The sequence below is a fragment of the Cervus canadensis genome, chromosome 3, assembly GCF_019320065.1.
Source record: "Cervus canadensis isolate Bull #8, Minnesota chromosome 3, ASM1932006v1, whole genome shotgun sequence".
Classification (NCBI taxonomy): domain Eukaryota; kingdom Metazoa; phylum Chordata; class Mammalia; order Artiodactyla; family Cervidae; genus Cervus; species Cervus canadensis.
Genome location: NC_057388.1, coordinates 16,408,708 through 16,480,796, shown reverse-complemented (window position 1 = coordinate 16,480,796; position 72,089 = coordinate 16,408,708).

The window sequence follows — 72,089 nt, the reverse complement described above, 5'->3', positions numbered from 1 at the left end:
AAATCTAATTAAGCCTTTGAGCTTTCTCTTTCCTCAGTAACAGTTTTTTATTGTTTTTATAAACCTCTGCCTCTACACTGGGCTTCTGCAGTTCTGTGAGTTTTCCTTTTTTTTTTTTCTTCTTCCTTTTTCTTTTCTCTTTTTTTAATTTTAATTTTTTAAAACCTATTATTATTTTTCTACATTTATTTCTTTGTTTTCTTTTCCTACTGTCCTTTTCCCCTTGCAGTTAATCTTTAATATATATAAATATTCTTTATCTACCTCTATTTAAATTTGAATATCTATTCTTTCTTTCTTTCCTTTTCTCTCAACATATTTGTTATTTTTTATTTTCATTGGTTTTTTCCCCTTGGCACCTAGCTTTATTTTTGTTTTCCACTTTGTGCTTTCGTTAGTTTTGTTCTTAAATAGTAGATATAATTTTTGGTTCCGTTTGTTCACTGGGTCAATCTATTGTACTTTATTTTTGTTGGACTGTTTTGATTTTGCACCAACTCAATGGACATGAGTTTGAGTAAGCTCTGGGAGTTGGTGGTGGGCAGCGAAGCCTGGTGTGCTGCGGTCCATGGTCACAAAGAGTTGGACACGACTGAGTGACTGAATTAAACCTCTGGGTGTATATGTCTATGCATATATTAAGTCACAGTTTTTATTGTTGTTATAAACTTCTGCCTCTCTGTTGGGCTTTTGCAGTTCTGTGGAGTTTTCCATTTTTTTCTTTCTGTGAAACTATTATTTTTTTTTTTTACATTTATCCCTGTTTACTTTTCCTACTGTTCTTTTCCCCTTGCAGTTAATCTTTAGTGTATCTAAAACTTCTTTATCTACCTCTGTTTAACTTTGCATATCTACTCTTTCTTTCTTTTCTTTCTTTCCTGTCCTCTCATTATATTTGTTAGTTTTGTTTTCTCTGCTTTATTCCCCACTTGTCATCTCACTTTACTTTTGTTTTGTAGTTTGTGCCTTAGTTTAGTTCTTAACTGGTAGATATAATTTTTTATTTCCTTTCTTTGCTGGGTCAGCTTACTGTACTTTACTTTTTTTGGACTGTTTCAATTTTGCTTTTGGGTGTATATTCCATTATTTTAATTATTATTAGCCTGATTTTGTAACTGACATTTGTCTGGGGTTCATCTTTGGTTTCTCATTTTTGGTTATTTGTTTTAATCTCACTTAATGCCATAACAGACCACTTGTGGAATCTTCTTTACTGACCAGAGATCAAGCCCTGAGCCTTTGGAGTGACACCAAGACCCTAGACCACCAGAGAACTAACCCTAGGGGTTATCAAATAGCAAGAACTAACACAAAGGAAACCACTTGAATACAAGACCCCACATCATCCAACCATCAGTAGCACCCTTTTTAGGATGTCTCATCTAATCAGCCAACAAAACAAAAATACAAACCCACTCATCAGCAGACAGGATTACCACCTCACTGAGCATTCCCCATCAGAGGAAAAAAAAAAAAAAAAAAACTAACTAACTCACCCTATACAAAGCTTACACAAACCACTGGACCAACCTTAGGAGGGCAGAAACCAAAAGGAAGAAAGAATTAAACATTGAAACCTGGGTAAAGGAAACCTCAAACACAATAAGTTAAAAAAAAAAGAAAAAGAAAAAAATAAAAGGCAGAGAAATACTATGCAAATGAAGGAACAAACTAGAAACACAGAAGTCCAGATAAATGAAGAGGAAACAGGCAAACTACCGGAAAAAGAATTCAGAATAATGACAGTAAAGATGATCTAAAACCTTGAAAACAAAATGGAGAAAATGTAAGAATCAATCAACAAAGACCTAGAAAAATTAAAGAATTAACATACAGAGACAAACAACACAATTACTGAAATTAAAAATACTCTAGAAGGAATCAATATCTGAAGCAGAACAAATCAGTGAGCTGGAAGATAAAATGGTAGAAATAACTTCTGAAGAGCAAATAAAGTAATAAGAATGAAAAGAACTAAGGATAGTCAAGAGACATCTGGAACAATATCAAAGGCACCAACATTTGAATTATAGGGGCCCCAGAAAAAGAAGATAAAAAGAAAGGGTATGAGAAAAATTTTGAAGAGATTATAGTTGAAAACTTCCCCAACATGGAAGAGTAAATATTTGATCCAGTCCCAGAGGCAAAAAAGAGTCCCATACAGGATAAATCCAAGGAGAAACACACCAAGACACATACTAATCAAACTAACACAGATTAAACACAAAGAAAGAATATTAAAAGCAGCAAGGGAGAAGCAACAAGTAACATATAAGGAAAATCCCATAGGTTTAACTGCTGATCTTTCAGCAGAAACTCTGCAGGCCAGAAGGGAATGGCAGGATATATTTAGAGCACTGAAAGGGAAAAATCTACAACCAAGACTATTGTACCTGGCAAGGACCTCATTCAAAATTGATTAAGAAATCAAAAGATTTCTCAGGCAAGCAAAATTTAAGAGAATTCATTACCATTAAACCAGCTTTACAACAAATGTTAGAGGGACTTATGTAGTCAAGAAATACAAGAGAGAAAAGAATATCTACAAAGTCAACCCCAAACAATTAAGAAAATGGCAATAGGAACATATATATCAATAGTTACTTTAAATTTAAACAGATAAACTACTCCAACCAAAAGACATAGCCTGGTTGAATGGATACAAAAACAAGACCTGTATATACACTGTCTACAAAAAATCCACTTCAGACCTAAAGAAACATACAGACTGAAAGTGAGAGGATGGAGAAATATATTCCATGAAAACAGGAAGCAAAAGAAAGCTGGAGTAGCAATCCCTATATCAGACAAAATAGACCTTAAAGAATATTACAAGAGATGAGGAAGGACACTACATAATAACCAAGGGATCGATCCAAGAGGAAGACATAACAATAGTAAATGTCTATGCACCCAACACAGGAGCACCTCAATACATAAGACAAACACTAACTGACATAAAAGGAGAAATTGACAGTAACACAATATTAGTAGGTGATGTTAACATCCCACGCACACCAATGGACAGATCATCAAAACAGAAAATTAAGAAAGAAACACAAGCCTTAATTGATACATTAGATGAGATGGATTTCATTGATATCTTCAGGACATTCCATCCAAATGCAGAAGAATACACCTTCTCAAGTGCACATGGAATATTCTCCAGGATAGACCACATCTTAGGTTGCAAACCAAACCTCAGTAAATTTAAGAAAATTTAAATTGTATCAAGCATCTTCTCTGACCACAATGCTATGGGACTAGATATCAATTGTAAGAAAAAAAAAAAAAATGTAAGCAACACAAACACGTGGAGATTAAACAATATGTTTCTAAATAACCAACAGGTTACTGAAGAAATCAAAAGGGAAATCACAGAATTTCTAGAAACAAACGACAATGAAAACATGAAAACTCAAAACCTATGGGATGCAGCAAAAATAGTTCTAAGAAGAAAGTTAATAGCAATACAATCCTACCTCTAGAAACAACAAAAACATCATATAGACAACCTAACTTTACACCTAAAACAACTGGAAAAAGAACAAAAAAAGCCCCAAAATTAGTAGAAGGAAATAAATCATAAAGACCTGAGCAGAAATAAATGAAAAATAAATGAAAGAAACGATAGTAAAGATTAATAAAACTAAAAGCTGTTTCTTTGAGAAAATAAAATTGACTAAATTTTAGCCAGACTCATCAAGAACAAAAGGAAGAAGAATGAAGTCAATAAAATTAGAAATGAGAAAGGAGAGGTTACAAAAGACAATGCAGAAATACAAAGGATTATAAGAGACTATCATGAACAGCTATATGGCAATAAAATGGATAACCTGAAAGAAATGGAGAGATTCTTAGAAAAGTTCAATCTTCCAAGAATGAACCAGGAAGAAATAGAAATTATGAACAACTCATTTACAAGCACTGAAATTGAAGCTGTGATCAAAAATCTCCCAAAAAACAAAAGCCCAGGACCAGATGGCTTCACAGGGGAAATTTTGTCAAACATTTAGAGAAGAGCTAATGCTTATCCTTCCAAAACTCTTTCAAAAGACTGTAGAGGAAAGAACACTTCTAAACTCATTCTATGAGGCCACCATCACCCTTATACCAAAACCAGACAGAGACAACATAAAAAAGAAAGAAAACTACAGGCCAATATCACTGATGAACATAGATGCAATAATCCTCAACAAAATTTTAGCAAACAGAATTCAGCAACACATCAAAAAGCTCGTACACCATGATCAAAGTTGGGTTTACTCCAGGGATGCAAAGATTCTTTAGCATACACAAAGCAATCAATGTGATACACCATATTAACAAATTCTAAGATAAAAACCATACTATAATCTAAGTAGATGCAGAAAAAGCCTTTGACAAAATTCAACACCCATTTATTATTAAAACCCTTCAAAAAATGGGCATAGAAGGAACTTAGCTCAACATGGTAAAGGCCACATATGATAAGCCTACAGCAAACATTATTCTCAACAGAGAAAGCCTGAAAGCATTCCCCCTAAGATCAGGAACAAGACAAGGGTGTCCACTTTCACCACTATTATTCAACATAGTTTTGGAAGTCCTAGCTACAGAAATCAGAAAAGACAAAGAAAGAAAAGAAATCCAGGTTGGAAAATAAGAAGTAAAGTTCTCACTGTTTGCAGATGACATGACACTGTACGTAGAAAGAAAGAAAGAAAGTGAAGTCACTTAGTCTTGTCCAACTCTTTGCAACCCCATGGACTGTAGCCTACCAGGCTGCTCTGTCCATGGGCTTCTCCAGGAAAGGGTACTGGAGTGGATTGCCATTTCCCTTCCCCAGGGGATCTTCCCAACTCAGGGATCGAACACAGGTCTTCCACATTGCAGGCAGATGCTTTACCATAGAGCCACTAGGGAAGCCATACTGTACATAGAATTCCCTAAAGATAGTAACAGAAAATTACTAAAGCTAATCAGTGAATTTAGCAAGGTTGCAGGATACAAAATCAATACACAGAAATTACTTGCAGTTCTATATACTAACAATGAAAAATCAGAAAGAGAAATTAAGGATTCAATCCCATTCACGACTGCAAAAAAAAAAAAAAAAAAAAGCAAATTAAATATCTAGGAATAAACTTACCTAAGGAGACAAAAGTACTGTACACAGAAAATTATAAGACACTGATGAAAGAAATCAAAGATGGCATAAACAGATGGAGTTATATTCCATGTTCCTGGATAGGAAAAATCAATATTTTGAAAATGACTATACTACCAAACACAGTCTACAGATTCAAGGTGATCCTTATCTAATTACCAATGGCATTTTTCACAGAACTAGAACAAAAAATGTCACAATTCATATGGAAATACAAAAGACCCCAAATAGCCAAAACAGTCTTGAGAAAGAAGGATGGAGCTGGAGGAATCAACCTTCCTGACTTCAGATTATACTACAAAACTACAGTCATCAAGACAGTATGGTACTGGCACAAAAACAGAAATACAGACCAATGGAAGAAGACAGAAAGCCCAGAAATAAACCCATGAACCTATGGGTACCTTATTTTTGAGAAAGGAGGCAAGAATATAAAAAGATAGTGTCTTCAGTAAATGGTGCTGGGAAAACTGGACAGCTACATGTAAAAGAATGAAATTAGAACACTTCCTAACACAATACACAAAGATAAACCCCAAATGGATTAAATACCTAAATGTAAGACCAGAAACTTTAAAACTCTTAGAGGAAAACAGACAGAATACCTGATTACATAAATCAAAGAAAGATCCTCTATGACCCACCTCCTACAGTAATGGAAATAAAACCAAAAGTAAACAAGTGGGGCCCAATTAAATTTGAAAACTTTTGCACAGCAAAGGAAACTATAAGCAAGGTGAAAAGACAACCCTTAGAATGGGAGAAAATAATAGCAAATGAAACAACTGACAAAGGATTATTTCCCAAAATATACAAGCAACTCATACAACTCAATACCAGAAAACAAACAGCCCAATCAAAACGTGGGAAAAAGACCTAAACAGACAGTCTTCTTTATCCAAAGAAGACATGCAGATGGGTCATAAATACAACAAAAGATGTTCAACATCACTCATTTCTAGAGAAAGGCAATTCAAAACTTCAGTGAGATATCACCTCAAAACAGTCAGAATGGTCATCGTCAAAAAGTCTACAAACAATAAATGCTGGAGAGGGTGTGGGGGAAATGGGAACATTCTTGCACTTTTGGTGGAAATGTAAACAGATAAAAACACTATGGAAGGTGGTATGCAGATTCCTTAAAAAACTAGAAATAAAACCACCATATGACCCAGCAATCCCACTCCAAGGCATATACCTTGAGGAAGCCAAAATTGAAAAACACTCATGTATCCCATTATTCATTGCAGTACTATTTACAAGAGCTAGACCATGGAAGCAACGTAGATGTCCATTGACAGATGAATGGATAAAGAAGTTGTGGTACATATACACAATGGAATATTGCTCAACCATATAAAGGGACACATTTGAGTCAGCTCTGATGAAGTGGATGAACCTAGAGACTATTATAAGGAGGGCAGTAAGTCAGAAAAAGAAAGATAAATATCATATTCTAACACACATATATGGAATCTAGAAAAATGGTACTAAAGAATTAACTTACAGGGCAGCAGTGGAGAAACAGAAATAGAGAATAGACTTATGGACATGGGGAGAGGGGAGGAGAGGGTGAGATGTATGGAAAGAGTAACATGGAAACTTGCATTACCATATGTAAAACAGATAGCCAACTGGAATTTGCTGTGTGGCTCAGGAAACTCAAACAGTGCTCCGTATTAACTGACAGGGGTGGGATGGGGAGGGAGAGGGGAGGGGGTTTCCAAAGGGAGCAGACATGTGTATACCTATGGCTGATTCATGTTGAGGTTTGCAATTTTTAAAAAATTAATAAATTTAAGAAAAATAATGCACATATGTGTATACCTGAGTCACTTTACTGTATAGCAGATATTGGCCAACATGTAAATCAAATATATTTCAATTAAAAAATAAATTAAATTAAAAAAAATAATTGCTGTCTTCCCCAAAATAATGTGAGCTCCTCAAGGCAGAGAATACTTTATTTATATTTTAGCCTTCGTAGCTTAAAAACAAAAATAAACAAACAGAACTCCATCATACAGTAAACATTGAATAACTGCTCAGTGATTGCAGAATTTGGAGAGGCTATATAGCCTAGTTATTAGAAGTGTCTGATAGGTAAAGAAGGTAAAAAATAGAAAATATCCTTTAAAAAGATTGAGCTTTTTCTCCAAGAGAAGAAAGTGTATTTATTTAACAAAAAGAAGATACAAACACATTTCCAATGATCATATATATGGAATGGCCTCAAAAAAATGAGAGACAACCAGACTCTAATTCACTAGGCCTTCCAAAATACAGCTTGATTCCAAAAGATACACATATCCATTTTTCTGTTTGAGCAGCAAGAGTAGTAAGAGGATATAAAAGCAAAACTCTTCAAATATGCCCTGAGTTCCATGGAAAGATCATACTTGTGGTTGCCAAGGGAATACAGGAGCGAGAGGCCTGGACTGGGGAATTTGGGATTAGTAAAAACAAACTAAATGCAACCTTCATGTCACTTCCGTGACCATGTAAAGTGAAAGTCTCCATACCATATGTAACCCAGGGAATGGTAAGAAGGTGTTCCATTAATAGTCTATTAACGTTAAAAAAAAAAAAAACCTTGCTTTGAGTTCACATTGAGTATCTTTTCATAAGAAGTTGTAGAGCAGCACAATTAAAATGAAATACTAATTGTAACAAGATGGTGGCTGCAGAATATAACTCAGCCTTAATAGATTTTTTAATGCCTCTCTTTATACCAAATGTGAGTAGCCCTTTAGCCAATAAAGTAAATTATCTGATCTCCAAATGGGTACTTTATCCTCATTCAGGCTGATATTGCAGCGACATCATGGATTTCTCAGACAGCTTTGTGAATCAACAGAGTATTTCAGAGGAGAGCATTGACTACTAAAAGCAAAGTTTTTGTTTTTTAAACAGCCTTCAGGCTAGTAGATGAAACATCTCATTTTGGGCCAAGGATGCATTTGCTCTAGCAACCTAGAGGAGCAGAGAAGGCTGAACCAGTTAAGAAGGAATAGAATAATGTTACAGTGTCAGCCAAACCTCAAAGTATACAGTTATTGCAGGTCATATATATATATATATATATATATATATATATATATATATACATTTTACTTTTTCTTTTTAGTATTCATGTCTATCTATACTGTTTATTTCTAAAGAGCTTAAATATTAATATTCCATGAAATATCATTCTATATTTCCAAAGCATCTTTGGAAAGCCATTAACTAATTTGCTTATAATAAACTTTGAGCTCTTGAAAAAAAAAAAAGCACTGGTTTTCTTTCTTTTTAAATAACTTCAAAAAAGGAAATTCAAACAAGAAAAATGTATCCCTTCTAATATCTCCATTCAGCAAATGTTCTGAGTGGCTCAGTGGTAAAGAATCTGCTTGCCAATGCAGGAGACATGGGTTTGATCACTGGGTCAGGAAGATCCCTTGGAGAAGGAAATAGCTATCCATTAAAGTATTCTTGACTGGAAAATTCCATGGACAGAGGAGCTTAGTGGGCTATAGTCCACAGGGTTACAAAGAGTTAGACAAGACGTAGAAACTAAACTATAACAATAACAGTATATTCTATTAAACAATAATGTTAATATATAGACATAAACATGTGGCATTTAAGCCAAGGATCAGTTACAGACAATTTTTAAACAGGAGCAGGAATCCACCTCATCCCTATGCCATGCCTGTATACCAGGACTCAGTGCAGAGAGAACAGGTAAAAATGCTCATCTTCAAGTTTCTCCCTGAAAGAGGCTTTAACTACATACTTCCCTAGCTGATGACTGATGATCCAGCTTCTAAACAGTCTTCATCTAGATGTTGTCTCTGATCCTCCCCTTTGGGACACTGATGAGTCTTGATGTTGTAGGAGAGGGAAATGTCATGTCCTGGGGCCTGGAGGAGTCCATAGGACTGCCAAATGAGGGTCCTTGGCTTACTGCAAGAAATAATTCAAGAGTCAGTCAGAGTAAGGGGAAAGCAAGTTTATTTAGAGAGATACTCATTCCACAGGCAGAATTTGAACCATTTCAGAAAGTGAGAGGAGTGGCCCCAAGGCATGATGTCCCCGGGAAAGTGAGACTGGCAGAAGGATATGGGGTCTTTGTTTTTTATGGACTAAGTAAATTCATAGGCTAATGAGTGGAATGAATATTCTTGCTATTTGGGGGAGTAGGGTGGGGATTTCCCAGGAATTGGGCCACTGCCCACTTTGTGGCCTTTTATCATCCTCCTGGGAACTTCCATGGTTAAGGGGGGATGTTTTTTAGTTCTACAATGAAGGTATAATGAGCTAAAGGTCAATGACCAGACTATTCCCAAAGCCACCTTGGTTTCAGCTGGTTCCAGTAGGTCTCTATCACATCCCAACAGCTGAGCCCCTTCTTCACTATTTAGGATTGTGTTTAACTCCTTTCCCTCCTGTCTATTCCCTCCTCAGAAATTTTACTTCCACATTCTCATGGGAAAAGAAGGGCAGTGGTCAATCTTCTATAGTGCTTCAGGACTGGTCAGGGACATTGATTCTGTCTGCAAGGGAGCAAAATGCCTGGTCTAAGGTTCTCAGGGCAAGACAACTTCTTGTTTTAAGTCAGAGGGTGGAATGGACTAGAATCCACACAAAGGCATTGTCATTTTGACATGGAACTGTTGTTACCTGGAAGACAGGACCTTTGCCAAGAGGTTAAAGAGAAAGAATAAGGGGATGACCATTACTGAGCCCAGGACAGGCAACAACCAAGTAAGGTTAGGGAGGGTACTCTTAATGGTAGACCAGATGGCATTAGGGTTTGTCTCCTGCTTGTAGTGGTATAACCAGGATGCTTATTCATAAATCTTTGTAATGTTCTTCTTGACCTGGACTGATTTATTTACATAGGTACAATAGATTTTGTTTATGATTGCACCAACACCACCCTGCTTGGCTTGCAATTAATCTAAGGCCAATCTATTGTCCATGACCACATTGGCTAGTGAGTTTAAAGAAGTTGAAAATCTATTTAGGGCATTTCCAGTGCTCAGGGCTAGGCTCCTTAAACTGTTGGTTGGATTCTCTAGGGTTACCTCGTGATAAGCAACAGAGAAGGCAATGGCACCCCACTCCAGTACTCTTGCCTGGAAAATCCCATGGATGGAGGAGCCTGGTAGGCTGCAGTCCATGGGGTCGCAGAGTCGGACATGACTGAGTGACTTAGCAGCAGCAGCACGGTAGGCAAAGCCTCCCTCTGGAGCTTTTACTTTCCCTGTCAGCCCTACTCCTGCCAGTATTAATCCAATGGCCCACCTGGGATGGCACTGACTATTATCATGTAGAGTGACTGTAAATGGGGCCAAATGTCCTAATGTGCACTCTTCTTCATGCCACATATTATCAATGTAAGGATAAGCATCTGCAGAGGGGCCAGATTTTCCCTGGAGTGGCCTTGCCTTTGGGCCCTCATTTAGGGGAGTGCTACTTACGCAGACATACCCTGAAGATTCAATAAGAGACCTGGGAATAGAAGAATTTAACAAGGAAGCAGCTGTCCGGATCCATGGAAGGGACAAATTATGAACACAGTGCAGAGATAAGGACCCTTTAGCATACTGAGAATAATTAAGTCAGGAGTATTCCCTGCCCTTGGCTTAGATGAGATGGTGTAGTAAGAGGGTTTTATCCATTACTTCCACAGAGTCTGACAATTTCTAGCCGAACTTTTAGTCCATTCTCTCCACTCTATCCCTGTGGAGGCATTCCAGATGGCTCAGTGAGTAAAGAATCCACCTTCAGAGCAGGCAAAGTGGGTTTGATCCCTGGGTCAGGAATATCCCTGGAGTAGGAAGTGGCAACCGACTCCAGTATTCTTACCTGGGAAATCCCATGGACAGAGGAGCCTGGTGGGCTGCAGTCCATGGGTCACAAAAGAGTTCAACAAGACTAGTGACCTAAAAACAACAGCCATCCCTATTCCTGTAGGATCCTTGGGTCTGGTCTTCATTATAAACACACAGAACGGGGGCACTCCTAGGAATGCAGTTTGGATCCGGGTTCCAAAATGCTATAGTGATATTACCATTCTGTGGCCAAGGATTGCTCCAAAGAGGATTTCCATGGCCAAGAGGACCATGAGATGTGTGGTGGCATCAAAAGCATGATGGTTTTCTGAATAAAAAGAGGAGCCATGTTTAATGGAAAAGTTCTAAGTCACCCTTTGAAAGGAATCACATAGGCAAGGTGTTGGACCTGATAGAATTGTCTATCATGTCAGAATCAATGGAGGATTTTTTTGTGTGTGTTTGAGTTGATAATACTCTTGTTGTATGTGCCTATTTGTACCTGTAATGTTTGTTGTGCATGTGTATGCTCAGTCCCTTCATTTGTGACCCTATGGACTGTAGCCTGCCAGGCTCCTCTGTCCAAGGGATTCTCCAGTCAAGAATACTGGAGTGGGTTGCCATGCCCTCCTCCAGGGGGATCTTCCTGAATCAGGGATTGAACCTGTATCTCCTTCATTGCAGGCAGATGTATACCCACTGTGCCATCTGGGAATCCTAATGTTTGTTGTAAGCCAGGGTTTTTATGGCAGTTCCAACAATTAATTAGTTTTTCTCCCCAGGTGACAATTTTTGGTACATATACAAAATCATCCTTTTCCTACTTCCCCTGAATCACAACCATTGTGAGAAGTCCTACTAGGAGGATGGTTTTTGACATCATATTACTATTTAATTTTTCAGACCCAGCAGGGGCAAACAAGATGTTTACAAGGCAGAGGGATCTGAAAAGTTGCAGAATAAGAGCCACTATGATAAAATGATAAATTAATGATAAAATCACAAAGAATACCAGGCTAACCCACCACAGTCACTTGAAGTCACTTATCTGTTCTCTTGAACCAGTATCTGAGGTCTTCCACTGGCTTGTGAAAGTAGGTCCCTCTGGCTTCTATTGGAATTTAAAAGACACAGGTTTTATTTTAGACATATGTAACCAACTACTATCTCCCTGTAGCTTGAGGACAGTTAAGATGCTTAGTAACACTTGATATGGTCCCTCCCATTTTGATTGTAGCTGGTTGTCAGGGGACCCTTCCTTCCAAGGTTTTAGTAGAACAAAGTACCTTGACTGGATGGAGGCCTCAACTTTACTTTTGTAGGGGTGAGTAGTACTTTGTTCCTGTATTTGTGGAGGGCTCTTTGAACTTGGCTCAAGCAAATACTGTGGGGGACGAATTTGTGGGTTTCCTCATCAAACAAGATCTGAAGTCAAAAAGTCCCCTAATTCATTTCAAATGGGCTGAGTTTTAAAATTTCCTTTGGGGCCATTTTGGCCCATTGAAAGGCTACAGACAGGAGGGAGACCCAGGTTTCTGAAGTCTCATGACAAGAGTTCTTTTTAGAATAGTATTTGCTTTTTCTACCATACCTGATGATTGAGGTCTCCAGGAAGAGTGGAGATGGTAATTAACACTCAATGTTGAGGAAACCTGTTAGATCACCTTGGCAGTGAAGTCTGTTCTTAATATCATTCTATAAGCTTCTGTATAAATTGAACCTTGGAATTATTTTGGATAATATGGGCTGTTAGGCATGGAGGTATGATGTGGCTTCTTGGGTCATTGCAGGCACAGAGTTCTCAAACATTTTTAACAGTTTGGGACAGGCCTTACCCAGGGACACTTGAATAACCACTTTGAATAGGGAGTCCGACCCTAAGTGGGAGAATTCGTGGAGAGGCTTAATTATTTTCCACTGTCTGGTTCTAAGAATGTTGTTGTTCAGTTGCTCAGTCATGTCAGACTCTTTGTGAGCCCATGGATTGCACCATGCAGGGTTCCCTGTCCTTCACTATTTCTGGAGTTTGCTCAAAGTCATGTGCATTGAGTTGGTGATGCCACCCAGCCATCTCGTCTCCTATTGCCTCCTTCTCTTGCCCTCAGTCTTTCCCAGTGTCAGGGAAAGTCAGCTCTTTGAATCAGGTGGCCAAAGTATTGGAGCTTCATCTTCAAAGTCAGTCCTTCCAATGAATATTCAGGGTTGATTTCCTTTCAGTTCAGTTCAGTCTCTCAGTTGTGTCTGATTCTTTGCAACCCCATGGACTGCAGCACACAAGGCTTCCCTGTCCATCATCAACTCCCAACTCTTGCTCAAACTCATGTCCATCGAGTCGGTGATGTCACCCAACAATCTTGTCCTCTGCCATCCCCTTCACCTCCTGCCTTTAATCTATCTCAGCATCAGGGTCATTTCCAATGAGTTAGTTCTTCACATCAGGTGGCCTAAGTATTGGAGTTTCAGCATCAGCCCTTCCAATCAAAATTCAGGACTGATTTCCTTTAGGATTGACTGGTTTGATCTCCTTGCAATCCGAGGGACTCTCAAGAGTCTTCTGCAACACCACAGTTCAAAAGCATCAACTCTTTGCCACTCAACCTTCTTTATGGTCCAACTATCACATCCATCCATGGCTACTGGACTTTGACTATACAGACTTATGTCAGTAAAGTAGTGTCTCTGCTTTTTAATATACTGTCTGGGTTGCTCATAGCTCTTCTTCCAAGGAGAAAATGTCTTTTAATGTCATGACTGCATTCATCATCCACAGTGATTTGCAGTCCAAGAAAATAAGATCTATCACTATTTCTACTTTTCCTGCATCTATTTGCTCTGAAGTGATGGAACTGGATGCCATGCTCTTCATATTTTGAATGGTGAGTTTTAAACCAGCTTTTTCACTTTCCTCTTTCATCTTCATCAAGAGGCTCTTTAGTTCTTCTTCTCTTTCTGCCATTAGAGTGGTGTCATCTGCTTATCTGTGGTTATTGATATTTCTTCCAGCCATCTTGATTCCAGCATGAGCTTCATCCAGCCTGGCATTAAAACTGATGCAGTCTGCATATAAGTTAAATAAACAGGGTGACAATATACAGTCTTGGTGTAATCTTTTTCCAATTTTGAACCAGGTCGTTGTTCCATGTTTAGTTCTAACTGTTGCTTCTTGACCTACGTACAGTTTTCTCAGGAGGCAGGTAAGGCCTGGTATTCCCATCTAACAATTTTCCATAGTTTGTTGTGATCCAAACAGTTAAAGGCTTTAGCATAGTTAGTGAAGCAGAAGTAGATGTCTTTTAGGAATTCCCTTACATTTTCTATGATCCAGCAGATTATATATGCCAGCAGATACTGGCAATTTGATCTCTGGTTTCTCTGCCTTTTCTAAATCCAGCTTATACGTATGAAAGTTCTCAGTTCACATACTACTCAAGTCTTGCTTGAGGGATTTTGAGCATAATCTTGCTCAGCATGTGAAATGAGTGTAATTGTATGGTAGTTTGAACATTCTTTGACATTGCCTTTCATTCATTGACATTATCAATGTCAATGACATTGACATTCACTGGAATGAAAACTGACCTTTTCCAGTCTTCTGGCCATTGTCAAATTTTTCAAATTTGCTGGCATATTGAGTGCAACACTTTAACAGCATCTTCTTTTAGGATTTTAAATAGCTCAGCTGGAATTCCATCACCTCCACTAGCTTTGTTCCCCATAACACTTCTTAAGGCCCACTTGACTTCACATTCCAGGATGTCTGCTCTAAGTGAGTGACCATACCCTCATGGTTATCTGGGTCATTAAACCTCTTTTGTATAGTTTTTCTGTGTATTTTTATCATCTCTTAATCTCTTCTGCTTCTGTTAGGTCAGTGCTATTTCTGTCCTTTATTGTGCACATTCTTGTATGAAATGTTCCTTTAGTATCTCCAATTTTCTTGAAGAAATCTCTCATCTTTCCCATTTGATGTTTTTTTCTCTATTTTTTGTGTTGTGCACTTAAGAAGCCTTGCTATTCTCTGAAATTCTGTACTCAGTTGGGATTATCTTTTCCTTTCTCCTTTGCCTTTCACTTCTCTTCTTTTCTCACCTATTTGTAAGGCTTCCTCAGACAAGTACTTTGCCTTCTTGCATTTATTTTTCTTGGGGATGGTTTTGGTCACTGTCTCCTGTGCAAAGTTATAAACCTCCATCCATAGTTTTTCAGGCATTCTATCTACCAGGTCTAATCCCTTGAATTTATTTGTCACCTCCACTGTATAATGATTAGGCAAGGTATTATGTGGTTCTTGTGTTCAAACCTTCTACCTCCCTGTTGGTATTCCCAATGGGGGTCTTGGCCAGGGGTTTCATCTCCTCCAGTAAAGTAGATTGTATGTCCCTGATTTCAGTCTGCCAATTCACTTCATATGCCTGAGCTGTACCAAGGATCCAGCTTTCTTTCAACGATGCAGCAGGTAGAAAGGAGGACTTGTAGGTCCCCCCAGTAGGTTCACAGGGCATTTTCAGGTTGGTAAATTCCTCTAGGAACTGACTGGCATCCTCAGAAAAACACCCAAATTTCTCTTTTCAAGTATCTAGCTCAGCCATAGGAAAAGGGATGTGGACTCTGCTTCTCCATCACCTGCTCGCACATTCCTTAAGGGGCAGTTTGGTACTGGGAGGTGGGTAAGTAGCCCTGCTTTGTGTAGTCCTGGCAGGGCTCACCTCCAGTGAGTGAGGATATAGGACAGGGCTGGAGGGGTAAGGTGGTGTGATTTCAGCAGCCCTGCTGCAGTGCTAGTGGTAAGCCATCTGGAAGATTGTCAGCTCTTAGAATTGCAGGTAGTAGTTCCCCAGTGTGGACCTGGAGGAGGTGGACTCATAAGGGGACCATCTAGAAAACCAAGCTTCTATGCCTTCTAAAGAAGGCATTTGAACAGGTGTGAGCCAGGCTTACCCAGCAGGAGTTTCTTAGATCTGGATCTTGGAATAAGGTCATGAACATTTGGACATATAAGACTTTCCTTTCCATTTACCTTCCTTTTCACAAAATAGGTCCAGCTGGTTCCAGCCAGACATTATCACATCCCAGCAGCTGAGCCCGTCCTTCATTATCTAGTATTTGTGTCTACTCCATTTACTCCTTTCTCAGCGGTACATCGTCAACTGCTGAAAGCTGCTAGAACAGAGGGCAGATTGGAAAATCACAAAGGTTTGAGAGACAACCAAGAGTTGATCCATGATAGATATCACATAAAATTACCAAGATTACCCTCAATTCCACAGCACAGAAATTGACTGTTTACAGATGAGAAAAACAACACTGTTCATGAAAGAAAAGATTCTCAAATTGGACTGCATTAAAATCAATATATTCTAGTCCACAATATCACAGAGATTCTGGTAATTCACAGAGTAGGAGAAGATATTTCAAACATTTGTTCATGTTCATAAGATATTTAAAAACCCTATATATCAACTTTTACAGAAAGGAAAAAGAAAATTTGACAATAGACTGGAATTTGCATTAAACTGTATTTTATACACAAATGGCAAATACACATATGAATAGGTGCTCACCTTGCATCCCTCAGACAGTAAAGAATCTGCCTGCAATGCAGGAGACCAGGGTTTGATCTCTGGGTCAGGAAGACCCCCTGGAAAAGGGAATGGCAACCCACTCAAGTATTCTTGCCTGGAGAATCCCATGAACAGAGAAGCCTGGTGGGTTATATAGTCCATTGGGTCACAGAGTCGGACATGACTGAGTGACTAACAATTTTTTCACTTACTATCATTAGGAATTTAAAGCACATTGGATATCATTACAGATCCACCAAACAGCTGAAATTAAATCAAATGCCTGTGAAGATATGAAGCAGCAATGATGCAAGTTGTTATGTTTAGAAAACTATCTGACTTTCCACTTAAACACATATATTCCTTAAGATTTAGCAATTTCATTATTCATACTCATGTTAAGCATCTACCTAACAGAAATTTGTGCAGACATACAGGAAGAGACACATACAAAAATGTCTCTAGCAGCATTATCTCTAGTCATACGAAACTGTAAACCCAAATATTTATCAACATTACAATCAATTGGTAAATGTTAATTCAGTGGAATATGATGAAACAATGAAAGTGAATAAAGTACAGCTGCACGATATGGATAACTGTCACAAAAAATATTGACCCTAGAATCTAGATAGATAACAATGCATACTCTATTATCCCATTTATATGAAGTCCAAGCACAGGCAAAAATTAAACAGTGATTTTAAAGGCAGGCTAACTTTGATGAAGACAGGTGTAACAATTGGAAGAAAGGCATAAAAAGAGTTTATGAAGTGCTTGTGATGTTCTGTTTGAAGAGCAGAGTAGTGGTTATACATGTGAATTTATGTTGTACTAGTTTATTGAATATGTTTATGTTTTGACTATATTATAGATCCATTGTGAAGGGTACTATAAGTCAATATAAATTTTTTCTAACTTTTAATATCTCATATTAGACAGCATGAGTACAGAAGAGTTTCTACAACTTAAGAAATCATAATCTATTATAGATTGAAATCATAATCTATTCTATTAATCTAATCTATTTCTTCTATAGAAGAAATCATAATCTATTATAGTGACAATATGACTGAGAACAATTATATGTTTTTCCTCCTCATTCACATGTAATTTTATCAGAGCATTTAAATTATGAAGAAAGGCAAAGAGAAGGCATCTCAGAGAGCTCATACAGAAATAATATCCCAGGGCCAAATCCAGTCAGCCTTGTTGGAGCTGAGATGATATGTGGGCTGGAGGTAACACATAATAAGAAAGTTATGTGGAGAGGAGCTAATCTTAGCATCAAAAATCTCATTGCCAAGAAGTGAACTGTAATAATAAAGTCAGAAATATAGAACTGATTAGGCAGAGGTAAATGTTCAGAGCAGATATTACATACCATATGCAATGATGACACTTGTGAACAAAAGTCACAAAAAATAAATTTGATCTAAAAAGCTGTCAAGAAAGCAAGTAAGTAGCTTTACAGCAGGTTCACTATAACAAAGTACTGTATGAGAGCAAGTTTATAAAAATGAGCAAAATATATAATCAGGAGGTGCTGGTTATATATAAAAGAGAAAACAAAGCAAAACAAAATTAACCTTCAAATGAGTCAGGTTCAAACTAAACTCAAATTCATTGAGAATCTTCCTAAATGAGTAACATAAATATCACGTTGTGGATCTTAACTATAATAAGTATTAGGGAGTCATTTGCTGAGGAAAGAGTATATGTGCATATGTGTGTACTTGTGTATATATGAAAAATATGGAAAAAAATAATTTCTGTCCCATTAATCTCAAAAAATTTTGAATCATGACTCTGGCATGATAGTGGATAATTTTTGAAGTTGGCTAATAGGAAAAAAGTTTCTACTTCTATTCCTTCCTCATTACTAGCATTTTAAAGTAGCCTCAAACATAAGTCTGTAAATAATTATTTTCTAATATGAGGACACTGTTCAAGAATTTTTGAGAATACCTGAGCATTAACAATAAATAATCTCAAATCCTAAAAGATGATGCTGTTATAGTGCTGCACTCAATACGCCAGCAAATGTGGAAAACTCAACAGTGGCCACAGGACTGGAAAAGGTCAGTTTTCATTCCAATCCCAAAGAAATGCAATACCAAAGAATGTTCAAACTGCTGCACAATAGCACTTATCTCACACACTAGCAAAATAATGCTCAAAATTCTCCAAGTCAGGCTTCAAAAGTACATTAACTGAGAACTTCCAGATATTCAAGCTGGATTTAGAAAAGGCAGAGGAATCAGAGAACAAATTGTCAATATCCGTTGGATCATAGAAAAAGCAAGAGAATCCCAGAAAAAACATCTACTTCTGCTTCATTGACTACAGTAAAACTTTTGACTGTGTGGATCACAACAAATTGTGAAAAATTCTTCAAGGGATGGGAATACCTTACCTGCCTCCTGAGAAATCTGTATGCAAGTCAAGAAGCAACAGTTAGGACGGACATGAAACAATGGACAGATTCCAAATTGGGAGAAAAATACAACAAGGCTATATATTGTCACCCTGTTTATTTAACTTATATGCAGAATATATCATGTGAAACACTGGGCTGGAGGAAGCACAAGTTGGATTGCCTAAAGAAATATCAATAATCTCAGATATGCCAATATCATCACCCTCATGGCAGAAAGCAAAGAGGAACTAAAGAGCCTCTTGATGAAAGTGAAAGAGGAGAGTGAAAAAGCTGGCTTAAAATCCAACATTGAGAAAACTAAGATCATGGCTTTCACTCCCATCATTTCATGGTAAATAGATGGGGAAACAATGGAAACAGTGACAGACTTGATTTTTTTGGCTTCCAAAATCACTTCAGAAGATAACTGCAGCCATGAAATTAAAAGGCACTTGCTCCTTGGAAGAAAAACTATGACAAACCTAGACAGTGTATTAAAAAGCAGAGATATTACTTTGTGGACAAAGGTATGTCTAGTCAAAGCCATGGTTTTTCCAGCAGTCATGTATGGATGTGAGAGTTGGACCATAAAGAAAGCTGAGCGCCAAAGAATTGATGCTTCTGAACTCTGGTGTTGGAGAAGACTCTGGAGAGTCCCTTGGACTGCAAGGAGATCCAACCAGTCCATCCTAAAGGAGATCAGTCCTGGGTGTTCATTGGAAGGACTGATGCTGAAGATGAAACTCCAGTACTTTGGCCACCTGATGCAAAGAATTGACTCATTGGTAAAGACATTGATGCTGGGAAAGATTGAAGGCAGAAGGAGAAGGGGACGACAGAGGGTGAGATGGTTGGGTGGCATCACTGACTCAATAGACATAAGTTTGAGTAAGCTCTGGGAGTTGATGATGGACTGGGAAGCCTTGCATGCTGAAGTTCATGGGATCGCAAAGAGTTGAACACAACTGAGTGACTGAACTGAACTGAATCTGGAAAATATATGAAATATTAATATTATTGTGTTGCTCAGAAAGTTTGTTTGGGTTGTTCCATAGGAGCTTACAGAAGAACTGAAATGAACATTTTGGCCAGCCCAATATCTACTCTGAAAAGTAGATAAAAGTCTCTGCTTGACTGTATTACAGTGTTCTACTAAATTGTTACATGACCTATTTCAAGTAACATGAAATAGGTAAGGAAGAAAGAAAAATATTAAGGAAGAAAGGGAAAAAAAAAACAACAAAAACTCAAAGCACAAAACTAATTTTCCATGGGATATTTGAGAGAGAAAAAAAAATAAGAATCCTGTGTTTCTTTGAAGGTTTAATACAGTACATAATCAGAAATTTTTTTTAAAAGTGTACAAAATAATTAGAGTGTTTTTTAAGTGAAAAATTTATTGAAATTAAATTTATTTAACAGTAAGTTACAGCAGAAAGCACCTTGAAAAACTCTGCATTAATTGGAGCTAAACAGCAATAAAAGTGAGATGATGAGAACAATGGTTCTGTCTTGAGCCCAAACTCAGGTACATGACTGTCTTAAGCCAAAGAGCTTTTCTCAGAGAGCGTCTGAAATATTCATAGGTCCCACACTAGAATAAATTTATTGCTGCTATAAGATATTATAAAAGGTTGATAAACTGCTTTCCTGACCTTGGAGAACTTTGTTGGCATATTAAGAGACTTTGATACATAGCGGAGTGCAGGCATGCTTTGTGATTTGTTGGCTGAGCAGCGCTGGGCCTGCACTCCTAAGTGCTTGGAGAACAAGGGGACCGTGTAGAAAAGGTAGTTTGTGCAAAGGAAACTGGCTTTCTCGCTGGCAAATACAGCAAGTGAAAACTTGGGGGTTTTGATTTCACACAACTCCATTTAAGCACTGTGCAAACCCAAACTTTAAGACATAGATATTGTCCCCCACAGTGCGTCTCTTTGGTATCCTACTGTTTCTCTGCTTTCCTGGCTGGCTTGACCCTTGATATCTATCTTATTTACTGTGTTGCCTCCTGGAAGCACACTGGTCTCTAATGACTAACAGCAACAGCTAGAAGAGCCGGCATTGTGAAAAGTAAAACCAAGCAGAGTTTTAATAACACGAGTGCTGAGCCCCATTAGTTCTACAAAAATGCCCTTGAAATATAAAGACTTGAATGACAAACAAGGGGATGCAAAGTGGGAACCGCTGACATGAAGGAAGCATTGGGAACATAAATGGCTACAACTCATTTTTAGTTTATATCCCAGAAGGCACCTTTTAAAACCCAAACCATTACTACAGAATTTATGGTAAATGGTTTTAAATTGAATTGTCTTTTTCTATAGCATTGGCCATATGACTTTCATCTGTTTTTTTCGATTGCATTCACAGTTAAAAAGTAACAAAGATAACATTAGACTTACAAAAGTGACAAGGCACAATTTTAATTTTTCTAATCCAGTCCAATGTATCCTTTAATATATTGATTAGGTATAAATTTCCAGTGCTTTCCCATTTAAACCTAGATAACATAAAAACAGTGGTTGGTGGTGGTTTAGACACTAAGTTGGTATACTTTCCCATTTACCTAGATAACATAAAGGTAGTGGTTGAACACGATCTCATTTCCCACTCTGAGATCCCACAGGCTGTAGCCCACCAGGCCCCACTGTCCATGGAATTTTCCAGGTAAGAATACTGGAGTGGGTTGTCATGCCCTCTGCCAGGGGATCTTCCCCACCCAGAGATTGAACCTGGGTCTCCTGCACTGCAGGCAGATTCTTTACCAACTGCGCCACCTATCCTACCTTATTTTTTCTCCTGATTTTGAGTGTAATTCTGAGCATTCAAAAAGAAATGTACTAACAGAAAGGAGCATCTCTCCAGATGGGCTCAAGGGACTCATACTTCCACATTCTTAACCCACAAGTGGTGGAACAACAATCAATAAAATTCCCTTTCATACTTTTTGTTTTCAGTTTAACAAGGATTACTCTTCTGCTGTGTAGACTGTTAACAAAGCGATTGTATGTTCTCACCATTTACCAAATAGCTAAGACATCAGATGCCTTGCTTACCTGCACCTGCCTGAGAGATAGCAGCAAGTGCTAGGGTTTCTCTCCATCCTCATGCCATCAGCAGATCGAGTCTTGGTATATGATTAGAACATCCAGGCTCTCCTTCTGGTGTCTACAGCAAGGGTCAGGCAATTAGGCAGGCTAGGCCCTAGTGAACTAGTTACTTATTGGCTTCAAAAAAGTCATCTATAAGTATCAGACAGATGAGCCTGAAACATTTGCTGATAGTCTGGAAGCTGGTGGTTTTGGCTTTTGTTTAGCAAGTTTAATCTTTCATAGACACAATGCCTCTTAAATTTTTAAGTTTAGAGAACTGGATGTGTAGGGAAGGAAAAATAATATGATTTCTGATTTATTACTTCCTTTACTCACAGGCTTGGCTCTGAAAGTAGTTAGATTTCTAGAAATCAGACTCAATTTTTTGAATTCTGGAGATTTTTCATTTGCCTCCAGGTCCACCTTCCACGCTGCACCCGGTGCTACATCCCGGGAAGCTGATGGAGATGGATGGCATCAACAGGCTCTTACTGCTCTTGCTTCCAGCTATGCTGTGTGAGAGGAGGCACCAGTCAGAGATCGGGTGATGAAGCAAAACCGCCTTTTTGTTAGCCCTCTCCAAGTAACTACACCTTCATGAACTAAAACTGCCTTACCATTAGTGTTGCTACTGCAGACAAGGGATGGTGTTCTGTTATATCCCTCGTCAGTTTTCCTGAAGCCATTTTCAAAACATTTAGTCATCTCTTAACTGCTTCCTTTAATCAATCACTTTGAGTTTACCATTGGTTTCCTACTGGGTTCCTGACTGATAGGTATATCAGTTAACCTTAAAACACAGTTTTCTATTTGTGTGGTTGCTTGGTTCTTAGGGTAAAGCTTTAATTTTTTAGAGCAATTTGAAAGGTGTGTTTAGAAAAGAAACGATCTGAAGTGGAGATGTCTTTACAATCAACATTTGCAAACCTAAAGTGACTGTACTGAGTAGAATGCACTCACTCGGACATCAAAAATCTGGCTTTTTTTTGTTATCAATCGTAATACTTAATGGTCAAATCTTATATTGGCCTTGGGGTCCATCTGGTATGATCCATGCTAAAGTCACCTCTTAACTGAACAAAGCATTAGATATTTTTCAGTATTCTTTATAACCTAACTTAAGTGTAACATGTGATTTTGACTACTTTTTTTTTTCTTCTGGATAAAATCTCTTCCCTTATTTTCCATAACTAAAATGCAGTGTCAACCCTTGCTCTCAAAACATTTACAGTTTGATTTAGTAAACTTCATATTCATGAAAAATTTCATATACAAAGTAAAGTTTTACACATATATTGTGTTAGATGCTTATTATAGGTACTGAGTGACATTGTTTATGGGAGGAAACGCTCTCTCTCTCTATATGTGTGTGTGTGTGTGTGTGTGTGTGTGTATACATACATATATATATACATGTATCAGTTCAGTTCAGTCACTTAGTCATGTCTGACTCTTTGCGACCCCATGGACTGCAGCACGCCAGGTTTTCCTGTCCTTCACTATCTCCTGGAGCTTGCTCAAACTCATATCCATTGAGTTGGTGAAGCCATCCAACCATCTCATCCTCTATCATTCCCTTCTCCTCCTGCCTTCAATCTTTCCCATCATCAGGGTCTTTTCCAGTGAGTTGGCTCTTCTTATCAGGTTGCTAAAATATTGAAGTTTCAGATTCAGTCTTCAGTTTCAGATTTAACCCTTCATATTCAGGGTTGATTTCCTTTAGGATTGACTGGTTTGACCTCCTTGAAGTCCATGGGACTTTTAAGAGTCTTCTCCAATCTCTCTCTCTCTCTCTACACACACACACACACACATAGATTAAGACAGGGAAAAAGTTTATTTCAAAGGTGAATACTTACCTTAGTTAGTTGGATATGAATCAGCAGCAGGATCTGCATAGTTATATAGAAAGTGTAACACATATTCAGAGATGAGCTCAGAGGTACTGTCAAGGTCAAGTTATGTGGTATAGAAACAAGAAAGCATGAATATTTGGTATATTTGTTAGCAACAGGAGAGAAGGTTGCAAAGGTAACTTAGAAACCACTTAAATATTTTTAGCAAGGAAATTATTTTTTGAAAGCTATAATTTAGAAAGATTAATCCAGGAGATGAAACAGTTATACTTAGAAAGTAACTGGAAACATGACTGACTCAAAGCTTCATTACACATAAAATAAATTCTTCCATCTACTGACAACTTTATACTTTAAGCAACGTGCCCTTTATTTTATCAAATGCTTCCGATTCAATTCAGAATATTTTTAAAACTTGCACATACACCAAAAAAAGTAAGAAAACATAAATTACTCTGTAGTGTTGCCACTCATTTTTGATATGTATATCTTTCTCTTTTTCTATCAGTATTTACAGAGAGAGAGAGAGAAATGTCAAACTAAATGCCTACAATTTCCACATTTAGAACCTCAAATGATATGTAAGACTAATTATGGTAAATTGTGAAGTGAAAGAAACATTTTAAAGGAAAAAAAAAGAAATTGCTACTAATACCTTGGCAGAGCAGCCACATTAAAGATCAAAAGTTCACAGATCTTCTAATTTTTAAGAGGAACAGAGAACTGGACTTTCATGTCTTTATTCCAATTTTGAAAGTATTTGGAGGAACACCACAAGGCCCCAAGTCAAAACCAGCCATTAAACAGAAATTACAGAGCATCACCAGTAAAGCTTAGTTTAAGACCTCAGGCTCTGGAGTCAGAGACACCAAGGCTAAGTCCCTGCTCTGTTACTTATTATGTGAATTTTAATATGTTCTATCATCTCTGTAAGCCTCAGTTCACTCTTCTGTAGTTCAGGGGTAAAATCTTTGCCTCATTGAGTTGTAAGGGTTAAACGTGATAATAAATGTGGCATTAACACACTAGGAGGGTGTGTATTGTATTAAGAGGTCAGTCAATGTTAGCGGTACCATAAATGCTCAATATTTTCTATCCTTTTGTTTTGTTTTGTTTTCTAGAATGTTTTCAAGCAGCTATTTATAGTCAGCCAATTCTTTATTGTTAGATTTTTAGAAATGCTTCTAATATTTATATTTTATCATTTTATAATGATAAACTAATTTATATTTTAATTAAAATTAAAATATATTTTAGCATTATTAGTTCTATGTGTATACATATATAACATATATTTTAGTTTCTAAGACCAAATTTCTAGAAGTGAAATTGCAGAATAATATATTTTTAAGGTTGTTGTTTTGCTAATGTAGCCTCTCCACAAATTATTTTAGATTCCCATCAACTGTGAGTGCTTATTTCCATACTTACACTGAGTGCTTCTTAATGCATTTTAAACTGTTTTATTATATGTTCCTTGACCGTGTGAATACTCAAGTACAAATAATAGTTTCTTCATATGATTGCTAAGGAATTTGGGACACATTACTTTTCTCAAGTTCACACAGTTAATGAGAGAAGTAGGAGAAGAATGTAGGTCTCAAAAAGTCCTTTCTGTGGAGCAATACTTTATAAAACATATTTCCTTAATGCTTATGAATAGTAATTATCTCTCAAAGCATTAGGTAGTAAATAGTTATTTAATATCTCAAGTAAATTACACATTAATGCCTTTTTATTTTCTAATGACACCAACATTCTAACATGAAACCAAAATTTGAAAAAAAAAAAAATTAGCTTAAGGAAATTGACAGAAACCAGGATTAAGGAGGGCTTCCTTGGTGGCTCCAAAGGTAAGGAATCTGCTCATAATGCAGGAGACCTAGGTTCGATCCTTGGGTCTGGAAGATCCCCTGGAGAAGGGAATGGCAACCTACTCTAGTATTCTTGCCTGGAGAATCCCATGGACAGAGGAGCCTGGTGGACTATAGTTCATGGGGTTGCAAAGGGACGGACATGACTGAGTGACTAACAGTGTAAAGATTAATGGGACTGTTTCACATTCTTTCTATTACACTTAGCTTCAAGGGTAAACGTGATATCAATTTTTAAATTTTGTAATTAGCTGTTAAGTATCACCAGCATTAATATATTTAACAAATGTTTACTGAGATCCAACCAGGAACAAGTTACCAAGGAAAGACAGAGAAGGAGTTACACACGCTGTGCTCCAGAAATTTACTTTATGTGGTAATATTTGGAATATCTTTCTTACTCCTGTAAGTCAATACAGAGAGAAATATACTATCTTTTCTATTAAGTATATTTTTTGGTTAAAATAATAGATCTAACATCAATAAATTGGAAGTGGGGACCATATTAAAATATCAGGATTTTTCTAAAGAAAGAACAAAAACTGCAGAAACAAAAGGAAAACCACAGACAGTGCAAACCTTTATAAAGTAGTCATCATGCCACTTAAAAAATTAGACCAAAAAAAAAAGAAAAAAAAAAAAATTAGACCAGAGCCTGGGAACTCTGGCTACTGGATCCTATACAACTGAGGTAGAATTGTTTTAAAATATTCAAGTACTAAGGTGGCTTTTCACAATTCCAGATCATCATTCTCCCTTGGTGTGCAGATGCAACACTCAGCTGACAATGACCACATTAATTCATACTTTTAGTACTAAAATTTCTAAGCCAAGCCCTCTGGCCTCCCACACACTAATGTCTTTTTGTTCACTTATTTGTGTGTTTTGGTTTTACCCCTTCACTCTGTATTGAAAGCAGGCAAGTCATGTAAAATATTTTTGAAGCAATTACTACTGAATAGACATGGAAACTGTTGTATAAGGTGGAATAGAATTAATTTAAATCACTCCTTTATATCACTATCATCATTAAAAACAGTAAGTTAACATAAATAGATGAACTACGATTCCTCAAGCTTTGAGAGAAGATCCATGGAGATACTAACAAGCTTTTCCTGTACTAGAACTAGCCTTTCATACACCCTACTCATAATAACATACATTCAAATGTCTTTGTTTCCCAAACTCTCTTGAATTCTATGAAAATATAGAAATTCCTTTTGTAATAAGCCCACTTTATGTGGATTTAAATTTGAAGCCAACTAAGTTGAAGCTCGGCTACACATTAAGTTTGTCTCAAGTGTTTTATTTTTGTTTGTAACCTAAAGGCTGATTCCATGGCCCGACTTTTGGGGTTGTTTGTTCTTAAGTACAGCATCTGTGTTATATATATCACCAGGACAGGCAGCTGGTGTTGGAGGCACAGAAACACTTTGGCCCCGCTGCAGGGTTACAGTTCATAGACTGGGTCTCTGTGGATGATATATGAGTGCTCCGGCTATTGTTCAGTGCTCAGTCCACGAGTTTAACAGAAGAAATCAATGAGGCGCAACTGTGTAAAATAGGGGTCAAATATGTACAGCTGTGGCTCCACATATATCAGAAAGTGCTATTTGATTTTCCTCTAGACAGCATTCATTATCAAAATGGGCTTCAGAAGCTTGTTATTAAAAACAAATTGATGTTAATTAATTCAGATTGCTGTGGCCATTAGTCAGCTATCTCTTTGCAAGAAACTGAATCAAATCAGAACTGTTCCCTGCAATCTCTGATGGCTTGCTATCTCTAAATCTAATTTTAAATTGGGATTCTACTATTTTAAGTTACAGTGGGTTTTCTACTCTGGCCTTCTCTTGATTATTATGTCTTGTTCTTTTGTTGATTAATCTTCGTTGAAGGATTTGAATTATCTTATTCTCCTACTTATATACCTATAATATTGCATGATTTGTAATTTTTCTATCATGTATTTTTGTATGCAAAGTTGTATTTATTTTCACTTAAATACTCCAGATTTTGTAATCAGAAACAAACTGGAAACCATAAACAAAATGAAAAGATAACCCATGGAATGAAAGAAAATATTTGTGAACAAACCAATTGAAAAGGATTAATCTCCAAAATATACAAACACCCCACTTAGCTGCATGTCAAAAGAAAAAAAGACACAATTAAAAAATGGGCAGAAGATCTATATAGATATTTCTCCAAAGAAGACATACAGATGGCCAAAAAGCACATGAAAAGATACTCAGCCTCACTGGTCATTAAATAAATGCAAATTAAAACTACTATCAGGTATCATATCACATTGGTCAGAATGACCATCATTGAAAAGTCTACAAACAATAAATGCTGAAGAGGGTATGAAGAAAAGGCAACCCTCCTACACTGTTGGTGGGAATATAATTTGGTACAATGATTATGGAGAAGAATATGGAGGTTTCTTTAGATACTAAATTAAAAATATCATATAATGCAGCAATCCCATTCCTAGGCACATAGCCAGAAAAAAAAAAGACATAATTCCAAAAGATACATGCACCCCAATGTTCCCCGCAGGTATATTCACAATAGCCAAGACATAGAAGCAATCTAAATGTCCATTAACAGATAACTGGATAAAGAATATGTGGTATATGTATACAGTGTAATATTATTCAGCCATAAAAAAGAATGAAGCAATGTCATTTGCAACAACATGGCTGGATATAGAGATTTTTATACTAAGTGAAGTAAGTCATACAGAGAAAGACAAATGTCATACGATAACACATATATGTGGAATCTAAAATATTACAAAAATGAACAAATAGAATCAGGGACATAGAGAATAGACTGGTGTTTGCCAAGGCAGCAGTGGGTGGAAGAGGGTTGGATTGGGAGTTTGGGATTTTTTTGTTGCAAACTGGTGCATACAGAATGGACAGACAACAAGGTCCTATTGTATAGCACAAGGAACTACATGCAGTATCCTATGATAAACCATAATGGAAAAGAATGTGTGTATATGTATAACTGAGTCACTTTGCTGTACTGGAATAATTAACACAGCATTGTAATTCAACTATACATAAATAAAAAATACATTTAAAATAAGAATAAAATTATGTAATAAACCAAAAAGAAAATCTAATTAAATTATTCATTATACATATTACATTTGCTGATCAGCATCAAGCACAAGTTGAAACAACACAAAAAACCAAACCACAGACAACCAACAAATATGTACTATATAGCATAGGGAACTCTGCTTAATAGTTTGTATAACTTAAATGAGAAAAAAAATTGAAAAAGTGTAGATATATGTATATGTATAACTGAATCACTTTGCTGTATGCAAGAAACTAACATAATATTGTTAATCAACTATACACCAAAATAAACATTTTAGAAAACCAAACCAAAAATTTATTAATTTATTGAAATGTTTTCCTATGTAGCTAACAAAGATGAAATTAAGCCTATAATTGCAGATCATTTAGAAAACTTTTAAACTTTTAAATGATTTAAAACTTTTAAATGATTTAATTAAATAATTTAATTATACTCAACTACATGCTACTTTTAAAGTATCATGTAAAATAGTAAGAAATTTATGCTAAACACATATAACAGAAAAGAAAACGTATACTATTACAGACATACACCTGCAATCCTTCATAGAACAAAGTCATGTAAGTAAATAGAAAAATTACAAAGATCATTATAAGTGGGCAGTTAATCATAAGATGATTTATCAAAGATATGAAAGATCAATAATTATAAGAAAAATGTGTTGTTTTAGTTATGATTAGACAACTATATATTAAAGTAACAAAGTTTTCTTTTTCACCAGCAAGTCTTTAAAAGTATTTTTTAAAATGTGTGTGTGAGTTAATTAAATTAGCTAGTTAATTAAATTTAGCAACCATAGTTGATGAAAATCTAAGACAATTCACAAAAGAATTTTCCTTTTGCATAATAAAAAGAAGACTTCTTAATTCAAAAGTGTACACAATATTAAAATGTTAAAGAATAGACACAGTTATAAATGTGAGGTAGATAAATGCAATCTTCATTTTTATTTAACATTTCTCTGAATTTTCAGACCAGTATCTGTTACACATAAAACAAAATTAAGAAACAATCTACTAGAAATAAAGAGAAAAAATGATCATTATGTCTGCTATTATGCTTATGTGTCTAGATAATATAAGCAACACTATGAAATATGCTTAAAATTAATGTGAAAAGGATAATGTTCTTGGGACAAATAAAGGAGCAAAAATAAATAGCTTTACCATATGCTTGAAGGTCTTTAAGATTTCTATTCACAGTAGCAACAAAACAAATGAGAACCAATAAAAAGTAGCTTTAGCTGAGAATGAGAAGATTTACTGAAAACTGAAAAGAAGATTGTAATGAATGAATAACTTGTTCTGAATGAACAGATTAAACATGGTGTTCCCCATTTTCATTTAGTTTTACAGATTGCTATCAGATACATTTTGTGTATTTCAGATGGGAGGCTTGGTCTCAATTAAAATAATTTTAAAATGAGGAATGTAAAAAACTATTTAGAGAAAAAATGGAATCACTTCAGTTCAGTTCAGTCGCTCAGTCATGTCCGACTCTGCGACAACATGGACTGCCACACGCCAGGGTTCCCTGTCCATCACCAACTCCCAAAGATTATTCAAATTCAATCCATAAAGTCAGTGATGCCATCCAACCACCTCATCCTCTGTCTTCCTCTTCTCCTCCACCTTCAATCTTTCCCAGCATCAGGAATAAAAAAAGGATAAATTCCAATAGTTATTTAAAACCATATGGGCATGAAGTAAGCTTCAAAGAATAAGCAGATGTGAAGTAAATTTTAATATATATACAAAATATATATTATAAAGGAATTTACAAATGCTTGAAATTGAGAAATTTGTTTATTAACTTAAAAATAAAATGTATCAAATGATGTTAAATAGATGATATCTAAGAATAATTCATTGATTTCAATATGAACAACTCTAACATAAATGAAGTAAAATATAGTATAAATAAAAAGGATCCATATACTCAACTACATAATTTTAAAGTATCATATAAAATAGTAAGAACTTTATGTTAAACATGTATAACTAAAAAGAAAATATGTAATATTAAAGATTTATGCCTGCTAACTTTAATATACAAAAGCACATAAGTAAGTAGAAAATTCACTAGGATGATTATAAATGGTCAGTTAATCATAAAATGATTTATCAAAGATATGAGAGATTAATAATTATAAGAAAAATGCACTGTTTTAGTTATGATTAGAAAGCTAAGAATAGCAAGGAGAGATGAGAAAGCCTTCCTCAGTGATCAAGGCAACGAAATAGAGGACAACAGTAGAATGGGAAACTCTAGAGATCTCTTCAAGAAAATTAGAGATACCAAGGGAACATTTCATGCAAAGATGGGAACAATAAAAGACAGAAACAGTAAGGACTTAACAGAAGCAGAAGATATTAAGAAGAGGTGGCAAGAATTCATAGAACTATACCAAAAAGATCATCATGACTCAAGATAACCACAATGGTGTGATCACTCACCTAGAGCCAGACATCCTGGGATGTGAAGCCTAGTGGGCCTTAGGAAGCATCACTATGAACAAAGCTAGTGGAGATGATGGAATTCCAGTTGAGCTATTTCAAATCCTAAAAGATGATGCTGTTAAAGTGCTGCACTCAATATGCCAGCAAATTTGTAAAACTCAGCAGTGGCCACAGGACTCAAAAAGGTCAGTTTTCATTCCAATCCCAAAGAAATGCAATGCCAAACAATGTTCAAACTACTGCACAATTGCACTCATCTCACATGCTAGTAAAATAATGCTCAAAATTCTCCAAGCCAGGCTTCAACAGTACATGAACCACGGACTTCCATATGTTCAAGCTGGATTTAGAAAAGGCAGAGGAACCAGAGATCAAATTGCCAACATCCGTTGGATCATCAGAAAAGTGAAAGAATACCAGAAAAACATCTACTTCTGCTTTATTGATTATGCCAAAGCCTTTGACTGTGTGGATCACAACAAACTGGAAAATTCTTTAAGAGACAGGAATAACAGCCACCTGACCTGCCCCCTGAGAATTCTGTATGCAGGTTAAGAAGCAACAGTTAGAACTGGACATGGAACAACAGGTTGGTTCCAATAAGGGAAAGGAGTACATCAAGGCTGTATATTGTCACCCTGTCTATTTAACATATATGGAGAGTACATCATAAGAAATGCTGGGCTGTATGAAACAAGCTGGAACCAATATTGCTGGGAGAAGTATCAATAACCTCAGATATGCAGATGACACCACCCTTATGGCCGAAAGCAAAGAAGAACTAAAGAGACTCTTGATGAAAGTCAAAGAGGAGATTGAAAAGGTTGGTGTAAAACTCAACATTCAGAAAACTAAGATCTTGGCTTCCAGTCCCGTCACGTCATGGTAAATAGAGGGGGAAACAATGGAAACAGTGACAGACTTTATTTTTGGGGGCTCCAAAATCACTGCAGATGGTGATTGCAGCCATGAAATTAAAAGACAGTTACTCCTTGGAAGAAAAGTTATGACCAACCTAGACAACATATTAAAAAGCAGAGACATTACTTTGCCAACAAAGGTCCATCTAGTCAAAGTTTTGGTTTTTCCAGTAGTCATGTATAGATGTGAGAGTTGGACTATAAAGAAAGCTGAGAGCCAAAGAATTGATGCTTTTGAACTGTGATGTTGCAGAAGACTCTTGAGAGTCCCTTAGGCAGCAAGGAGATCCAAGAAGTCCATCCTAAAGGAGATCAGTCCTGAGTGTTTATTGGAAGAACTGATGTTGAAGCTGAAACTTCAATACTTAGGCCACCTGATTCAAAGAACTGACTCGTTGGAAAAGACCCTGATCCTCGGAATCATTGAAGGCAGGAGAAGAAGGGAACGACAGAGGATGAGATGGTTGATGGTATCACAGACTCAGTGGACATGGGCTTGAGTAAACTCTGGGAGTTGGTGATGGACAGGGAAGCCTGGCATGCTGCAGTCCATAGGGATGCAAGGAATCAGACACAACTGAGCAACTGAACTGAACTGAGAATGCTATGAATTAAAGGAACAAAGTTTTCTTTTTCACCAGCAAGTCTGTGAAACTATTTTAAAAAGGTGCATGTTAGTTGCTCTGTCATGTCCGACTCCTGGTGATGCCACGGACTGTAGCCCACCAGGCTCCTCTGTCCATGGGATTCTCCATGCAAGATCATTTGCTTTTGGAGAAGTCCATTTTCTAAAGAGACACACATCACCACAGCAATGTGCAAAACCCTTTTTGGTAATAAAAAATGTTATTTACCTCTAAAAAAAAAAAAAAAAAAAAAAAAAAGAATACTGGAGTGGGTTGCCGTTTCCTTCTCCAGGGGATCTTCCTGACCCAGGGATCAAAGCCAAGTCTACCTCACTGCAAGCAGATTCTTTACCATCTTAGCCACCAGACTGATAACAAATTTTAATGAATTTTTAGAGAATCAAAAATTGCATATATTCCTATTGGGGGTATGATTAACACATTTCTGGACAACAATCCAGCAGTATGTGCCCAAAACCTTGCTTTCACCTTTTAAGTCTATACCTACGAATCTTAAGTTGTGTTTATCACAGTGACAATATCAAAGCAACGTAAGGTCCAAAATATCAAGAATAACTATGTCTTTATATCGGATTTTTATATTCTGCTTTTTAGCTTTCAAATTCTCCACAATGGATATTCCTTTTTTTTTAAACTACTGAAAAATCAATATAAATGTCTTGCAAATATTATTATTATATGAAGCCACAGAACAGAGAAAATAGATGTGATATATATTTTTGAGCACCTGCTAATAATTGTAGTATAATAATAACTTGTTCAAATAATTGTTGTGAGAAAATAAAAGATACAAAGAGTAAAGGAAGGCAGTCTGGGGAAAATACTTTCAATGAATAAGTTGACAAGAGAATAGTATAGAGAATATTTGCTGCTGCAGCTGCTAAGTCGCTTCAGTCGTGTCCGACTCTGTACAACCCCATAGATGGCAGCCCACCAGGCTCCCCCGTCCCTGGGATTCTCCAGGCAAGAATACTGGAGTGGGTTGCCATTGCCTTCTCCAATAGAGAATATTTAAATAACTTGTAAAAGGAAAAACTAATATGAAAAAATCTTTAAATAAAAATAGTGAAATGATATGCACAATTCATTCAAGAGTAGAGAAATCTTGAAAGTCATCAATAAAAGGCTGCTCAATCTCACAAACAATTATAGAAATAAAAATTAACATGAGAATTCTTATACTTATCAAGTTGGCAAATATTATAAAATGTCTGACATTAACAAGTATTAGAAAGGCTTTATGGCAGTCGGAACTCTCTCACCCTGCCAGTCACTAGTATAATATCCAATAATATTGAAAGGCTATACTTTATAGAGCCTATGAATTCTATCCAATAAAAATGCAGCCCCTTAGACATTTATTCAAGTATATCACTCCAGTTCCTTATGGTAATGGTTCCAAACTGGATACCACCCAAAGTCTATCAAGAACAGAATGAATAAATTTTGTTATAGTCTATGGTTGGACTCTATAAGAACTATTGAATGAAAATTGAGAACCAGAGGAGAATGTATAAATTACCAAGGCTCATAAGACATTTAGTAATACTGGAAGCACGGCTCTCTACTTATAAATCAGTCTATTCATCTATCTATCTATCATCTATCTATAATTTAAGGATTCGTGAAGCAAAAGTAATAAACACTTACAGAAATTATATAAACAAAGTATAAATGTCAAAAAATGGTGATTAAATTCAGAAAGGAACTATGGTACTATGAACAGAAGATGAATTGAAAAGGTAAGCTGGAATCACCAACTTTAACATGTTGTTTCTTTAAAAATGGTTCAAAACAAATGCTGTAAAATGCTGCAGCTTGACAAAGCTGGGTGTTGATTTGCAAATGTTGATTTTTTACTATACACATTTTCTACATTATTGCTTTTATGAATGAAAATAAAGGAAATATCCAAGTGAGCTAACGTGACCAGAATAGACAGTAAAATACCTAACTATGTCACAGCATGGCTTCTGGAGACCAGGATGAAATAAATCCCACAGAACTCTATGGGATTATCAAAAAACTTTAATCTCATCTAATTTGACAATCTGGACATTAATGATAGGTATTAGGGAAGCATATTTTGTGAAGAGTTTGACTCTTAAGGAAAATTGTTTATGAGGAGATCTCTTAGGTTAGCCAACCATTCTTTCAGCCAGCCAGACTTCTGTTCATTTTCTGAGGACGGAACAAGTGCAGGAGCATCAGAAGTAGGTTGAAAGTCAATATGTTGACTCACTTTAGTTCAAATTCTTCTTTTATTATTTAAATAAGTTATGATGTTGCTTTTTGTATTCAAGGTGCTATAATAAGCAATGTGTATGCTTTATAACTTTTAATATTCAAATCATCCTATGAAGGACACATGCTGTTATCTTTGTTTTATAAGTGAGAAAACTTTCCTTTAGAGAAATTAAGAGTATATGTCTTATGTTACACTTCTACTAAGCAGTCTACATAATATTCAAAACCAGGAGGTCTGACTCTAAAATCTGTTGCTCTTACCAAACAATAGTGCCTCAGCCTGAAATATACTATACTTCTGGTGGTGTTCTTTAGTTACTAAGTCATTTCCAACTCTTCTGTGACCCCATAGACTTTAGTCCCTCAGGCTCCTCTGTCCACTGGATTTCCTATAAGGGTAATAAAACAGGTAAGAGACAAGGAGAGGCTAGATTATTGCTTGTGTGTATGTGAGAGAGAGAGGGAGAGGGAGAGAGAGAAAATACAGGCATTATGATTAAACTGATACTATTTAAGTTGACTTAACCCTTATTTTTGTTACAATTTCATTCGATTTCAAATTCTGGGATATTTCCTTTTTATTGTTATCTACTCATATTATTCTTATTGTTGATTGGAGGATAGAGAGTGATGAAGCTCATCTTTGCCAATGCTGTTACCTAGTTGATATGCAAAAACCATAGACGACTCACGTCACAGCTGAGGGATATGGGATGTAACAGGGAATTGATTCCAAGGTAAAGTTACAAAATGAAAATAATTCAGTGCCAAAATTCCAGTAATGAGTCAACTAACCCATTAACAAAACAGAATATTTGCCATTCTGATAGAACAGTGCATTGTCTCTTGAAAAATGACATGAGAAATACTTTACAATATGGTGACACAGTGGTAAAGAATCTGCCTGCCAATTCAGGAAACTCAAGTGATGCAAGTTCAATTCCTGGGTCAGGAAGGTCTCCTGGAGGAGGAAATGACAACCTACTCCAGTATTCTTTCCTGGGAAACCCCATGGGCAGAGGAGCCTGGAGGACTAGAGTCCATGCCGTGGCATAGAGTTGGGCATGACTGAGCACACGTGCCCAAATAAACACACAAATAAAGACACAGAGATAAAAGTTCACATTCTATTATCAGAGATGTTTGTGGCAGCCTTGGACTTTACAGTTCCAATTTGCCCACTGACCTAACACCACAGAGCAAAGAGTCAGACATTCACAAAGTGAAATGGCTCATTAAGCACTCAGAGAGTCCCTTGGCAGTGTTAAAATCTTGCCATTTACTATGTCATTGCCAAGTGTTTCCCTTATTGGCAAGGAGTGCCATAGAGAATGGGCCCAGTGGAAAGGAGTGTGTGGACAGTCCTGCGTCATTAACTTCAGCTGCCAGAATCAGTTCATCATATAAATGTGGCCCTATCTAAACAGTGAAATTCATAACATAATGTATTTCTTCTCTATCTAGAGTGGAACAAAGTGAAACAATGACTTAAGGAGCAAACACTCATAATCCTTGGTACATCAGTGTTCTTCTTCTTCTTCTTTTTTTTCCTTAACAAATAAAGTAAAAGAAAAAATAAAATGGAAATAACAAGTAAGATTCAGTGAGGCTTTGGTAGACTATCATAGGAAGCAAACTTTTTTTAATTACTCAATTCTACAAGAGGAAGAATCTCACTAGCTGAAAAGCACAAGAATGTATTTGTAAGTGAAGGATAAGATTAACAAAGATTTATCTGAGAAATGTAACTTTCTGGGAAGTTAGATATACTGGACATATAATTTAGGAGGTCTGTAGTGAAATGGAGAATTGCTGCTTTCTGGAAAAAAAAAAAAGACATTTCCAGAAATTCTGTAAAAATGATTGCCAATAAAATTGCATTAAAATGTCCCTTTGCATTTTAAATTCTCAAAATAATCTTGGTACATTTTTCAGGATATGTTACATTACCTAAATTTCTATGATCATAACAAGATCAAACACTTACACAGTTTACTATATAGCAGTTATTATGCTATATAACTTGGAAATATTTGAGGAGAGGAAACTAAAAAGAGAGAGAAGCAATTTGTTCAAAGTCACCATGCTAAAATAATGCTAGGAGAATTCAAATCAAATATCTACCCCCATTTACTAATTCAGAGATCAGTGAAAGTTTCCATAGTGAAAATAAAATGTTAGTTGCTCAGTTCTGTCTGACTCGTTGTGATCCCATGGACTGCAGCCCACCAGGCTCCTCTGTCCATGGGATTTTCCAGACAGGGATACTGGAGTGGTTTGCCATTTCCTTCTGCAGGGAATCGTCCTGACCCAGGGAATGAACCCAGGACTCCTGCACTGCCGGCAGATTCTTTACCAACTGAGCTACCTGGAAATTAAGTAGCTACAAAGTTCACTGTTGTAGCTACTTAACTCTGCCAATCTCTACAGCATGAAACTTGACATAGACATTGTGTAAACAAATGGTCATGACTGTGTTCCAATAAAAATTTATTTACAGAGGGATAAGCCAGATGGACTACTGTTTGAGGACCCTTGTCCACTTAGTGATACTTCCTCAGTCTCTGAGTCAAACATCACTGCCATCATTTCCATCAGAAAATATTTCTAAGTGTTTATTACTAGAAGGGTATTAACCTCAGACTTCTTTTTTATTTCTATTACTGTTGAGAGGCTGTCTGTGTGTTTTTGCTGGGACACAGGCAGCTGCAAGCCCTTGAATGTAGAGCAGAATTTTGGAGTCTTGGAATCTTACCTTGTTTGATATCTAGCCCCAATTTTCATGCCCACACCAAGCCAGATCATTCGATTCAACTATGGAGTGACAATCATAGCGTTCAGCTCCTCTTCATATCCTTGTTACTATTTCTTTCTCATTGTTTTCCCTTAAAAAGAACAGACCAGCAATACTATCTTTGTGGTAATTATAATATCTTTCAAGTGTCTTACTTCAATCTGGAAAACTATGGCAATTTAAATAAATAATTAAGTGATAATATCTACTTTAGGAGCGATTTAACAGCCATCCCTGTCAAAACAAGTATAATCACTTCAGTGTCACTAGATTTATCTCAATGACTTACAAAACCTTGACATAATCACAGCAAATCCCTCAAAAATTTCCCTGATGTAACCTGCCATTTTGATGATTTTTTTTTTGTGAGATATAAACAGTGATTTAGTGTTCCTCTGAACATGATGATATAACATGATATATCACACTTCTCTGATAGATCAGTTGGTAAAGAAACCTCCTGCAATGCAGGAGACCTCTGTTCAATTCCTGCGTCAGGAAGATCCACTGGAGGAGGAATAGGCTACCCACTATAGTATTCTTGGGCTTCTCTTGTGGCTCAGCTGGTAAAGAATCCACCCACAATGAGGGAGACCTGGGCTCAATCCCTGGGTTGGGAAGACCCCCTAGAGAAGGGAAAGGCTACTTGCTCCAGTATTCGGGCCTGGAGAATTTCACGGTCCATGGGGCCGTGAAGAGTGGGACACAACTGAGCAACTTTCACTTTCACTAAGTTCAGGTGGAACCAGATGTCACTGTGACAACACAGGATTAGAAAAGGAAAAAAAAAAAGAAAGTCTGCCATTGGGCTTCCCTGGGCTCAGCTGGTAAAAAATCTGCCTGCAATGTGGGAGAACTGGGTTTAACCCCTGGGTTGGGAAGACCCTCTGAAGAAGGGCAAGGCCACCACTCTAGTAATCTGGCCTGGAGAATTCCATGAACTATTGCGTGGGGTTGCAAAGAGTCGGACATGACTGAGCGACTTTCACTTCCCTCTACTTCTGAATATTATGGGAGAACATAAGATTTAGGAGCTTCCCCGATGTCTCATGAGGAAAAGAATCTGCCTGCAACTCAGCAGATGCAGGAGTTACTGCACTTTCCATCCCTAGGTCGGGAAGATGCCATGGAGAAGGATATGGTAACCTGCTCCAGTATTCTTGCCTGAAAAACCCCATGGACAGAGGAGCCTGGCAGCTCCTTGTCCAATGGGTCACAAAGAGTCAGACAGGACTGAGTGACTGAGCACAGTACAGAATATGATGGCAGAACATAAGGTTTAGCTGCAAAATTTAAATTGGACTTTGCAAGCAATAGAGGAAGAGCCATGGAATCAGTCTTCCTGGTGTTTATTTGGATTTCCTGTGGGTAGAAGAAGAACAAAAGGCCAATTCTTCTTTACTGGGGTTTCCAGCGGTTCGAAGAATGAGCCTTTTGCCTGATGGAATCAGAGCTGCTCAGCAATGGCAGAGTTTCTAAATTTCAAAAATGCTAAGTTTCTTTTCATTTACAGAGGGGAAGAGATGGTGCTTATTTAATAAAGAAAAAAGTTTTAAAGACCATGATATTCATTATGGGAATTTCTCTCTATTGAATAAATTATCTTTAAAAAACACATTTTTGTGTTATATCAAGTAGTTTTTTGAGAACTTCACTATCTATATTCAAGGCATATACTGGGCTAGTGGCATTTAAGTGATTGTGTTATCAGTGACAACTGAGACAACTGCTCTGTTTTTTTTTTTAATTTTATAAATTATTTCAAATTGAACATCTCACTCAAAAACAAATGTATATAAAGCATGATCGTGACAATTATAATAATAAGATTAGAAAAACACCTATCATTGCCCGCTTTTGTAATAGGCTATTGCCAAGGTAGTTAAAACTAGCTGATTATTCCTTTCTGAAGACATCTCTCTCTCCCCCCTGCCAGAGCAACCACTACTGAAGATTTTCTTTATTACTTTCTTGCTTTTCTTCATAGTAGTGGTTCTCAATCTTGGCTGCACATTGAAATTACCTGGGGAGCTTTGAAAAGTACTGATGCCTGGGATTCACCCTCAGAGCCTCTGATTTTATAGGTTTAGCCTTCATATTCTGTGGCCAGCAGATAGGATAATGTAATTTTCCACATAAAGCCTTAGTTCATGAAAACTTTATGTGAGGGATGGACAGCATTTTAAGATTCTCTTACTTGGGGGAAAAAAAAAAAAAAGATTCTCTTACTTGAATTTCCTCAGATTCCATTATGGAAAAAATATAATACTGAGGACATGTTACTGAAAGTGGGGATCCAGTTTCTTGCCATTCTAAAGCCCATAAAGAGACTAGGGTGATGGAAAGGAAAATTTGCTTTATTTAGGAGACCAGCAACCTGCGGTGAGGGGGTGCGGGGGGTAGAAGCTTGTCCAAAGGTCAACTTCTGTCCCTCCCAACAAGCAGTGGGCAGGAGCTTTATAGGTAAAAAGAGGTGGCTACATGCAAAATCAGCACAGTCTGCTCAGACAGTCATCTTGAAATTAGTCATGCACTGGTCTGATCAGCATCATCTTGATTGTTTTAAGTATGTTAGTCTTTTTGACCTCCTGAACATCAGTCATTTTGACCTCCTGAACCTTAAGGTCAAAAATATGGTTTGAAGCAAAACAATAGCTTTCCAGTCAGTTCAGTTCAGTTCAGTCTCTCAGTCGTGTCCGACTCTTTGTGACCCCATGGACTGCAGCACGCCAGGCCTCCCTGTCCATTTCCAACTCCCAGATTTACTCAAACTCATGTCCATCATGTCATCACCATCATGGTTGGTGATGCCATCCAACCATCTCATCCTCTGTCATTCCCTTCTCCTGCCTTCAATCTTTCCCAGCATCAGGGTCTTTTCAAGTGAGTCAATTCTTCACATCCATTAGAATTCTTTACATTTCCTACCCAGTTCAGCTGCTGCTGCTAAGTCACTTCAGTCATGTCCAACTCTGTGAGACCCCATAGACAGCAGCCCACCAGGCTCCCCCGTCCCTGGGATTCTCCAGGCAAGAACACTGGAGTGGGTTGCCATTTCCTTCTCCAATGCATGAAGGTGAAAAGTGAAAGTGAAGTCACTTAGTCATGTCCAACCCTTCACAACCCCATGGACTGCAACCTACCAGGCTCCTCTGTCCATGGGATTTTCTAGGCAAGAGTACTGGAGTGGGTTGCCATTGCCTTCTCCGACCCAGTTCAGCAGTATGATCTAAAAGCTATCAAATGTTTTCCATATAATTTAACATACCAAATAATCCTAATTACTTTATTTATTCTGAGATGCCTAGGAGCCCTTTGGGATACTCAATGTTATCTAGAAGATGAAACTTACAATCTATTACCAAAAGTAGTTCAATATTCCCGAAAAATTTTGTTCTTTTAACATGGAGAAAAAAAACCAAATTCCAGTCTAGTACCAGCTTAATATTAATTACAAAGTTCAATTATCAAATTAAATCCAATCTAAGCTTAATCACTCTTGACAATGTACAAAATTCTTTTCTCAAAATTTCCTTTTCTTAGAAACATTTTATCACTTTTTGTAGCCATATGATTTGTTCTGTATTTTTTTCCCATCCAGAAACAACCATTCATGGAACAAAGTTATCATTTTTCCTCAACAAAAATATCTCCATTCTTTATACTTTATCACATCAACAACACATATCCTACTTGTTTTGCACATTGAAATGCTTTCCTTGTCATTTTTAGTAGCTTTAACTACATACTACAATTTTTAGTTATTAAAAGACCTTAACAAAATCAAGAAACAAGTAATTGGACTGTAACACCAGCATTTTCTATTGGCAAGCTTAAGAACATATTCCATAACCTCTAAAAACATACGTTTCTTTCTCATAGCACAATTTCTCTTTAATATGGTACAAGATGTGTATTTAATGAACCCAAATATCTTTTCAAGTTCTACTAGTAAACCCAAGACAAAAGTCTTAGGCAAAATGGGCTGTTTTGTATTTCAAGGACATGTTAAGTGTTAGCTTCAAGATTTCTCCTTGGCATATTTTTGTTCTCTCAGGGTCAGAATTCTAAAAATAGCGTTTTTCAAGCTGGTTTTCTCTACCTATTTGTGCAGAAAGAACTAGTTTTGGAGTTTCAACAGAGCTTAATTTTAACCATTTTTCCCCCCAGAGGCTAAAGAATACTGTTTCATATATCATAAAACAGATTGTCTTTCTTTTGTTTTAGTCATAATCTCATAGGTAAATTTTTTCTAATGACTTGAACTTGGATTTCCCATTTTACAAAACACAACAAAGACACAATCACACAAATGGAATATATACTCATACAACAGAAGACAGAATGGTCACAACCCTTTTAATACTGAGTCCCAAACACCTGCCAAACACAAATAGTCCTTGATGTCAGACACACATCAGAATCAATTGATAAAATACCCAAATAGCACTTCATGCCCACAGATGCTCCTTAATGGCAGGCAAGCATCAGAACCAATTGACAAAATGCCCTATTAAGACTTCGTGCTCGAAGGAGAAGTTTGCCCAGGTGCACATCTTTGAACTTACTCAGTTTTGGAACTCGGCAGCTCATTCAGATTCATGTTTCCATTCCACCAAGGATAAGTGTAAGTTGGCAGCCAGTGCTGTGCTTGGGACAAGCAGGGAGGATCACCAAAATAAGTAGTTCCGGCAGCTGTTAGGAACACGCCCTCAATGTCCCTCTTGGGTCAGCTAGCCTCTAGCAGCTGGCACCTCAAGGCCATCCCATTGTGTTGTCTTGGCCAGAGGCTCTACTTGGGAAAACCCTGGGGAGCCAGATATAAGGAGAGTGCAGAAGCCCAACACTGGGCTTCTGTTACCAAAGTAGAGATCCAGCTGTTCATCACTCTAAAGCCAATAAAGAGGCAAGATTGGTGGAATGGTAAGTGTGTTTTATTGAGGAGGCTGGACTCCTGTCCAAAGGCCAACTCTCCCAACTGACAATTAGTGGGCAAGAGCTTTCACAGATAGAAGAACAGGGCTACCTTCAGAAACATAGCAGCATTCTCTAACAGTTTTCTTAAAACTGGTCATGAGAAGATCTGATCATGTCATCTTGACTGTTTTGTATAATGTTAGTCTCTAGCTCCAGGGTCAGCTGTTCTCTTTTCTTGAGGCCAGCTATCTGAATTATGGCAGCTTATACTGTGGCTATAGTATTCATGTAGTTAACTTCCTCCACTTGGTGGGGGTTTTAGTATCTATAAGACAGTTCAAAGTATAAGACTCAGGATATTATGGATAGCCCTCGAGGAGGAACTAAAAGTTCTTGATTTTGTTATTGTTGTTCAGTTGCTCAGTCATGTCCAACTCTTTGCTACCCCCATGGATTGCAGCGTGCCAGGCTTCCCTGTCTTTAACCATCTCCTGAAGCCTGATCAAACTCATATCCATTGAGTTGGTGATACCATCCAACCATCTAGTCCTCTGTCTTCCCCTTCTCCTCCTACCTTCAATCATTCCCAACATCAGGGTCTTTTCTAACGTTGTCTCTTCACATCAGGTAGCCAAAGTACTGGAGATTCAGCTTCATCATCAGTCCTTCCAATCAAGATTCAGGACTGATTTCCTTTGGGATTGACTGGTTGGATCTCCTAACAGTCCAAGGGAATCTCAAGAGTCTTCTCTAACACCACAGTTCAAAAGCATCAATTCATCTGTGCTCAGCCTTCTTTTTGGTCCAACTCTCACAACCATATATGACAACTGGACAATCCACAGCTTTGACTAAATGAACCTTTGTTGACAAAGTAATGTCTGTTTTTTAACATGCTGTCTAGGTTTGTTATTGCTTTTCTTCCAGGAAGCAAAGATCTTTTAATTTCATGGCTACAGTCATCATCTGCAGTGATTTTGGAACCCAATAAAATAAAGTTTGTCACTGTTTCCATTGTTTCCCCATCTATTTGCCATGAAGTGATGAGACCAGATGCAATGATCTTCATTTTTTGAATGTTGAGTTGTAAGTCATCTTTTTCACTCTTCTCTTTCACCTTCAACAAGAGGCTCTTTAGTTCCTCTTCACATTCTGCTATAAGAGTGGTGTCATCTGCATATCTGAGGTTATTGATATTTCTCCCAGCAATCTTGATTCCAGTTTGTTCTTCATCCAGCCTGGCATTTTGCATGATGTACTCTGCATATAAGTTAAATAAGCAAGGTGACAACATACAGCCTGCATACTCCTTTCCCAATGTAGAACCAGTCCATTGTACCATGTCCGGTTCTAACTGTTGCTTCTTGACTTGTATATAGGTTTCTCAGGACTCAGGTAAGGTGGTCTGGTGTTGCTGTCTTTTTAAGAGTTTTCCACAGTTTGTTGTGGTCCACACAGTCAAAGGTTTTAGCGTAGTCAATGAAGCAGAGGATAATTTTTTTTTTTCTGAAATTCTCTTGCTTTTTCTATGATCCAAATGATGTTGGCAATTTGATCTCTGGTTTCTCTGCCTTTTCTAAATCCAGCTTGAACATCTGGAAGTTCATGGTTCACTTACACATGAAGCCTGGCATGGAGAATTTTGAGCAATACTTTGCTAGCGTATGACATGAGTGCAATTGTGTGGTAGTTTGAACATTCTTTGACATTGTCTTTCTTTGGGGTTGGAATAAAAACTGACCTTTTTCAGTCCTGTGGCCACTGCTGAGTTTTCCATATATGTTGGCATATTGAGTGCAGCACTTTGACAGCTTCATCTTTTAGGATTTGAAATAGCTCAACTGGAATTCGATCACCTCCACTAGCTTTTTTCATAGTGAAGCTTCTTCCTAAGGCCCGCTTGACTTTGCACTCCAAGATGTCTGGCTATAGGTGAATGATCACACCATCATGATTACCTGGGTCATGAAGATCTTTTCTGTATACTTGTTCTGTGTATTCGTGTCACCTCTTCTTAATACCTCCTGCTTCTGTTGGGTCCATACCATTTCTGTCCTTAATAGTGCCCGCCTTTGCATGAAATATCCCATTGGCATCTCTAATTTTCTTGAAGAGATTTCTAGTCTTTCTCATTGTATTACTTAGTGGCTAAACTATTACAATTTTATCTTGTTGAACTGTTCCTTTGTTTTTGAATTTTCTCTGGTTAAACTTATTCTCTGGCTAAAGTTTTTCCACTGAGAAAAGGTAAGCTGGGGACATGGGAGCGAAAAACCACAGGGTCCTGATTCATTTTAGTGATGTAGTCAGACCACCTTCATTCTCTTTAAAATAAGATTGCCTGGAAAATCTTGATCCTTATTTGTCCTCTTACTTCCCATTTCACTTCCAAAGTTCTCATCATTTCTCATTATTTAGTTGTTATCAATATTGAGTATGGAGCATTTAGAAAACAGAAATTTGATTGGGAGAGTAGGCTGCTGTGGAGCAAAGTAGCTGTAAGTGAGTTTGTAAGTAGGAGGAGACTAATTTATGCAGGATTTTACAAGTCATGCTCAGAGGACTGGATAAACTCAGGCAGAAGACAATCACAAAAGGACTATCAATGTCCACCAGGAATATAGGTATCACTGGGTTTATTTTTGTGACAGGAGGTAGAGGAACACTCATCATAGGAACAATGGTCATCTCAGCAGAAGGTGTTAGGAAAAACCTGTAATAGCGTTGGGATTTGAATAGGCAATTTGGGGGGTTAATGGAAGTAGAAGTATATTTAAATTGTGTGCTGTCAGAAATTTGTATGATTGGGTATCTCAATAAACCTTGTCATAAGGAAGCCAGACTAGAGCAAGAAAAAAGCTGTCATTGGTAAAGAACAGCAGTCTCTTGGTTTGGACCAAAATAGAAAAGCTGAGAGACCAGGCAAGAAATGAAGAGTAAAATGGATTAAAACCTCTTTGAGAGCAGGAGATATAGAGCTGTTTAACATTACAAAGACTCTAATTTCAGGGTTTGCTTGAGAGACAATTGATGTTTTAATGTGATGTAGTAACAAGATCATTCATTAATTTATTCACAGGATTCAATAAAGTTTTCATTAAATACTGGCAATGTTAAGAATTTATGGATTCTGAGGAATTAAAATAGAAAGCTGACCTTTTGAAATTGGGTTATTAAATAGTTCTCATTTAACCATGTTTCACACTCCAGCTAAGTGTCTTAAATAAAACATGGTTTATGTGTATATTTATCTGTAGAATGGTAAATGAAATGTTCACTTAATGCACTAGCATGAGGATATTTTTAGAAGTTCATTGTAAGGACCTAAGACATTTAAAAACAGGAGAAAGACCATTCAGTTTAATAGAGCTGCTTTTCATCAGAGATATTAAATGTATTTTTCACTTTGCAAATTAAGTGAACTGTTATACTGGGCCATTTTGGTACTATCTCATGGTAGTAAAATAAAAAAGCCTAAATGTATTGCCTAACTTAAAATAGTCAAACTTTACATTTTATGCTTAACAGAATTTGAAAACTTGATTGCCACAATTCATTTACTGCAGAAAATTTTAAGAGAAAAGCATCAACTCCCCCACTCTTAGTAATTTTTATGTCACTGAACCTTTTAAATAAGTCAGATTCTATGCACTGGATGAAACATTAAGTTTAATATATACAGAAAAATTATCTAAGTGTAGGAGTGTAAAGGTGAGTAAAGATCAGTGAAGCTTGAGTGCCCCCTCAAGAAGTCCCTAAAACTCTACATATAATAGCTATAAACACACATAAGCATTTTTAGTTTTGTACAGCAATTGGGAAATAGCTAGACATCAAATTAAAGATCTGTTTATTTCCCCTGTCCATTTCAAATTTCTGGCAATATGTTAATGTAAAATATTTAGTTTAATATTTTTCCCTTTTTATACTCATATTAATCAGGAATTATGAAATCTAGATCTTTGTACAATCTATCAAATAAAGATCTGTGGTGTTAAGATGACTTCTAAAAATAGGAATTTTATCTGGGACCTGTAAAAGCAATTATTGGGGCTCTTGATAATATTTTTGCCAAATTTACTGGTCAAAGTAGTTAGGCATTCAGTTGTTAAAGTAAAAAAATATGTGCAGGCCTGGCTTGAACATTCCTTGAGCAGAAAAAGCCAGTTTGGTCACACACACAGGCTGGATTTTATTTTGTAAGATTAACTTGACCTTGGTCATTTGTTAATGTTTCTGGAAGCCATAAGTAAAACTTCAATCATTTCCCAAAGTTCATATGAGGTAACCACTAACCAATTCCCTATCATTTAAGAAAATCCTAAATTATAACCAGTCACAGTGAAGAACAAACAGTCACTGCCTTCCCACTAAGTAGGCTGCTTTGTAACAATGTGCCCTTGAACCTCATTCCATGTTTTGGTTTTCATTCTCCTAGTTTGAGAACTGTCATTATCGTGTATGAACAAAAACTTTTATGAACTTTTACTACTTCGGTGACAAATTGCTATTACTTTGCTGACTTTTGAATTTTTGACACCTTAAATTCTGATTTAGCACAAAGTAAAGATAATAGTACAATAATATATTTTTTTCATATGCTCTTTTCATTTCCCCTGGATCTGTTGTCCATCTCTCTTAATCACTCTTTCTCTCTGTACTTCCCTTTCTTTTTCTCATTTTTTTCTGTTACTTTTTCCTCTCAGTCTCATTCCCTTTCCAAATTTTTATCTTTATTTGTTCCTAGTTTATGTGTCTCTGTGTCATCCCCACCCCACCCCATGCCATCTCTCCCATCAGGAAAAAGTTCTCAAATCTGTTCACACCCTCAGGCAGTAATTCATGCCCTCAGCTAAGACATTTAGGACATTTGACATTTCACATTGTAAATAAAAGGAATTTCCCAATTCTACTAGCCTGCCAGGCTCCTCTGTTCTTCGAATTCTCCAGGAAGGAATACAGGAGTGGATAGTCATTCCCTTCTCTAGCGGATCTTCCTGACCCAGGAATTGAACCCTGGTCTCCTGCCTTGCAGGCGGATTCTTTACTGTCTGAGCCTCCAAGGATGACTTTACTTTCTGAGCCCAGTAGGAAAAGAGCAGTTACTTAAACAAGAATATTTCCATATATCCTCCTCTAGATAGTAAAGTAAACCATCCAAGTCTCAGACCTATTTGGAAACAAAATATGACAAAAATCAGTTTATGTGCAAGTAGTGAAATGCACAACTCATATCCTTAGAGTCAACTATGGAGACCCTGTCAGGACTCAATATCCTGCAGAAACTCAGTGAGGAGGAAAACGAAGGCTAGCACTGAGCAGTAAGGATGCAAAAAAACAAAAACAAAAACAAAAAAACAGGAGAAATATTGAGACCACATCTGAGCCCAGGAGAAATCAAAAGGAAGGTAAAAAAAAGGTCTTGTAAGAGACCAAAGGTTTCAGTCTTGGGAAGGATTTGCTTCTTGAAAAGTTCATAGTGGGTAAAAGTACATCAAGATTAAAAGAAAACTGTCTCTATGGTAATTAATTGATTTAGACAATGGATGTTAAAACAACTAGGTTAAAAGGATGGTTACACAGTCTCAATGTATTTCCCCATAGCTTAGGTACTAAGTAAAAAAGGGAAAAGTGTCTTTACAGTGTCAAAATCTGGAGTCTGTTAACTAAGAGATCAATGATTTCACAACCAATAATGAGACAAGGTGATCTGATGCTGAAAGGAAGACACAATGTCGTTTTTGTGGCATTCCTATCAAACATTCTTGACATGAATCTGATCCTGATAAAATAATCAGACAAATTCAAACTGAGAAGAAACACTTTCCTTAATATTTGGCCTATCTTCTCAAAAAACACTCAGGAAAAATAAAGAAATTGTTCCAGAAGGAGGAAGACTTAAAAGACATAAAGTGAAAGTGAAGTCACTCAGTTGTGTCTGACCCCATGGAGTGTAGCCTACCAGGTTCCTTTGTCCATGGGATTTTCAGGCAAGAATACTGAAGTGGGTTGCCATTTCCTTCTTCAGGAGATCTTCCCGACCCAGGGACTGAACCCAGGTCTTCTGCATTGTAGGCAGACGCTTTACCGACTGAGCCATCAGGGAAGTCAAAAGACAGAAAAAATAAACGCAATTTATGGCGTTTGTTTGGATCCTGGGTCAGAAAGAGAAAGAAAATCTATAGCTTTTCTATAAGGATACTTGTAACAATTTGAACATGAATTATATTAGATAATATTCTTTCTCAATGCTAAATTTGTTTAATTTGATCGCTATATTTGGTTCAGTAAATTTGGACTTAACACAAGGTTAAAAAAAATGTAATATTTTTTTCCACATGCTCTTTTAATTTCTCTCCTTGTTCTAAGTTTTAGAGATGAAGGGTAATGATACCTGCCAGTTACTTCAGCCAATTCACAAAATAATAATATTAGTGATCTGTAGTTTAGATGAAGGGTATATAATTTTTCAAATGGGAATATCTTTCCTTTTTCTCTTTTGTTTTTCACCTTTTTTCTTTTCACAGCTATCTGTAAGGCCTCCTCAGTCAACCATTTTGCCTTTTTGCATTCTTTTCCATGGGGATGGTCTTGATCCCTGTCTCCTCTACAATGTCACAAATCTCGGTCCATAGTTCATCAGGCACTCTGTCTATCAGATCTAGTCCCTTAGATCTATTTCTCACTTCCACTGTATAGTCATAAGGGATTTGATTTAGGTCATACCTCAATGGTCTAGTGGTTTTCCCTACTTTCTTCAATTTAAGTCTGAATTTGGCAATAAGGAGTTCATGATCTGAGTCACAGTCAGCTCCCGGTCTTGTTTATTCTGACTGTATAGAAGTTCTCCATCTTTGGCTGCAAAGAATATAATCAATCTGATTTCAGTGTTGACCATCCGGTGATGTCCATGTGTAGTCTTCTCTTGTGTTGTTGGAAGAGGGTGTTTGCTATGACCAGTGCGTTTTCTTTTAGCCTTTGCCCTGCTTCATTCTGTACTCCAAGGCCAAATTTACCTGTTACTCCAGGTATTTCTTGACTTCCTACTTTTGCATTCCAGTCCCCTATAATGAAAAGGACATCTTTTTTGGGTGTTAGTTCTAAAAGGTCTTATAGGTCTTCATAGAACCATTCAACTTCAGCTTCTTCAGCATTACTGGTTGGGGCATAGACTTGGATTACCATGATATTGAATGGTTTCCCTTGGAAACGAACAGAGTTCATTCTGTTATTTTTGAGATTGCATCCAAGCACTGCGTTTCAGACTCTTTTGTTGACCATGATGGCTACTCCATTTCTTCTAAGGGATTCCTGCCCACAGTAGTAGATATAATGGTCATCTGAGTTAAGTTCACCCATTCCAGTATATTTTAGTTCGCTGATCCCTAGAATGTCGACATTCACTCTTGCCATCACCTGTTTGACTGCTTCCAATTTGCCTTGACACATGGACCTAACCTTCCAGGTTCCTATGCAATATTGCTCTTCACAACATCAGACTTTGCTTCTACCACCAGTCACATCCACAACTGACTATTGTTTTTGCTTTGGTTGCGTCCCTTCATTCTTTCTGAAGTTAATTATCCACTGATCTCCAGTAGCATATTGGGCACCTACCAACGTGGGGAGTTCCTCTTTCAGTATCCTATCATTTTGCCTTTTCATACTGTTCATGGGGTTCTCAAGGCAAGAATACTGAAGTGGTTTGCCATTCCCTTCTTCAGTGGACCACAAAAGAGAAAAGGAAAGATGTTCCCATTTGAATGCGGAGTTCCAAAGAATAGCAAGGAGAGATAAAAAAGCTTTCCTCAATGGTCAATGCAAGGAAATAGAGGAAAACAACAGAATGGGAAAGACTAGAGATCTCTTCAAGAAAATTAGAGATAACAAGGGAACATTTTGTGCAAAGATGGGTTCGGTAAAAGACAGAAATGGTATGGACCTAACAGAAGCAGAAGATATTAAGAAGAGGTGGCAAGAATACACAGAAGAACTGTACAAAAAAAAATCTTCATGACCCAGATAATCATGATGGTGTGATCACTCACCTAAAGCCAGACATCCTGGAATGTGAAGTCAAGTGGGCCTTAGAAAGCATCACTATGAACAATGCTAGTGGAGGTGATGGAATTCCAGTGGAGCTATTTCAAATCCTGAAAGATGACACTGTGAAAGTGCTGAACTCAATATGCCAGCAAATTTGGAAAACTCAGCAGTGGCCACAGGACTGGAAAAGGTCAGTTTTCTTTCCAACCCCAAAGAATGCTCAAACTACTGCACAATTGTACTCATCTCACATGCTAGTAAAGTGATGCTCAAAATTCTGTTAGCCAGGCTTCAGCAATGCATGAAATGTGAACTTCCAGTTGTTGAAGCTGGTTTTAGAAAAGGCAGAGGAACCAGAGATCAAATTGCCAACATCTGCTGGATCATCAAAAAAGCAAGAGAGTTCCATAAAAACATCTATTTCTGCTTTATTGACTATGCCAAAGCCTTTGACTGTGCAGATCACAATAAACTGTGGAAAATTCTGACCCCTGACCTGCCTCTTGAGAAACCTTTGTGCAGGTCAGAAAGCAACAGTTAGAAGTGGACATAGAACAACAAACTGGTTCCAAATAGGAAAAGGAGTATGTCAAGGCTGTATATTGTCACCCTGCTTATTTAACTTCTATACAGAGTACATCATGAGAAATGCTGGGCTGGAAGAAGCACAAGCTGGAATCATGATTGCAAGGAGAAATATCAATAACCTCAGATATGCAGATGACACCACCCTTATGGCAGAAAGTGAAGAGGAACTAAAAAGCCTCTTGATGAAAGTGAAAGAGGAGAGAGAAAAATGTGGCTTAAAGATCAATATTCAGAAAACTAAGATCATGGCACCCTGTCCCATCACTTCATGGCAAATAGATGGGGAAACAGTGGAAACAGTGTCAGACTTTATTTTTGGGGGTTGCAAAATCACTGTGGATGGTGATTGCAGCCATGAAATTAAAAGACGCTTACTCCTTGGAAGGAAAGTTATGACTAACCTAGACAGCATATTAAATAGCAGAGACACTACTTTGCCAACAAAGGTCCATCTAGTCAAGGCTATGGTTTTTCCAGTGGTCATATATGAATATGAGAGTTGGACTGTGAAGAAAGCTGAGTGCCGAAAAATTGATGCTTTTGAACTATGGTGTTGGAGAAGACTCTTGAGAGTCCCTTGGACTGCAAGGAGATCCAGCCAGTCCATCCTAAAGGAGATCAGTCCTGAGTGTTCATTGGAAGGACTTATGCTGAAGCTGAAACTCCAATACTTTGGCCACCTCATGAGAAGAATTGACTGATCGGAAAAGCCGGTGATGCTGGGAGGGATTGAGGGCAGGAGGAGAAGGGGATGACAGAGGATGAGATGGCTGGATGGCCTCACCAACTCGATGGACATGAGTTTGAGTAGACTCCGGGAGTTGGTGATGGACAGGGAGGCCTTGCGTGCAGGGATTCATGGGGTCACAAAGAGTCGGGCACGACTGAGCAACTGAACTGAAATAGCTCTTCAATGTATTATTCTTGAGAGTTTTGTGGATTTAGCTTTTTCAAAAATGAGTGAAGAAAGTGTATGTCTGCTTTCATTTGAAAATGTGTGTTCATTATACCTGTAGGGAAAGAGCAAATTAGCTAAGAAGGCACCAGTCAGGCTCTCTTGCCCCACGCTCTCCTGCCCTCTTGCCCCATGTTCTGCAAACAGTGACTTTGCATGGTTATGTAACAGCTGAGATCACTTAGAGCACTGCACATGTGTGTCATGAGGTACTCACTTGGCTATAGGCTACTTTTGTTCTGTAAATATTTAGGTATATGTACGATACAGCTAAAACTCCCTGGCGGCTGCTGCAGTGGGGCTACATTGCAGCAGCAGCATGGTTATGCTATGTGAGATTATGTTATGGCTGTGCAATGGTTATGTTATGGCCACTGGTGTGCCACAGTCCATGGGGTCACAAAGGGTCAGACAAGAGTGAGTGACTAAGCGCAGCATATGGCTGCTGCTATGGCTGCTGCGTCAGCCAGGAGAGAGGCTGCGTTATGGCCGCCATGCCGGCTAGGAGAGAACAAACATGTCTGCCGCTCCTATGGCTTCCACCGTCTTCTTCCAGGCTCTTAGCTCGAGCCTTGCCTACCCTGAGTTCAGCAAACAGTGTGAAAAGCCAAACAGGTGGCATCACAAATAGGATCAGCAGTATAATACCTATCACAGAAAAAAATTTAAATTGCTATTTACAAATAAGACATATATTTTTGTATATATCCTGTTTATGTTTATATGAGTAAGAGATTTAATACTGTTTACAGCTAGAGGTGAAATATGGGTAGGTAAGTAAGAAGGTATGCAGGTAGATAGACATAGATAATTGTAGAGTACTGTTGTATTTGTTGCGCTAAGCATGTACTACTGTTTAACTTGAAAAAGAGAATAAAAATATGCCCTATTTATGTTACAAGGAAAGGACACAACTGAATAAAATGTAAATTAATCAGATAGGACATGAGAGAATTTTCTTTAGGTAAATACAATGTATAGGCATAAAAGGTCCTTTACATTCTAGAGTGATTTTAATAAAAGCAAATACATATAGAAAATTTTCAGAACTCTTTTTTTTTTTTTTTTTTTTTCTGGCTTTGAACCATCCATATAGGTTCATTCAAATGCTCCATTTTTCTAAAGCTGGTCTATGAATAAATCAGCTCCAGAGAGTTAAAGATTTTTTCATTTGGAATTTTGGGTTCCAGGGAAGTGAGCAGCTGAGAGATTTTGCCTGGACGGTGCTTTGTAAGAAGGAGCAATTCTGGTGAATTTCTCCTGTGACTCAAGATTGTTGGTTGTAAATAGCATGAAGCTATTGAAACCAGGTTAAGTAAACATGTGATTAGCTAGTGGTATACATGGCAGGACATCATCCTAGGGCTTGTTGAGGAAGCAAGAGCTGGAAATCCCTAGGAACCAAGGGGGCTACTTTTTCCTCCTTGGGACTCTTGTTCTTAACCTCATCTATACAATCCTCTCAATCTTCTTCTTAGAGAAAAGCAGAAATTGTCACACAGTGGGCTATGAGTATAAATGGATTTTAACTGACTTTCACATAACAATGGAGGAGGAATTATCCTCTCCAAAAGCCTTCTGAATATACACACTGAAAATAGCTCAGGCAAATACAATTCTATCCCAAACATCCTTGCCTCAGGTATACAATTCATGAGATAATAATTCTGAGAGCCAGAAGATTGCCCTTTGCATAGTCTTCATTATGTAGTTTTACTTAGCCCTGTTTTCTATTTTATCCTTGGTTAAGACAAATGAAAACTAATCAGATATTTGAAAACTTCTTGAGGCTCCTGTTAGCCTTCTAGTTCCATATTTTTAATCTTTCCTAATGTGTCTCTTTCTCCAAAACTTTATGCACTATTGGAGTATTTTTAGACAAATTAATTGCTTCAACATAACTGCAAACAGGAATAATAAGACTGGCAAAAATCCTTGTTCATCGTTGCTAGGGAATTTTTTTTTTTTAAATGTCATAACTTTCCATCAGTTTAAATGAAAATTAAAAAAAAAAATTACTTTGTACAAATTCTGAGACTAAAAGGATCTCTTAGCCTCAAATCAGAGATTACAGATGGAGATAGCTGTAAAAATAAAGAAACAAAGATATCTATTTTATTTTATTTTATTTTTAAAAAAGATTTGTTCAGGAAAAAAATTAAGGGCCATGTGTATATCTTTCTCATTCTGTTATCATTTTTTGCTTTGGATTCTTATCAGATGAATGTAACTTCATCTCTCTTCAATGAGTAGCCTTTTGCAATGATTCAATGTAAGCGGACAGTAAAAATCATAAAGCTGAAAAGAATGAGACATCATTTCATTTATTCCCCTCACTGGATTTATTTTACTCAAATTTCCTCTAGAATTTTCATAAGGGCCTTTGACAGAAATAGAAAACTCTTAGGAGAGCCATAGTGCTTTTCGAAATCTCTACCATGGTATTCATAAACAATTTTCATGTGTGAGCATAGACTATTTACCGTCTGTTGTTTTCCAGTTTCCAAGATAAAATTTAATTACTACTACAACTTAAGTTTGCATTTCTTAGTTCTTTCTCTCTATTCTTTCTGGTATTTCCTAGAGTCCTAGTAATTTAAGAAGATGAATATCTGGACCTAATTTGGAGAAGCCACCTATTAACATAAATATTTTTCAGAATAGTAGTTTTTTAGATTGCTTTACTAGGATATAATTGATATACAATAAATTGCACATTTATAAAATTTGATATATCTCGACATATGAATATATCATCAGGATTTGTTTGTTTTCTATTTCTCAAGAATCTGTCCTTTATTGCCTGATACCTGATGTCTTGAAATAATTATTTTATGTATTTTATCCAGTTTCTTAGTGGTTTCTAGTAGGAAGGTGTATCTGATCCTTGTTACTCTTTTTTGGCAGTTTTGAAACTTTTTTTTTTTTTTTTCCTTGTTATTTCCTGTGTCTTGGAAAGAACCTTGGGAATTATTATTATTTTTTCTGAACAGGCAGGTTGTTGATGAGTAGGTAGCTGGGTGAGTGCCTGCCCAGTGCTCACAATTCCCACCCTTTATTCCTCATGGAGGCTAAAAAGACAGACAATGTCTTGCCTGGAAAAGGCTGCTGTGAGGATGCAAGGGCTTGTTTATTTCTACTTTAAGAATAATGGTTTGGAGAACACTGCCTTAAGCCACTTTGCACAGATGAAAATCAGAGACAAGTATATGGATGTTGCACAGAGGCTTAATTAATTTTAAATGCTTGTGTGTTCATTTACTAAGTGTTTACTTTGATAAGTCAATTGGGAGTTTCTCTGGAATATAAACTCAAGGAAAGCCTTGAGGAACTAAGTCTTGGAAGACATTAAAAATCTTTTCCAAATATCTTTTCTTGTCAAGGGTCTTACAAGTGAGCCTGTTGTTCTATTGTAGATCAAGGATAACAGAAATTTGAGGTGTTCATTATTTGTGTTTGTGGATGCAATCTTTTCTTAGAATATCATTCTCTCAGAGAACTTTGTACACAATATTAGAGTTTTCCTTTAAAAAGCATTGGGAATTAATAATTAAAATGACCAATGTCAAGAACCAATGAAAAGCAGCTTTAAGTGGTTGAATTCTCATCTTGAGAATCAAAGAGTTTAAGTAGTGAGGAGGCTATGCAAGTTAAGTGTAACAACTTTAACCTGTTCTCTGTGTGATTTCCATTGTATTTATGATCCAATAAGTCAGTGAAGGCCAATTTTTTTTTTTATAATTATACTATTCTAAATGCATATAACATGAATTTTTATTGTTTTCAAATTCTTGTAATCTTTTAGTTTTAGACATACATTTTGTAAACATCAAAGCCAATTGAAGATTTTCTTTTCTTCTTTTTTCATAAACAATGTAGGCAGTAAGATCTATAGTATGAGAGGAACTTATTAAAAGATTCTTTCCATATGATGTTACCCAAATATTACTAAATGAGAAAATTTAAATACTAATTTCTATTTCAGTTGATGGCATACAGTCCCAGCTTCTCAGGATAATTTAATACTACCAAAAATGGTTTATTCCTAAAAAACTACCATTCTCCCTTGGTTTCCTTGATGCCATAATATCTTCCTTTTGGATTGTTTTGTCTAATTTGACAGGTACTCTACACTGCTCACACATTAAATACTAAAGTTTTTATGACCTTCATTATGAATGATCTTCTTTGTGTACTCTATATTCTCTTGGCTTAAAATACAACTCTCAACTCCAAAATTTATTCTGCAGCTGATACTTTCCTCCATCTGATCTTCCATAAAATCTGATCATGCCATATTTCTTTTGCTTATAATTTTTCAGTGGCCCTCCATTACTCTTAGAATTAAATCCAAGTGTTTTGCATCACCTGTGCACTGCTTTATTACAAATAATCGTCAATATAGTGGTTCTAAATATGACTTTTTATCTCATAATTACAATAGCTGACTGGGTGGTTTTTCTAATGATCTTATCTGGTCTCATTCATGTAGCTATGATCAGCTGGGAGAAGAAGTCCAAACTAGTCTTCCTTATGTGTCTGGGACTGTGGTCCTGGCTTCTTCCCAAAGTTGGCTTCTCATTTATCAACTGCAATGTGGACAGAGGGAGAAATGATTCCTTGGAAACCATTATTATAACTTTCTACCACACTTCTTAATTGGGATGGCTGTTGTTGTTCAGCCTGATTAAATATATAAATCCTATAAGGTGTCTTGAATCCATGAAAGCAAAAGTGAAAGTTGCTCAGTCGTGTCTGACTCTTTGCAGCCCCATGAACTATACAGTCTATGGAACTCTCCAGACCAGCATACTAGAGTGGGTAGCCATTCCCTTCTCTAGGGGGTCTCCTCAACCCAGGGACTGAACACATCTCCCACACTGCAGGTGGATTCTTTAGCAACTGAGCCACAAGGCAAGCCCAAAGTCATGACTCCATAAAAGTGCACGAGAGAAAATTCAAGCATTCTGAAAGCAGAGTGAATAAAATAAAATCAAATATTTTTGAATCTTGGTACTCATTTATATTATTAATGGAGACTCTAGAAATTAGTAAATTTTAAATTAAAAAGTATGTAAAAATCACATAGTAATACCATTAATTAAATGTAGCTATCTATATAATCAGCAAAAACAAGACTGGGAGCAGATGTGGCTCAGATCACGAACTCCTTATTGTAAAATTAAGATTTAAATTGAAGAAAGTAGGGAAAATCACTGGGCTATTCATGTATGAGCTAAATCTAATCCCTTACATTATACAGTGGAAATGACAAATAGATTTAAGGGATGAGATCTGAGAGAGTACATGAAGAACTATGGACAGAGGTTCATGACACTGTACAGGAGGCAGTGATAAAAATGATCCCCAAGAAAAAGAAATGCAAAAAGTCAAAATGGCTGTCTGAGGAGCCCTTACAAATAGCTGAGAAAAGAAAAGAAGTGAAACACAAAGGAAAACGAAAGATATATCCATCTGAATGGAGAGTTACAAAGAATAGCAAGGAGAGATAAGAGAGTCTTCCTCAGTGATCAATGCAAAGAAGTAGAGGAAAATGATAGAATGGGAAAGACTAGAGATCTTTTCAAGAAAATTAGGGATATCAAGGGAACATTTTATGCAAAGGTGGGCACAAAAAAGGACAGAAAGAGTTTGTACCTAAAAGAAGCAGAAGATATTAAGAAGAGGTGGCAAGAATATACAGAAGACCTATACAAAAAAGATCTTAATGACCCAGATAACCATAATGGTGTGATCACTCACCCAGAGCCAGACATCTTGGAGTGTGAAGTCAACTGAGCCTTAGGAAGCATCACTACAAGCAAAGCTAGTGCAGGTGATGGAATTACAGCTGAGTTGTTTCAAATCCTAAAAGATGATGCCATTTAAGTGCTGCACTCAATATGTCAGCAAATGTGGAAAACTCAGCATTGGCCACAGGACTAGAAAAGTTCAGTTTTTTTTCCGATCCCAAAGAAGGACAATGTCAAAGAATGTTCAAACTACCACACAATTGCACTAGTTTCACATGCTAGCAAAGTCATTCTCAAAATTTTCCAAGCCAAGCTTCAACAGTATGTGAAACCAAAACTTCCCAGTGTTGCAGCTGGATTTCGAAAAGGCAGAGGAACCAGAGATCAAATTGCCAACATCCATTGGATCACTGAAAAAGAAAGAGAATTCTAGAAAAACATTCTCTTCTGCTTCACTGACTACGCTAAAACCTTTGACTGTGTAGACTACAACAAACTGTAGAAAATTCTTAACAAGATGGCAATACCAGACCACCTTGCCTGTCTCATGAGAAATCTGTGTGCGGGTCAAGAAGGAGCAATTAGAACCAAACCTGGAACAATGGACTGGTTCTAAATTGGGAAAGGAATATGTCAAGGCTGTATATTGTCACCCTTCTTATTTAAGTTTTATGTAGAGTACATCATGCAAAATACTGGGCTAGAAGAAGCACAAGCTAGACCCAGGACGGCAGGGAGAAATATCAGTAACCTCGGATATGCAGATGACACTACCCTTATGGTAGAAAGCAAAGAGGAACTGAAGAGTCTGTTAATGAAAGTGAAAGAGAAGAGTGAAAAGGCTGGCTTAAAACTCTACATTCAAAAAATGAAGATCATGGCATCTTGTCCCATCATTTCATGGCAAATAGATGGGGAAATAATGGAAACAGTGACAGACTATATTCTTGGGCTCCAAAATCACTGCATATGGTGATTGAAGCCATGAAATTAAGTGAAGCCTGCTGCTTGGAAAAAAAGCTATGATAAACCTAGACAGTATATTAAAAAGCAGAGACATTATTTTGCCCAAAAAAATCTGTTTAGTGAAAGCTGTGGTTTTCCTAGTAGTCATGCATGGATGTGAGATTTAGGCCATAAAGAGAGCTGAGCATTGAACAATTAATGCTTTTGAACTGTGTTGTTGGAGAAGACTCTTGAGAGTCCCTTGGACTGGAAGGAGATTAAACGAGCCAATCCTGAAGGAAATTAGTCCGAATATTCATCGGAAGGACTGATGAAGCTGAAGCTCCAATACTTTTGCCATTTGATGTGAAGAGCTGACTCATTATAGAAGACCCTGATTTGAAAAGATTGAAGGCAGGAGGAGAAGGGGATGATAGATGACAGATAGTTGGAAGGCATCATTGACTCAACGGACATGAGTTTGAGTGGACTCTGGGAATTGTTGATGTACAAGGAAGCCTAGCATGCTGTAGTTCATGGGCTCACAGAGAGTTGGATATGACTGAGCAACTAAACTGAACTAATTTGTATATTTATTTATTTTATGTATGTTATTGTAAAATATTTTTCTGGTTTTTTTTTTCTTTTTTTTTCTTTTTACATTGAGAACATATTTATTTCTTACACTAGCATGATATACACTGAAATATGAAGAAAAAAATAAAATTGCTGAAACATACTTTAAGTAGAAGCTGTAATATCTCAAGGGAGATATAATTGAGCAAAGAGAGAACTTGAATGATCACCAAACATGCACCATCAAGGCTCTATTCCTCCTCTCTTGGAGACACTACCTCTCTCCAGGTAGCAAGGAAGCTCTAAGAATAGTCATAGCCTTTAAGAGAATAGAATCTGAAAAACAAATAAAATAGCATTCCCATTTGTCTGTGTAGAAAAAAGATACAGCCATAACAGCAGAATAACCCAGAGCAAAAAATTAGGACCAGTTTAAAACAATGTCAACATTTAATCATTAATTAGAAAGAGACTGGGAAAAATAAACTAGTAAGGTATAGGAAAAACTTTGAAATTTTGCTCTTTGTGAAGGCAAAGGGAGAAAATTCAAAAGGCAGAGTGACAGACTTCTATGCAATGTGGTGGACTAGTCCTTTTCAAAATGAGCAGAAATCCTACAAATGTAATAAATAGACAAAAATTAGTAAGAAACTGAAATTCCCAAGTGCCAGAGGCAACACAAAGACAAAGCTGTGAGTAGTATTCACTAAAATATGCTTCACAGGATACCCAGTCCAATGATCTTAAAACTGGATGATAATATAACTACAGATCATCAACTAAATGAAGTTAGTCAGATAAGGAAAGGCAAATACCATAAGATATCACTATTATGTGGAATCTAAAATACAGCACAAATGAACCTATCTACAAAATACAAACAGACTCACAAAGATCAGACTTGCGGTTCCCAAGGGAGAGGGATGGAGTTGGAATTTGGGGTTGGTAGATGCAAATTAGGAGAAGGCAATGGCAACCCACTCCAGTACTCTTGTCTGGAAAATCCCATGGATGGAGGAGCCTGGTAGGCTGCAGTCCATGGGGCTGCTGGGAGTCGGACATGACTGAAGGGACTTAGCAGCAGCAGCAGCAGTAGCAGACACAAATTATGACATTTAAAATGGATTAACACCACTATCCTACTGTATAGCACAGGGAACTATATCCAATCTCCTGGCATAAAGCATAATGGAAAATAATATTTAAAGAAAGAATGCATATATGTGCAAAATTGAGTCACTTTTGTTCAGCAGAGATTGGTGCAACAGTGTAAATCAACTATACTTCAATAAACAAACAAACAAAAAACTGGATGTGAGTATTCAAATGTCCACATGGAGCAGCTGGTATGTCTGGCTTTTGCATGCCACAAGCTGGAGCTTAGCTTTCTGCCTAAAATTGGCATCACAAAGGGCCTCCTATCTTGACTGAGCTAGAAAATACAACATCCATTAACCCAGGGAAGCAATAAGTAAACTAAAAGTCTACTGCAAATCTTCTCAGTGTATAATACTATACGTAGCTAAACTGTCATTTAAGAATGAGGCTGTGATATACATGCTGACATACAAAGTGCCTTTGCCATTGGAAATGTGTATTGTTTTTTTACTTGAAAGTATTAAGAATTTTTTTCTGTGCTTTGCCACGTTACATCAGATAGTCATTGGCTTTTTGCTTACTGTGGTTTTCCCCTTATCTGTCCATATGTATCAGTTCAATTCAGTTGCTCAGTTGTGTCTGACTCTTTGCAACACCATGGACTGCAGCATGCCAGTCTTCCTTGTCCATCACCAACTCCTGGAGCTTGCTCAAACTCATGTCCTTTGAATTGGTGATGTGATCCAACCATCTCATCCTCTGTCATTCCCTTCTCCTCCTGCCTTCAATCTTTCCCAGCACCAGGGTCTTTTCCAATGTTTAAGTTATTCTTGTTAAGTGACCAAAGTATTGGAGCTTCAACTTCTGCATCATTCCTTCCAATGAATATTCAGGATTGATTTCCTTTAGGACTGACTGGTTGGATCTCCTTGCAGCCTGAGGGACTCTCAAGAGTCTTCTTCAACATCACAGTTCAAAAGCATCCATTCTTCAGTGCTCAGCCTTCTTTATGGTCCAACTCTGACATCCATACATGACTACTGGAAAAACCATAGCTTTGACTAGACAGACATTTGTTGTCAAATTAATGTCTCTGATTTTTGATATGCTGTCTAGGTTGGTCATAGCTTTTCTTCCAGGAATAAGAATCTTTTAATTTCATGGCTGCAGTCATCATCTGCAGAGATTTTGGAGCCCAAGAATGTAAAATCTGTCACCGTTTACATTGTTTCCTCATCTATTTGCCAAGAAGTGAAGGGACCAGATGCCATGATCTTCATTTTTTGAATGTCGGGTTTTAAGCCACCTTTTTTACTCTCCTCTTTAACTTTCATCAATAGACTTTTTAGTTCCTCTTCACTTTCTGCCATTAGGGTGGTGTCATCTGCATATCTGAAGTTATTGATATTTCTCCCAGCAATCTTGAGTCCAGCTTGTGCTTCATCCAGCCCAGCATTTCACATGATGTACTCTGCATATAAGTTTAATAAGCAAGGTGACTATATACTGCCTTGATGCACTCCTTTCCCAATTTGGAACCAGTCTGTTGTTCCATCTCTGGTTCTAACTGCTGCTTCTTGACCTGCATACAGATTTCTCAGGAGGCAGGTAAGGCAGTCTGGCATTCCCATCTCTTTAAGAATTTTCCACAGTTTATTATGATCCACACAGTCAATGGCTTTAATGTAGTCAATGAAGCAGAAGTAGATGTTTTTCTGGAATTCTCTTACTTTTTATATGATCCAATGGGTGTTGGCAATTTGATCTCTGACTCCTCTCCCTTTTCTAAATCCAGCTTGAACACCTGGAAGTTCTTGCTTCACATACTTTTGAAGCCTGACTTAGAGAATTTTGAGCATTACTTTGCTAGCATGTGAGATGAGTGCAATTGTATGGTAGTTTGAACTTTCTTTGGCATTGTCTTTCTTTGGTATTGTAATGAAAACTGAACTTTTCCAGTCCTGTGGCTAATGCTGCATCTTTAAAATTTGCTGCCATAATGAGTGCATCACTTAAACAGAATCATCTTTTAGGATGAAACAGATCAATTTGAATTCTATCATCTCCACTAGCTTTGTCCATAGTGATGCTTCCTGAGGCCCACTTTACTTCACACTCAGAGATGTCTGACTCTAAATGAATGATCACACCATTATGGTTATCTGGGTCACTGAGATCCTTTTTGTATAGTTCTTCTGTGTATTTTTGCCCCCTCTTCTTAATATCTTCTGCTTCTGTTAGGTCCATATGTTTCTGTTCTTAATTGTGCCCATCTTTGCATGAAATTGTTAGGGGAGTGTATAATTTCCTCAGTTCTGTCTCACTGCAGCTGCAATTTGAAGCAAAGGATGAACCAGTATTACAACTCAGTTTTATTTAGGAAGCAAAGAAAAATACATCCTCAAGGCATGAGAGGAGGTCAAACCAAAAGATGCAAAGAGAAGAGAAGCCCCTGGCTTAATTTTGGCTCCTCTTTTTATATGCCTTTTTTGTCCTCCCCCTGAGCCTACCCTATGTAAAGTGAGCTAGCCAGGAGGGTGTTTGTTTTACCTGATGTCCTCATTCCTGTCCTGGGACCTTCCTTTGTTCTGTTTTTGCATTTTTGCAGGCTTTCCCGTTCTTTGTCTTTTAGTCACCGCCATTTTAGACTTCTTTTTCCTATTCTAATTACCTAACAAAATGCTCTCTTGGTATCTCTAATTTTCTTGACAAGATCACTAGTCTTTCCCATTCTATTGTTTTCCTCTATTTCTTTGCATTGATCACTTAGGACAGCTTTCTTATCTCTCTTTTCTATTCTTTGGAACTCTGCATTCAGATGGCTATATCCATATGTATACATAAGTTCCAAGCCTCGTCCTTTTTAGTTATACCCTACAGTTGAGTTGAGTCACCTATTTGTTGAAGTATTCTTGTTGCATTATGCCAGAAGGCAGTGTGAATGGTTTATTCAAGTGTTCCTTTCAGCTATTCATCTCATAAATTCCCTTAGTAAAAAGCCGTCATGGACTGACAGCACAACCTTTTAATCTTAGGATCCTGGGGCTATCCTCCTTCCTTCCTCTCCCTGTTTCATTATCCCCTAGCTCCTTCACTTTGTAGACTTTATGATAGAAACTAAAGGCATTCTTGGTGAGTAGCTTTCCCCTTTCCTAGATCCACCTCTCTGGCTGTTCTGCAAGTTTGAATGGGGAAGACCCCAGAGCACTTCCCAATCAGAGAATGAATTACCCAACATAGATCTTATCACTCTGACCACCTGTCATGTTTATTAGCATTTCAAGGCTTAACTTTTTTTTTTTTTCAATTGAGTCAATATATCCTTCCTGGTTTTGAGGAAGGTCATATCAATTTCGTGTTTTATACCACTTTCCCTGTTGGATAGATACTCTTCATGACCAGAGATTTAAATTTTGATCATGTCTTTTCTCTTTTAATGTAAAGTTTGATTCTTCTCTGTTTTGTTCTTATTTTATCATATTTAATGAGACTCAGAGGGATGGGGGTTTATTAAAAATATCATCTTCATATAAAGAAAGCTTTTTTCATTTGATACATTTTTTAAACTCTAATAAATTTTCAAAAATTAATATTTCAGCCAGCAATTCTTAAAAATTAAGTAATGGTAGAAAAAATTATTAATAGCTAAGTTTGTTTGGTACTTATTGTGTGCCAGTCATTGTATTAATTCTTTATCTGCATCATATCTTTTAATCCTTAAAAATTCTAAAAGCATTATTATACCAATTATATCTTCAAAAAAATGTAAAGTGATATAATGACTGAGTGGAAAGCTCCCTGCCAGCAGATTGCCAAACTGTGACTTGGCCCTTTACAGTATTAAGGCATAGATCCTTTACTTTATTTTTTTTAAAGACTCATAGAATCTAAAATTGCCTTAAGTTAGACTGACTTTCTCAAATCTCAAAATAAAGTTAAAATGACTTTTTAAAAATTAAGTTTAATTTTATTAAATTAATGTGACAAGGCAAAAAAGACTTTTGGAGGACTAAGTGATAGATATAGCAAAATGAAACTAAACATTCCCCTATCCCCTGTATCCCCCTTGTAGTTAAATCCCTACTTCCTTTTTACAACTCACTGTTAATGAGAATAGCCAACAGAGTCAGAAACAAGTGAATCCTCATTTATATTTCAACCCTCTAGAGTTTAGAGAGGTAATCTCTAACACAAATCTGATGTTTATAAGGTTGGAAAAATTATAGTATACATTTGATTCTTAGGTGAGTGAATAGAAAATTAAGAAAGGATTAAGCTAAGTAAATACAACAATAAAAGACAAGAATTTTAAATTCTTTCTTATTATAGTAAAATCTCATTAATTCAAAATAATCCAGATTTTATAATGATTTGCATGCAGGCTCTATTAAAGCTTACCTTTAGTTTTAAATTATAAGAATTGCTAAGAAAATTAACTTTTAAAATAAGCTTGTAGCATCTCATGATGCCCAGCTTATTATTAGAGGAGGATATTTTCAAGTACTCCAATATCATATCATGTTTTAAATTGAAATAGTAAAATACTGGCTGATTTTACAGTCATGGTAACTGTTGTGTCAACACCTCTCCTTCTTTGCAGTTTACTCTCCATTTATTTAAATCCCTCCATGTGTATCAATAAGAGTGAAACAAGCATCACTGTCTCCTTGGAAATATGTAATCCAAGGTTTTTATTGACTCAAAAAAATTTAATTACAAGTGCTTTATATTCTATCATGAGATTAACATGCAATAATTCTTATCTCTCTGCAAGAGAACAGTTTTCATGTTATGAAGAGTTTACCTAATGGTCTATTCTGTTTCCATTCAGTATAGTATAGTCTGTTATTGATGTCTAGATGGTTCCAACTGCTGTTTATATCAAAAACAGAGGTCTGGATTCATGTGTTTATGCAGGAAGGGATGAAGTAGGTAAAAGGGAGGAGGCTAATTTTGTAAACTTTCACTTGGCTATCTGAAACATTTATTTCTAGACTCAATAATCCAGACATGGACTCTATTTAGATATAAATCATTATCAATCAGGGCATTTAGCTACTAGGTGCATTTCTGTCATTCACAAGCTATGGCACCTTGGGTAAACCACTTTATCAATTGAATTTTCTGCTTTTTAACCAAGAGCATCAAACTAATATATATATATATATAAATTTATATAATGCCGTTAATTTGCTACTTCTTAGAACTGAGAGTGTTGATGTTTTAACTCATAAACTAGTAAGGAAGGAGAATTTCATCACATAAGTTCCAACTTTTATATTCAGAATAGTTTGGGGAAACTACTGACTTTTTATAATCTATAGCTTACTTCATGGTACAACTGATTTCCAGCCTCCCCTTGATGAGCAAAATGCATGTTAGCTCATTCTGCTTTTTTTTTTTTTTTAATCTGTCGAAGGACCACTTCATTACTAATGATTTGTGTCCCTACTAAAATGCATTCATGCTTAGAATATTGCTATAATGTATTGACAAAGGATTTTATTGCTGCCAGTGTGCTAATTGAAACTCTTTATACTACAGTTAAATAAAACAAAATTGACTAAATCCAGCATAGCAACCTGACCAATAGCACGTCCCATATATTGCTGGCCTTCAAATTCATGCAATTAAAACATAGCAGAAAGTTTATCTGCATAACACAGAAAGAGGAAATGTTCAATAAATAATTTCATAACTGTCCATGCCATTTTTGGATGGTATATGTGTTTACTATCTGAGATTAGGATTCAAATAAAAATGTGAAAGTATTTGTTTTAAGATTGTGAATTAAAATATTTCTAAAATTTTGGGTCAGAAAAAGTACATATATATTGATTTAAGGAATTTTAATTAAGCATATGTAGTTCAGGAGGATGTGACAATAAGCAGAATGCGTAAAATTTTTTCTCATGGAGCTGATGGTATAATGAAGAGTAGAGTTGTTTAACAAACAGTTAAAATATAGCTTCACAAACACTGTGATAGAGGAGGACTTCAGGAGCATAGAAAGGAGTACTTCATCAGGCCTAGCATGAGATTAAGAGTATGGAGAAGCAACTGGCCAAAAGGCCATGAAAGAATTGACCTCTGAAAGGATACCTGAAGGAGGGGTGTTAATTAAATAGCAGAGGAAGAGGAGAAAGTGGGATAATGTTAGAAACAAAGGAGAGGAAACTAAAAAGGTCCTAGAAATGCTGGTGAATTCAAGGACCTGACAAAAGGCAAGTGAATTCAGATTTTAGTGAATGAGAGCTCGAATTAGGAGAGATAAGCCTGGGGAAGTGAACCGGGAACCAGACCAATGTAAGTGGACATTTCTAAGGCTGGTATTTTCTAGACAAAGCAAAAGATGAAGTTGAACCATTGTAGTTGGCAAGATGATCTCTAAGCAGTGTGAAAATACAAGTAAATACATAATGTTTTCTCATGACTAAATCAAAAAAGACCCAGAGGAAACTTATAATACTTTGTATCAGTACAAACAACCCAATGAAATAAGGCCAAAGGAATAAGAGCAAGGATTGCCTGCCTGCTCAGTCACAGGCCGTTGTGTCTGACTCTTTGGGACCCCATGGACTGTATCCTGCCAGGCTTCTCCATCTGTGCAATTTTCCAGGCAAGAACACTGGAGCGGGTTGCCATTTCCTACTCCAGAGCAAGGACTAAGGCTGGTTAAATCATGGTTACAGTCATAAAGAAAGACTAGGGTAGTTTGCAAGAGACTATTGCATTGGGACATTCAAATTAGCTTGTGTTTCCTAGTACCCAAGCTAACCACAGAAAGATGACTTTGCTCTTCAGTAAAGAGAGTACAAAGATGATATTGAATGCCAAGTTGCACCCAGAAATATAAAATAGAACTTAAATGTTGTATTTCTGTATCTTGTAGAAACATAAGGAGGCACTGAAAAGTAGAGTGGTATGTTTCTAGACTGAAGCTGTGATAAATAATCAGAAACTATTTTGCTGTTTATTCCTTTATGTGATCTTTGATAATAGTAAAGTTCACAGTATGTGATTCTATTTCTGGAAATATTTCTACTAGGAGTTAGAATAATCCACTTAAATACATTTCTAGTTGTAGAGATTTGATACAGGACCATTGTCAGGTAGCAGAAAAGAATTTGTACTTTTTTCTATCCTAATTTCCATCTTAAATCATAAGTGAATTGCCTTAAGGGATGATAAGTCTCCAAGAGAAAATGCCTGTCTACAGAGGAGCATTAAGAATAAAAAGGGGCTAAAGGACAAAGCAGGCCACCAGATGTGAAAATCATCCATCCCTAACTTGGAGCAAATCAAATTGTACATTGATGCTTTTGTACAAATTTTGACATTGTAATTGTACAAATTACAAATTGTAATTGTCAAAGTTACTTTTTCTTTTTTTAATGTTTATGTCTAAGTTAAACAGACACATTGTTCTGAACTATGATTTAGACCATGTGTGTGTGTGTTAGTCATTCAGTCGTGTCTGACTCTCTGTGACCCCGTGGACTGTAGCCCACCAGGCTCCTCTGTCCATGGGATTCTCCAGGCAAGAATACTAGAGAGGGTTGCCACTTCCCTCTCCAGATTTAGACTCTAAGCATTGAGAAAGCAAGAGTTGTATCATTATCAATTTTATTATAGAACCCTGATCCCATAACAAGATTTAGGAGAGGCCTAAAATTCCATGTATACTGGGTAACCTGCTATTCCTCTCCCACATACCCAATGTTGTATATAACTTCCTGCCAAAGAGCCCACTCACCATAACAATTCATAGTTCAAACTAATACCCACCTTCCACTAAGCGACCACTACTACTTATATACATGCTCACTATTTACATGTTCATGATTTGCATGCCCATTTCCTCAGCTTTGAGCAGAATTCCAAACCTTTGAAGTCAGCTGCCCCACTCAGACATTGAACCCCTGAATGTCTAGACTGTTTCACTCTACCACTCTATTTGCCTTCACCCTTCACTCTCCCTCGATTCTCAAGCTCTTCTCTGAAGGTTTTGCTTTCTTGGAATCCATCTACGCCACCATTATTTATTGAGTCAGTACAGCTCAGAAGTAAATTTCCCTCTCTGTGATGAAAAACTCAATCTTTTCTCAGACCTTTCACTATCCACTCCTGTTGGTAATCTTGCTTCCTATTTCATCAAGAATATAAGAGCAAACAGATGAGAAGGGAATCATCTTTCTGTGTTCAAATCTAACTATAATCTGCATATGAAAAATCTACATGTTCTTCCTTCCTCCCTGTTGAACTGCATGAGACTATGCCACGGGAAGCTCCTCCACTGTGTACTGGATCCACTGACTTTCCCTTCATACAAGGCTTTTGCTCTGAAATATGTGCTATTCTTTATCTCCATCAAAAATATATTCTTCTCTACTAATTCCCAGTACAATATAAATAGGGTATAATAATTTCCAACTTAAAAATAATTCTCATCTCATTTTGCCTAATATTTTATTATTGTTTAATTCAGTCCACAGTTCTCATATTAATCACCTGTCTACAGCATTTGTACCATCTGTTTCACTTCTTGAAAGTTTCTCTCAATTTATTATTTAAACTTCACACTCTCCTAGCATTTTTCTTGATGTAATGGTCACACTTTCTTATACACTCAGCTGTCTCTTCTTTTCAGATCTCTTTCAGGCACTGTAACTATGTTACAGGAAACAGTTTTTTCTCCATCTTCATTCTCTCCTTAAGTGACATGTTTGAGTCTCACAACTTTAAATATCATTTTATGCTAACTTCCTGATTGATATTTCCAGACCTGACCATTCTCTTAACCTCTAACTTGTATACCCAATTGCCTTCTGGAAATATTTTCTTGGAGACCTATTAGATACTTTAAGTATCCAAAATGTTAACGCTTGGTTTAACTCCTACCAAAATGTTTCTTCCTCAACATTTCTGGATTGATTTTGTTGCCCAAGCCAAAAACAGGTCATTTTATTTTTCTTTTTTATTCCTCAGCTCATATCAGAAAATTCTGTCAATCATAATGTTAAAGAATATCCTCAATCAAATCACTTGTCACTTGGTGACTACTAACAGAGTCTAAGTCATTATCACCTCACATGTGGACTACTCACTATATTAACCTCTGGTTTCCTGCTTCAGAATCTATTCCCAAGACAATAGACACTTTCTTTTTCTTCAAAGTATCATAGTAAAAAATGTAAAAAAAGCAAGAACACAGAATGATGAAAGTAGGCTTTGCATACTCATCATTCACCTCATTAAAAGGAAAATATATATTTCATCAGATTTTATGTTAAAGAACTAGAACATTATAATTATGAATATCCAATAATAAATTCTTTCCTTATTCCATTTCCCTCCATTTTTTTTTTTTTTTATTAGTTGGAGGCTAATTACTTCACAACATTTCAGTGGGTTTTGTCATACATTGATATGAATCAGCCATAGATTTACACGTATTCCCCATCCCGATCCCCCCCTCTCACCTCCCTCTCCACCCGATTCCTCTGGGTCTTCCCAGTGCACCAGGCCCGAGCACTTGTCTCATGCATCCCACCTGGGCTGGTGATCTGTTTCACCATAGATAGTATACCATTTCCCTCCATTCTTAACTGAATAAAAACTATTTCAATACACTCTTTTAAATTATCAGACATTTATTTATGTATCCATTACATATGATAGTATTATCCATGTTTTAAATTTTATATTTATTTAAATTTCATATTTATGTTTATATTTAAATCTACATACCTTTTGGCAATTTACACATTTTTTTACTTAAATATAACTTGAATACTTATTTATGGTGCTATTTATAGTTTTTTCACTGTTATCTGCTCTATAATATTCTATTATATAAGTATTCTATAGGGGGCTTCCCCGGTGACTCAGCAGTAAAGAATCTACCTGCCAAAGCAGGAAATGTGGACTTGACCCCTGATAAAGGAGGATTCCACTGGTGGCAGCCACAACAACTGAGCCAGTGCTCTAGAGCTTGGGAGCCACAGTTACTGAGTCCACATGCTGGAATTACTGAAGCCCATGTGCCCTACAGCCTGTATTTCACAAGAGAAGAAACCACAATGAGAAGCTTGTGCACCCCAACTAGAGAGTAGACCCCTCTAGGAACTAGAGAAAATTTCTCACCACAGGAAAGACCCAGCACAGGCAAAATAAATGCAAATTTGTTTAAAAATAAGTATACTATAATTTTTTTCATTCTCTTGTAGGTAGACATCAATTTTGTACATTTGCTTTTGATATTTAAAAATGCAAAAATATGCATTCCTGTAACGTCATCTTGCCATATATGTAAACATATTCATATATTACCACATTGCTCTGAAAATTGGTTATCTATCTCCATCCCACTAGCAGAGCATAATACTGTTTTGCTTTAAGGCAAAGTATTATGTACCAATATGATGTGCATGTGATAGCACTTTAGTGTATAATTATCATTATCAACCTTTAAAAACAAGTTAAAAGATAATGTTTTGGCTCAACAGTTAAAAACTGGGAAAGAAAACAGAGGTGAATACTAAAAGTATAAATTCAAAGGTACACACACAGAGTACGACACAATATAAAGTCAAGACAAAAGAGAACAAACTTACAAAAGTTTACAGAAGCCTGATGAAATTCTGCGTAAATGAGGAAGAATTTCAGTGCCAGAGCAAGTAAAGTCTTTCAGCAACAAGAAAAGAGGTGATAGATAGGTGTTTTTCTGTTGTTTCTGCTGATTTTTTATGTACAGATAATTACTAGTGACGTTTAATCTATCTTTTAACTGGCTTTTCATTTTTCTTTTTTGTAAAGTTCTTTTTCATGTCTCTGGCCCATTTTTAATTGTGGGATTTCATTATATAGTGTTAATTTAAAAGCTCCTTATAAAATAAGAATACTGACTCTTTTCCTTTTATACACATCATAAATTATTTCCCAAGTTGTTGCCATATATTTGCTTTTTTGGGGGGAACAGTTTCAGTAGTCAAATTTGCGGTCTCTGTATTTTCTTTCTTTAGCATTATGCTTAGAAAATCCTCCCATAGGGGAAGTTAAGACCAATGTACACATATATTTCCTTCTCTTACATGCTTGAATATTTTCCTGAATATCATTTACAACAAAATTTAGCAACTTAAAGCAGCAAGCATTTATCAGTGTCTGAGGGTGAGGAATTGAGGCCCAGTTTAGCTTGATTCTTTGGCTCCGAGTCTCTCATTCGCTGCAATCAAGGTGCCAGCCAGAG